Below are 72,089 nucleotides of genomic sequence, written 5' to 3' on the forward strand. Positions count from 1 at the left end.
TAAAAGAGAGCGAGAAAACACATATATTTTATGCTGTCTACCAACACAAACAAGGCCACCAAGTTTCTTGGGAGACTCTGTAAGCACCGATCCCGGGAAATCTGAGCATTCAGTATTTTAAATGCTCTGAAAGCCAAATACCCTAAGGAGAGAAAGGACAGGTTCATTGATATAAGAGGAACTAGAGTGATGAATAAAAAATGAACAAGAAACAAAGGAGAGAATGGGAAGATAGAGAATATTCTCGGCAGAGGTTTGCATGTATTATCATTGCTAGGTCATTTCCCAGAGAAGATCTGATCCGTTTACTTATAAGGTTTAGGAGAGAGGACTGTGACAGTGGCAGAGGAAGAGAAAGAGTAATTAAACAAAAACACAGACATATATTAATTTCTCAGTTTATCTGGGATACGTTGGTGATACCCATGTAGCAAGTGAACAATGCAGAAATTTTTAAAAGGGAATAAAGCAAGAAAAATAAGGACAGATTTAGGAGGAGAGGAAGAGTGAAGAGAAGGAAGAAAGAAGTCATTTAAAATAGTGTTACGCGCTAACACTGAGCACTCCGCATGGAGTTGGTTCAATTTCTGTTGCCTGTTAATCAACTGCTCATACCTGGAGACCAGCAATGCTGAAAATTAAAAGCTTCAGAACTGCTGTGAGGGACATGATTCATGGCAATATTTTGCTTCCCCCTGCAGGCAAATCTCTATTTATCTCCTACAGAGTTAGATAGTTTGGGGTTGACTCCTAAGACAGGTGGTCTTTCCCAACAGATAGCTCATCTTTCCGAGAATCCAGGGCACAGCTTTTTAAAAAGACAGTGTTTATATTTGGGCGTGGGATTTATATGAGGAATTTGATAATTCTAGGAGGTTTTTTTCTGAAGCAGGAACTTCTCTTCCATAGTTGTAGTTTAAGATCATATCGCCATAGTTCCCGACAAAAGCCTGACAATTCTAATTTAAAAAGCTGTAAGAAGAACAAATGAGATTTGAGATGTTTTTTGCAGTTTTCATTAAATTATGACCTGAACCTTAAAATAGCTATATGAGAAGCTAGCAGATTTTGAAAGAAATGAAAAATTGTATGTTACAGGGTGGTATGTGTCTAATCCTTTTTAAATGTATATTTTAAACATGTTTTTGGAGTAACTATTGTGGTTCATTATTGGAATTTGTTAGGAAGTAGATGTTGGACAGTTTACTCCCGGCCCCACTTTTTTTAGCTATGTAATGTGTTCTACAAAAAATATCGGTTTCCTCATTTGCAAAATGGAGTAAGAATAGTACCCGTTTCATAAAGCTGTTTTGAGGATTAATGTAAAGCTTTCTGCATAGGGCTTGGCACTGAGTGAACATCCACTATTAGCTATCTGATTATCTGCATAATGTCTGTATTTCTATCTATGTAAATGTGTATATAGCATATGGCACCACTTAGAAAATGTTCACATTTGCAATATTATTTTTCAGAAGCTGCAATTTGAAAATTAAAGGGATAAAACAAAGGATGACTAATATTTATTCCAAATGCCTAATAAGTGTCATAGATAGCTCTACTTGTGAATATTATATTATCTTATTTAATTCTCAAAACTGTCTTATCCTTTGCATTGTGCCTCTGAAATCAAGATGGGTCGCCATCAGCTCAACTGGAACCATCCATGAAAATGCAGCCAGGTTCCCACTCTTCCCACAGCATGGTCTGATCTGGAAATACGGCCTCTGTAATTCCTGCCACTGCTTCCTAACACTACGCACGAGATATAGGCTTCATCACGTTGGACGAATCTACCTTTCTTGAATAAATTATCCCAGACAATGCTTGCTGTTTGGACATGGCATGTAAAAAAAAACAAAAACAAAAAAAAACTTCAGTTAAAAAACAAAACAACCTCTTCATAGCCTTTTGAAGTAGATGTGTTTTAATCAGCTATATAGCCCAGGCAGTAGGTGAAGACAGAATGATTTTCCAAAAAGAAAGGTTGGTAAAGCCTCGTATTGGGATTTGAACCCATTTTTTTTTTTCAGCTCATTCAGTCCATGCTCTTTCCATGTCGCCACTCTGCATCTCCCGTACAGAACTGAGACAGATTTTTGTGTATACAGAATAAATAGGCTTAATATGAGAAGTAGAAGCGTCAACATCCACACATTTGTGCTATCGTGGTTACTTCCATTGAGTGCCTAATGTGATAAAACATCTGTTCTTTTGTTTTTATGGAGAAAATGGGTGATAACTTTAATAGAAGTAGAATGGTAAATTAATAATAGAGTGGAAATTTTCTTGCATTTTTCTGTTTTCCTTTTGAAATGCAATGAATAGGAATTGAATTTTAAAAGATGGTGCAAAATCATTGTTATATAATTGTACACTTTAAGCTTAAAAGCATTTGGACTCAGTTTAAATACAAAAACATTCATGTGGTTCGGGATTAAGGGGCTCAGAGAGTAATATCCTTGGGCTATCTATGGGGGGATGCATTTCAAGCTATTCTGATGACAGTAATTCTTCATTTGGACCAAGCACAGAAACAAGATTTAAATGTGGATCCAACATAGTGGATCTTTATAAGAGGATTTAGATGTTATATTCAGAAGAACCCTAATTTAGTTATTCTTATGAAATCATGCTATTCATTGTCTTTTTTGGAGCTTGTCTTACTTCTATCTACAGCTACTAGCAGATGCTATTATGCGTGCCCATAGGAAAGCCTAAAAATGCGTTGAATTTTGTATATATTAAAGCTTAAGCTTTAGACATGTTACACTTTTAAGAAATACTTACAGCATGTGGTGGAATTGAGGTCTGTAGCTCAGGGGCACTGTAGAAGTTGCTAAGGAAACACTGTGGGATATGGTGTAACATCTCTAAGAGCAGCTTTTAAAATAAAGGTAGTATAGAAATGGATAGCAGAAAATGGATAAGATCAAGATTTCGTTTAGGTCAACTCACAAGCTCACTTTTGGGTCTTAGAATTAATAATGGAAACTTTGCTGTAAGAAAAGATTATTCTGACTGTGAATGTTAAGAATCCAAAGAGAGGTTACATATAAACTAAGGGATCTCAAACAAAACCCGATAAATAGTTGAGACAATTAGATGGATAACCCTGGTAGGCTTTAGGCTTTATTTTTGAGCACCATTTAAATGTTTCTAAAGTATCTAAATATAATGCCTTTGGCTTGAGTTCTCTGAGTTTCATCTCTCTCTCTTTCTATTTCTCTCTGAATAAAGACAATTTCATAGCTCTGCTGTGGATGTGGTATTCAGATGTGTAGGGCCTAAGATCTAAGCCTTTTTTACTGTAGTATTTATTTTATAATTTTTTTGATCATTTAATAAAAATCTTTAAAAGATTTTTAAAAACTACCACTTCCTAAAAGGAACATGTAATATAGTGAGTGCCAAAGTCACATAATAATTTTATATAGGATTGCAGAATAGGTTTAGTCACTAATAAACATTGCAGTGAAGGACTGAGATATTACTAGTTCTGTTTTATGTAGTCATCATGGCACCATGCCACCCTTGCTATCCCTCACTTTTACAGCACCTAATGCAAAACCATAAGCAAACAAAAATAGAACCAAACAACTGCACATAGTGACCAACGGTCAATAAATACTGTTTCTTGATGATGCAACTTTATTGACCTTAACCACCTAGATGAACGTGTGATTCATAATTGGATGTGAAAGTGACACTAAGTATTGCAAACACTCACTTTAACTTTGGGTACTTAGCAATCAAATAAATGCAGATACTCATGAGTTTATATAAATTTAATAGGCAATTTTGATTTTTTAAAAGATTTATTTATTTTAGAGAGAGAGAGAGCAGGGGGAGGGAGAGAGAGAATCTCAAGCAGACTCCTCACTGAGGGCAGAGCCCCACGGGGGACTCCATCCCACTACCCTGAGATCATGACCTGAGTGGAAACCAACAGTCTGTCTCTTAACCTACTGAGCCACCCAGGCGCCCCTGCCAATTTTGATTTTTATCTGATCTTGCTCTCATTTTGAGAAAGGCTGTGGTGAATAATGGAGAAATTGTGAGGAAGTGATGAAAGAAAAATGTCCTAGATTCAAATTTATCATAGCATCACAACTTGGAGAACACGTATTTCTCTTATTCTTAGACTTCAGTGTGAAACAGAAACCATTAAAGGGCCCCTTCCTTAACATTTTATTTTTAAAAGAACATTTGATATTTACATATAGATTACTTTTATTAAAATGGTATTATCATTTATATTCCTTCCTTGTAAAGGTAACTTATATGCACATCAATTTTACAGCCAGATATACAGATATATTAGACTTCTGTTTTTGTTTCACTGGTTTTCAGATCTCAATACTTAAAAAACTATCCTGAATATCTTATCTTTGAGAACTTAATTTTACTTCATTTTTTTTGTCTGATAATAATATATCTTCAAGTATTTAAAAACAGTATATTTTTACAGCTCTGTTCTTGTTGTTTCACACTTGCCAAATGGCTTAATATGAAATACGCAGATCCTAAACTGTCCCCTCTTCGTAAAAATGAAACTTTACATTTTGAGATTGTTATAGATTTGCAAGCAGTTGTGAGAAATAAGATAGAAAAAGCCCTGTACCCTTTACCCCGTTTCCCCCAATGGTAATAGTGTATAAAACTGTAGTATGACACCACAACAAGTATGTTGACATTGATTCATTCAGGGTACAGAATGTTTACATGCTGCAAGATTCCTCATGTTGCCCTTTGTTAGCAATATCTACCTCCTTTCTGCCCCCATGCTCTCCTTAAACCTAGGAACCACTCATGTGTTTTCCATTTCTATCATTTTGTCATTCCAAGAGGGTTATACAAATAAAATAATACAGTATGTAACCTTTTGGGGTTGGCTTTTTTTCCCCTCTGCGGCACTCTTCTGGAGATTCTTCAAGGATGTTGTGTGTATCAGTGGTTTGTTCTTTTTTATTGCTGATTAGTTTTCCATGGTATGGATGCACTACAGTTTAACCATTCACCTGTTGAAGGACATTTAGGTTGTTTCTAGTTTTAAGCTATTATGAATAAGCTTCTATGAACACTCCTGTCTGATATGAATGGCCAAAAGTGAAATTGCTGGGTCTTATGGTAATTGCATGTTTAGTTTTATAAGAAACTGCCAAACAATTTTGCAGAGAGGCTGTACTATTTTACCTCCTCACCAGCAATGTGTGAGTGATCCAGTTTCTCTGCATTCCTACTGGATTTTGGTGTTGTCACTGTTTTTCATTAGCTTTTTGAGGGTAAGTAGTGCTATTTCATGGTTTTAATTCGCATTTCCTAAAGGCTAATCATGTTGAACATTTTTTTTTCCTGTGCTTATTTGCCATCTGGCATATCCTCTTTGTTGAATTATCTGCTAGCATATTTTGCCCATTTTCTAATTGGACTGTTTTATTACTGTTGAGCTCTGAGAGTTCTTTATGTATTCTAGATACTAGTCCTTTGTCAGATATGTGGTTTGCAAATATCGTGTCCAAGTTTGTAATTTGTGTTTTTATCTAATTAATACAGACTTTGTCAGAGCAAAAGTGCTCATTTTGTTAATATCCATTTTTATCAAATTTTCCTTTTATTGACTGTGCTTTTGTTACCAGTCTAAAAGTTCTTTAGCTGTAGATCTCAAAAATTCTCTCATTAAAATTTCTTTTCTCATTTAAAAAAATTTATAGTTTTACATTTTACACTAAATCCATCATTCAATTTGAGTTTAAGTTGAAGTTCATCAATTGCCTAGATAACCAGTTGGTCCAGCACCATTTTTTGAAAAGGCTATCGATCCTTTTTCCATTGAATAGGCTTTGCTTTTTTGTAAAAAATCAAGTAGACATATTTTTGTGGGTCTATTTCTTGGTACTGTAATTTGATCCATTGATCTAAGTACCTATCCTTTACCAATAACACGTTTTGATTACTGTAGCTATATAGAAAACCTTGGTATCATGGAGAGTGACTTTTCCCACTTTGTTCTTTGTAAAAGCTATTTAAGTATCCTAGGGCCTTGTTGGAGGAGGTCATTGAGAGGATGTGGTCACCAGTTGATCCACAAGATGGACTCAGGCAATGGGAGGCTCCTTATTCCTGTCTTTGTACATTCTGCCCACCATTTCCATGTTAGGAGCTGCTTCAAGCATACAGCTTTGAGAGGGTAATATGCTGTGGTAATGTGAACTGAATACATGACTGAATCCAGGTAAGACCCCTGTATAAACTTCTAAGATTTTGGCAGGTGGATACAGATATCTACTGGTCTTGTGGTCACCCAAGACAAGCCTTGTATTTCAGTTCCCTTACTTATTAAAATTGCCACCTACCAATCTGGAGTGGCATGACTCTTTTTTTTCAGTCTCCCCTTGCCCTCTGTTAAGGGGGCCAGTTTACAAACCAACAGTGTTTTTCCATATAAATTTTAGAATAAGCTTATCAGTGTTTACAAAAATCCTTGCTGAATTTTGGCAAGAACTGCGTTGAATCTACAGACTTATTTGGGGAGAATTGATATCTTTATTATATTGAGTCTTCTAATCTTTGAACATGGATTTGTTCTTACATTTATTTAGGTATTCTTTGATTTTTTTTAAATCAGCATTTTGTAATTATCGGCTCTTGTTTTGTTGAATTTATTCCTAAGTATTTCATATTTTTGAGGTGCTTGTAAATGGCATTGTTTTAAATTTTGATCTGCACGTATTCATTGAAGTCTGATTCTCTTTATATTGTCTTTCACAGAGCAGAAGTTTTTAATTTTAATGAAGTCCAGCTTATTTCTTTCATGATCATGTCTTTGGTGTTGCCTTAGCCAAGATCATCTAGGAGTTTTCTTATGTTATATACCAGGAGTTTTACAGTTTTGCATTTTACCTTTAGGTCTGTGGTCATTTTGGGGTTGATTTTTTTGAAGGGTACAATGTCTGTGTCCCCAGATTCATTTTTTTTTGCATGTGGATGTCCAGTTGTTCCAGAACCATTTGTTGAAGACACTATCTTTGCTTCATTGTAATGCCTTTGCTCCTTTGTCGAATATCATTTAACTTATATTTATAGGGTGTCTAATTCTGAGCTCTCTGTTTTGTTCTACTGATCTATCTGTCTATCCTTTCACCAATACAACACTGTCTTGATTATTATGTGTTTATAAAAAGTCTTGATGTCAGTCAGTGTCAGTTCTCCAACTTTGTTCTTCTTCAATGTCGTATTGGCTATTCTGAGTTCTTTGCCTCACCCATAAATTTTAAATGCAATTTGCCAATATCAAAAAAAAAAAGAATTTCTTGGGATTTTGATTGAGATTGCATTTGAACCTATAGATCAAGTTGGGAAGAACTGAACTCTTGACAATATCTGTCTTCCTATCCATGAAAACGGACTATCTCTCTATTTTGTTCTTTGATTTTGTTCCTAAGAGTTTTATAGCTTTCCTCATATAGATCTTGTACATATTTTGTTAGAGTTATACCTAAATACTTAATTTCATGGGATATGAATGTAAATGGTACTGTGTTTTCAATTTCAAATTCCATTTGTTCATTATTAGTATATAGGAAAGCATTTGACTTTGTATATTTTCCTTGTATTCTGAAACCTTGCTTTAATCACTTATTTGTTCCAAGAATATTTTTGTAATTCTTTTGGCTTTTGTACACTGATGATAATGTCAACTGTGAAAAAAAGTTTTACTTCTTCCTTCTCAATTTGTATTCCTTTTTATTCTCTTTTCTTGCCTTATTGAGTTAGCAGGGGCTTCCTGTAGAATGCTGAAAGGGAATGATGAGAGCAGACACCCCTGTATGATAAAGTAGTTTCTAATTTTTTGTTTAAAAAGAACAAAGTTAAAGCTGGAACAATTTGTTTAAAGAACAAAGTTAAAGCTGGAACAATTTTAATGTATGATAATCTGTGTTTATTCTGTGTTGGTTTTGGCTGATCTTTCAACTCATTATGTGTAAGCATTTGAAGCCTCTTTGCATGTTTGATAATTTTTTTATTGGATGCCAGAGATTGTACGTTTTACCTTGTTGGGTGCTTGGTATTTTTGTATTTCTATAAATATTTTTGAGCTTTGTTCTGGGAAACAGCTGTGTGACTTGGAAACTGTTTTTATGCTCAATTCTTGTTTTTAAGGTTTGTTATGCACAACCAGAGCAGTAATTAGTATAACGCTAATTTTTCTCCTTTACTGAGGGAAGACCCTTCTGAATATTATGACCAATTCTGTATAATTTAGGAAGATTTCTAATTTGACTTTTGGTGACAAAACATGGTTTATTGCCTTGTGTAATTTCTGAATGCCACTCCCTCTAATTCCTTCAAGTGGTTCTTTTCTGGGCCATAGTAAATTTCCTTACATGCATGCACTAATTATTATTCTGCTGAATCCTGAGGTGGACCTTCTGCATAAGCCCAGAATCTTGCTCTGTGCAGTTTTCACTTCTCTAATATTCTGCCCTGAAAACTCTAACCATTTTGGTCTCATTGGATCTACCTGTGTTCTGCCTCCTATACCACAGCCTGAAAACTCTGTTAATGCTTTAAGCTGCAACAATTTTAAGAGTAACCTTATTTGCTTTCTATATCTTAGAAATTACATTTTATTGTTGCCTGATGTCCAATATCCTGAAAACCATTGATTTTGTATTTTCATTGATTTTTCAGTAATTTAGATAGGAGGGCAAAGCCAATCTTTAGTCATCTTGCCAGAAGTGAAAGTCTCTTCTCCTTATTTTTTATTATGGTATTCGATGCATAAAAAGAATATATGTATCTTACACAAATTATAAAGAAGAAGGTACGTAACATCAGTAAATCCACCATGTGATTCAAGAAATATAATATTTTGAGTGACTTACAGCTACCTCTGTATACTTCTATCCCACCCAACTTCTGAACACTATCATTCCTACAGTATTCACAATGACCTCATTTTTATGTCTATTATTCCTTTGATATCTAAAAATAGCTTTATCCAATGCATGTCTGCTTCATCAATATAATATTTATTAGGTATTTTCTGAGCTATACAAAAATGAATATTCCTTCTATTACTTAATATCAAGTTTCTCAGTTTCAGCCACATTTTTTAGTTGTGAATCATTTATTTTTATAGCTTATTAATATTCTATTTTATGACTATACTAAGATTTATTTAGCCATTCTCCTGACAGTATACGTTTGTGAGCTTTCAGTTTTATGTTATTTAGAACATTGACTTTTATGAACATTTTCGTCTAACACTACTCTCTTTTTTTGTAAGTTACTTGGTTGTTGTGTTTTCATGCCAGCTGTCTGACTGATGGTAGAACCTTACTGTTGTCATTAACACATTACAACAATGTGTAAAAATAAGTCTCTAACATAAGTTTTTGCTTTAAGTATGTGAATTTTTAGAATTATCAGATGCAATTCTCTTTTCTTTGGGAAATATCTTTTAAAAAATATCTGAATATTTCTTTTGCGTCCTTCCTTTGTTTTAGTCAGTTCTTAAGGAAATTTCCACATGTAAATAAGGATTTCCATTCTCTAGTCTCCTTATCTACCAGATTATCTTCCATTACTTTTATCTGCTTGTTTCTCCATTTCAAGAAATCGTAAGTTTATAACTCACAGTTATTTTTCCATTAATTGAATGATTTCACTCATATTTATGGAGTTCTTCCTATGGATGTTCATATCCTTTGAACTTTGCACCCTCTAAAGTAGTTTCTAATTTTTTGTTTATTTGTATCCTTTCTTATTTCATCTACCTATTTTTCTTCTCATTCTTTCAATATTCCATTTTATCTTGTTGCCTTCTCATAGAAGCCTTAACTTACAACCTATTAGTTTTCTGCCTTTTTCTTTTGGATCTTGGACTAAATCCAGTTCAGATGACAATTCTTTTTCTGATTTTTTTAAGTTCTTTTTCTTTCTCTTTTTCTGAACTTTTCCATAACTTAAAAACAAATTTGATTCGTTTCATGATTTTTTTTCTTTATTAACTTTTCGTGTCTTGCTCAGTATATGTTAAATAAAAGACTGGTTTTATTGCCCATAATTCTACCTTCTCTCCATCATAGGGATGAAAAATTATATTCTCAGAGAACAGATGTATATAACTCATAATTCTAATTTTTTTTTAATAATCATTCAGCAGTTGGGAGTTCTCTGCTCTGGTGTTATTTTCTCCTACCTATATGACTTTGTTCTGTTTCCGACTCAAATAGTTAGTGTAGTAGTATATATTGTTACCAGACGGCTTTCCTTTCCACACCATTATCAAAAAACTTTAATTTTAGGGCTGGAGCTCTTACAAATCAATATATTGGTTAGTCAATTTTCAATCCTCCCTTGGTAATTATGTCAACACTGTCCAAATTAATCTAGACATAGAATTTACTTCCACTTCCAATGGGATTTTATCAACTTGTTGACATCATTGTAAATTTAATCTCAAAGAACATACACAGGTATATACAGTGATATTTTCTAAAGAAATATATTCAATATAAAATAATTCAACACAGCACAGATATCTGTTGAAAAAAGACTATTTAAATAAAATATGGTAGGGTGCCTGGGTGGCTCAGTTGGTTAAGCGACTGCCTTCGACTCAGGTCATGATCCTGGAGTCCCTGGATTGAGTCCCTGGATCGAGTCCCGCATCGGGCTCCCTGCTCAGCGGGGAGTCTGCTTCTCCCTCTGACCTTCCTCCCTCTCATGCTCTCTCTCTACCATTCTCTCTCTCTCATATAAATAAATAAAATATGGTAGTCGGTGTTATAGGTATTGTTTTTGTGGGTTTAGGGGGTTCTGGAATGAAATAACCACCTTTCACTAGAGACGTTATGCAAATTTCTCAGTTTCCTTAGAGATATAGAGATATCCTAATAAAGAGAGATTTCTGTTGACTGCTGTTTTTGGATGTTGGAGAGATGACAGGAACTAACTGGCATTGTTTTCCCTTGGTATTAATCTGTTAACTTCCCTATATCCCACTGAGGGATAAACACCAAGCAAGTGCTCTTTGATAACTACAAGCTTGGAAATTTTCCAAGGCGCAACCAGGAAGAATATCTGCTATATATTTTGTAGCCATCTACATACAGTGTATGTTCTAAGTCTCAGATCTTCATCCCCACTTTATTTCTTAATACAACTTATCTATCTTTTCTAAAAATACTTCACAACCTCTAGTCCACTGATCTCCTCTTTCCCTCTGCTGTTTTCAGGACTCTAATGATTTAATCCTTTATGTAACTTTTCAGTTTCATTTCAATAAAATTTTGGTAGGGTTAGTAAATAATGCATGTGTTCAGTCCACTACCTTAAACCAAAAGTATAAATTTACTTCTATAAAAAGAAAAATAATTCTACATTTTCAAAAAGAAAGCATGTAAGCCTGAAGCTAGTAAATATTAAAGTCATTTCCACTTTAGGAAAAAGATTGTTTCACTAAAAGCTTCTGATTCAATTTTTAAAAGGTGCTATATATTAAAGGACTTAATATTTCAAATAAACTCAGGAAGGTGATGTAAAAAAATGAAAGTGTAAGATATATGGGTAATGGTGGACTCTGTGACATTCAAATTCATATGCAGTCTAGACCAAACACGACTTCCACCTGGAGTCTGCCTGCAAGGAGAATTCAATCCTTGGGGTTCACAGAAGTGTAGGCAGATTCTAACTCAGGGGATGTTAGAGTATTAGTGAGGCCAGTTCATGGCTATGGTTAGGGCCAGTTCTAGGTACGGGAATGAGCACATAAGGCACCTTCTTTATGCATCCCATAGTCTGGTTTCTACATTGTTTCTTCTGCTGTTTTTCATCACAGTCATTAAAAAATGCCATATCAGTGTGCTACTCTGAAAAATTCTGTTAAAATGTTGCTTTTTCTAGGGAATGTGTTCCTTCCCCCACTGACATGACACTGGGTATAATGAGTCAAAGAGAAATTAAGTTAGAATGGTTAAACAGGGAAAGAACACTAGCAATAAGGGAGAGAGATGGAACCCAAGTCCACTGAAACAGAAAGCATGAAGAAATTTTAGGCACTGGTCATCATTGTCACCATATAGTACATAATGAAGTGTAATAGAGTACTTTGGAGAATATTTGGGAAAAAAACACACAAAATCTTATTATTTCTTAATATTTTCAGAAGATATTAGTGCTTCTGGAATGTTCAACCAGCTAACAGAAAGATGTATTGGTTGAATTCATATATATAGATGATTGATTTCCAACTAAGATATTAAGATTAGATCAGACCATTTTTTTCCTTTCCAACTTTAATTAGAATGTTTTAGTTAGAAACGCTTTTGAAAACATTGTGATGCAGAATACCTGAAATGTATAAATAGTAAAATGCATTAGGATACAATCCCGACATCTATTCAAATACACACAAAGTAACTTCATACTTTTGGTTTGGTTTGTTTTAATCTCTGCTTTCTTTTGATCAGAGTTGATGACTGTAGTTAGATTTCAAAAGCATTGGAGCAGATATGTTGGGCTGTTAACTTTGAGAATAGACTCTGAGGACCATGTGTTAAATTTGTATCATTTGACTATCAACTGTACTGATGTTTAATATTTTACTTTTAAGTTAAAGATTCTCTCTAGAGAAGATGATTAAACATATCTAATTATAAATGAACTCACACTATATGAGAAGATACTGTTTAAGTCAATTCAACCCAAACTGACTTCTACATCTCTTCAATATTGTTAGTTTCCAATCTATGCAAGCTTCTTGGTGCAGAGAAATAAAAATGAGTGGGGGGAATCTGGCAAATGGCAGAAGGGATGCACACCTTGCCTGAAATGTGCTGCTTCTGCTTACAATCTCTCTGATTCTTGTGCTCTTGTTTGCATACTGCTTCTTCTAATTACTTTTCATCACATCTGTGGTAGTCATGTCAATGTATTATCTTTAAAATTGTATCGATATAGTGTCAGTCTTGAAGAATCTTCTTAGAGGAGCATCTATTGGCCAGCTAGAGTCATGGAGAAGTGGAACACCTGCTCGATGGTGGTCTCAGTAGAATGGTCCTTTTATATGAAACACAATACACATGTCTAAGTTTTACTCCTTTAATGTTGCTTTCTTTTTGATAATTCTTACTTCCTATTTCCAGGATATAAACTCTTTGAAAGATATTTAAGAATAATTTCTGCCCCACTAGGCATATCATGTGTTAGTGTTAAGCATAACCTAATAATACAGTTAGCCCTATTAAAATGCTGAAACAGTTCGCCTTTTCAACATTCAATTCCTGAATATGGCTCATGGTTTCTTACACCAATGGCTCAGGTGCCAAGTGTTGGAATTTCCTTTTTTTTTTTTTCCTGTCATTTCAAGAACACAAGAAGTTTTAAAAGCTTTGGGAAGAATTTTCTTTTTTAATTTTTATTAAAAAATTTATTTGACAGAGAGAGACACAGTGAGAGAGGGAACACAAGCAGGGGGAGTGGGGGGAGGGAGAAGCAGGCTTCCCGCTGGGCAGGGAGCCCGATGTGGGGCTCAGTCCCAGGACCCTGAGATCATGACCTGAGCTGAAGGCAGACGCTTAATGACTGAGCCACCCAGGCACCCCAATTTTTTTTTAAATTTTTATAAAGATTTATTTATTTATTTGAGAGGGAGAGAGAGCAAGGAGGGAAGAGCAGAGGGAGAGAGAGAATCTCAAGCAGACTTCCCGCTGAGCGTGGAGCCTGACAAGGGGGCTCCATCTCAGGACCCTGAGATCATGACCTGAGCTGAAATCATGAGTTGGATGCTTAATGGACTGAACCACCCAGGCGCCTCTAGGAAGAATTTTCTTATACGTTACAAAATAAAACTGTTCTATGAAAACATTTTGTTTGTATCAATATTCCTCTGAGTCTCTTTTCTTTTTTTCTTTGCTTTTTAAGAAACCTGCATATATCCCTTATTGTTTCTTACTTTTTCCCATTGTAACTGTCCGCTAATTGGCCTAAAATATAAAGCTGAATTTTATATTAAATAAATTATTGCATTTTTAATAAACATGTATGTCCTATATTATTTATTTTAATTATAATGTTTCTCTCTTCTTTTCAGAAACAAACTAAAGCCCAAATTAGGTTCAGGTTTCTTTATGTGGTTCACAATCGATATGTATTTTTCTCTCCTGTGCATCAGGAGATCTGTCCTTTGTCCCTATAGTACTAAAGCTTTTTACTTTGCTCTTGGTTCATTATTGATGATTGGTAAACCTCTACTGTGTCTATTTCATGCCAAAGGATGGTTAGAGATGCCAAGAAATGATGAATGTAGTTAAGAAGTGGGCCCTTCAAAGCATTGAGTGTTGTTAAACATAACACTAACTTATGCATGGGCAGAATTACTGCAAATGGGTTGTCATGGAGTCTGACACCATGGCAGCATGAATGTGTATTATGGGGATAAAGAAAGAATGAGATTTTATATTCTCAATTCATTTTAGGAAAATATTTGTCATGTGACTTCATAAGCAATTTTCTGTGATAGCAGTAAAATTGACTTGGACAGGCATCTCTAAGTGAATTAACATAATTAATATGATTTTATTAACACAGCCAAAATGTTTTCCTCCCAGAAAATTTGACAGGACTTAAGCCTAGCAGTACTTGGCCACTGGCAAAGTACAACCGTGTCTCCCTCCATGTCCCCTGCCACAACCCCATCAGTATTGGTCGAGTGAGTTTTCAGAGGCAGAACTCTTCAGGCAGGTGTCAGACGCCAGGAATATGAGAGATCTCAGTTAACTGAATGTGACAATTAATAACTTTTATTGAGTGCCCAATTTGTTCAGAGCCCTAGGCACTGTGGGTGATCAGAAAGAAACAGAAGGAAACAAATAATCTCTTTCTGCCTCTTAGGGGTATCTAGTCATGGCAAAAAGAGGTCCTCTACTGGGTCCATTCAACAAGAGAGAGTGGAAGTTAGACAAGACATCAGTCTAAGTTATATATTGAACACATGGGGGTTCAAGGGACAAGAATGGAATTGCCAATTGAATAAATGTGAGATTTGTGACACTTTTGTGGCATTTTATTTTTTTGTGATTTGTGAGTCCTGTCCCTATTAAATTTAATTTGGCAAACATTTTTAAGAATATGCTGCCATGTGTGATATAACACATTGGGTCTCATTGTTACCATAATGGTAATTAGAGTTTTATCTCTATCTTGAAAAATTAATATCCGTCTCTCCCTTCTTATCTCCTGTTTTTCTCTGTCTCTGTCTCTCTTTCTCTGTACACACACTGACCCACACACATTTATGTACCTAGGTTATATATACACATAAGCACACACATATTTAATGCAGATGTTGACAAGAACAACACCTATAATTACAAAAAGAAGATTGTGATAGCATAGAGAAAGGAGCAAATACTTTCTGATCAGAGAAATAAATTTATATGGGGAATCTCTATATTCATGTTATTGTTTAGAAAAATCTGATACAAATGTTAATTACAATGAAGCAGATGTAACCATAAATTCATAAGCAATAAACGATCAGCAGAATAATGAATCAAAAACTGATCTATTGAAAACAGAACACACAAGCAACTAAATGATGGTTGGGAAAAGATGGTGTGGGCTGTGGCAGTAGGTAAATAAGAGAAGCTTAAGTAACAGAACAAGCATAGGAGCTACTTTTTGCCAGCTTCGCAAAATGCAGTGCTAGTGCTTTACATATCGTATTTATTTATTTATTTATTTATTTTTAAAAAGATTTTTATTTATTTATTTGAGAGAACGAGAGAGTGGGGGGAGGAGCAGAGAGAGAGGGACAAGCAGGCTCCACAGTCAGGGGCTTGATCCCAGGACCCTGAGATCATGACCTGAGGCAAAAATCAAGAGTCAGACCCTTAACTGACTGAGCCACCCAGGCGCCCCCATGTATCATATTCAGTGGGATTCTTCTACAACCTGATGACCTAGGAATTGTGTTCCTGTTTTAGATACAAATTAATAGATTTGGAAGATTTGCGTGGCTAACGACACCTAGAAGACTATACAGATGAATGAGAAGCCAGGGGACTACTTACGACATCCAGTGGGGGGAAAATTATTTACATAGTTTTCCGGAGGAAAAGGAAGAACACAACTGTTTGGTACTGCTAATAGGAGCAGATTAAATATATAGAGAGAGTATTACATGCGTAATTAAACAGAGACAGACCTAGATCAGGATGTCTTTGGGAAATAGAATGAAAATAATCTGAAGAAATGTGAATGCTATCTATTCACCTCTGTATTCTGTGGAGATAAATTTTAGGCTCCCCATGTATAGTTACATATTGCTTCTTCAACTATGGTGAAATAGTATTTTTGTATGCTCAATGGTTGGCCTAATGATATGGTTGCTGACCAAATTATTATGAAAAGAACTGGAAGGAACTAAAGGGCCAATGCTATGTTGCTAATGGGGTAAACAAATAATCTTTCTTCTTCCCCCAAGCTCGGGGAAAAGTATCAGAATTTGGACAAGAAGACAGGCAGGGTGCTACCTCCGTATGCTATTGGATGTCATTTTATCTACGCTTAGTGAAGACACTGGCTCATATGGTATTTCTTTGAGCTCTTTTATGATGCAAATGGGACAAAATTTTGTGTCTAGGAGCTACTTTCAATACATTACTAGCAAAATAAAATAAATTGCAAAAATGTCAAAATTCTCAGCCTGACTTACTTGACAAAAAGCTCCAGATTTGGCACTTTTGATGCATATCAGTTGCAAAATTTCAAGGATTTTGTGTGATTTATAAAAGTGGCTAAACATTCAGAACTCTCAATTATTTATACAGATCTGTTTGAAATAGTCAAACTCTTCAGTTTTTACTATTAGGCCAGCAATTTTAATGACAGCAGACAGGATACTTTCTGAGATGTACGTAAACAAAAAAACAAAGGGTTTAGTGTTTTCCTTACTTGGCCAAGACCAGTTCTTTAAGATATATCACTTAAAATAAGACAAGTGTCAAAAGAAAAGGATAGCCTCATTTTCAAGAATTGGTGAGAGAAAAGAGTTTATAGTAATCTGAGCATATTTGGCAGAACTGTATATCTTTACTTAGATCATCTTCAAAGAGTACAATTTTCCTTGACACTCTAAGACTTCATGAATTTGGAATTAGAATACAAATTACTTTATTTGCCCCTAGGCTTCAGGAATTAACTATTAGTGAGGCTATATATGCGTGCTCTGTGAGATCTTCTGGCATAGAACTTTTCTATTTCTTCACATATTGGAAAGAGAGAGTCAGGCAAATGGAAGGTAAGTAAAATCACTCCCACATTTGTCAACATGGTCTTCGAGGGATAAATTGATGACAAAGTTTTCATCTGTTATGTTCACTGCTCCATCCTCAGGGCTTATATAACATTGCTTAGCACACAGAACATTCCATACATATTTGTTGAAGAAATGAAAAAGTGAATGAATCTGTGTTAGTCATATGTAGCTTTCAGGATGGCATCAAGCCAAATAATTAGTGAAGAATTAACTTTCCTGCGGACTTAGAGAATGAACGTATAATCAATTTCTTAAAACACAACATAAAATAATGGTGAACCCTATCTGCTGATAAAAGGAATAAAATGGTTTTCTTCATTTTATTAATCATACTTCTTAATACATTTATTTTAAACTTTTATCTTTCAGAAAATCTCTGAACATTAAGATATCTCAATTTTGTAGTCTTTCCGGAAGGCGAAACTGGATCTAGTGTTGGGAATACCAAAAAGGGGGATCTTGGCTTAAAAAGCTAGAGATCTTTATCACTTGGGAAATAAAAGACCTCAGAAGGGTTCCATATTAGTGGATGTTCCAAATAATAATTCTAAGATTTCTTCCGGTTAGAACATTTTCTGATATCATGATTCTTTTCTTAATTTCTTTGATCGTTATTTCTTCTGATATTTTATTTATCCAAAAACTTAATTTCGCCATATATTTCTTAACTGCCCATCTTTACTCTAAGTCCTTAAGGGCAGAAATTATGTTGTACATTTTCATGGTATCCCCTGTAGAGCCTAGCACAGTGTTTTTTACAAAGTATGCCCTAAGTATCTACTCATTATCAAGTATTTGAATAGGATGCAAGAGAATCTTATTATTTGCAGCAATAAGGCTGTAGGTACTTTACTTATATTACTCAATTTAATCCTGACTACAACCATATGAGATTAGTAGAACTGAGATCAGTATTTAGGCTTGTCTGAATATATCTCTGCATAATCCATGCAGTTTAAATGATTATCTGTCAACATTTCTAATCTGAAGTTTTGAATAAGTGCTCTGCTTTTATATGGTAATATAGTCCTCCTGGATTCTGTGGTTTGACCAAGCCATATATAGGCATTCTGATTCCTCTGGCATTTTTATGCATTGATGAAATAGTATCTTTTCTTACATATTAGATTTTTGGCTGGAGGAAAAGTCATGATGGAGCATATATAAAAACTATGAATCTTGACTCAAAATTGGTTATGAATGCCAAGAGTTATCATGGCTAATCGTTTTCATCTCTTTTAGTTCCTTGAATTAAATACAGCTATGATTTAGCTTGGCATAAGTGAAGGAAAGTATTGTTTAAAATGTACTATTCACGATCTCATTTTTTTCCCTGGTAATTGGCAAGCAACATAAAGCAATTTAAAACTTACTTAGTAAGTATTTCGAGAGTATTTAATAAAAATACATGGTGTTTTCATTTTCTTTTCAGCCTATGTCCATTTTTAATCACTGGTACAATCTACCAATTTTCAATCTGGTGATTATTATAAAAACAAGTGTATGCAGAGAAACAAGGCTAGTCATTTTATATAGGAGAATTAGAAACCTACTTCTCTCTTGCCTGGTTTGGTGCTGGTGTAGACTCTTGTTTATCATTTTATCATCTTTCAAAGTGACCCTGAGGTTTTACTAGCAGTGTTTAGAAACTCATGTCGGTCTTTGTTTTGCAAATGGTCATTTATGTTATTATGCTAATATGTTGAATAAGTTTAACATTGGCCTAGGAGTGGATTTGAGTAAGCTTCTGGGAAACCTCCACAAAATTCACAAAGTTAATGGCTTGACCTCCCAATTCTCCAATGTAAAATAAGCTATAATGATTTTTCAGGCTCTTAGCTCCCCTGCATTTCAAAAAAATGAGCTCTCATTTACTTCAAATGACTTGACTTTCCTTATAATCTAATTGTAAATGAATAATCCTTTATTTATCTTCTAAAATGATTCTTGTTCATGTTTGGTTGGGAGTTTTCTTCATGACAGAAAAGAGAAGTTTCTAGCAGATGTTCTGAACAAAAACAGTGAATTCTTTGGAATTTATGACACCAGGAGGATATTTCAAAGAAGCAGCTCATATATTTGGGCAAACAACTAAAGAAGAATTATGATAAATACTTTTAATACTTATTTACATGATTCAGCAGAAGGTTGGTAGAGTAGAAAGGAACATGTGTAATATATAAAGATTTGGCGTGTGCCCTTTTAAGAACTTAGAAAGGAACAGTTTAATTTTCATTTCTTTAATATTACTAAATTTTAAAAATTCTTTTTTAAACTGAAACTTTGCCTATCACATTACATAGGTAGCTCTGTTCTTAATGAATGATTACTTATCCACAATCAATGCTAGAGTAAGCTGGTGCTGGCCTAAGAAAGTCTTACTAATTTTTTGAAGTTGCAATTAATGCAAATAGGGGAAAAACAGCAGGGTAATTTTCAAATTATTGTAATGTTGGTATCAAGTTGTATTTTTGCTATACAAATGAAAACAATATTATTAATAGCAGAAGTAATAGCATAGGTTCGAAAAAGAAGTTAATCAAATACTTATATAATATGGTAAGTACTGATTTCATTCTGATCAATATTTTTTGTATTTATGAAAGAGATAGTAGCAAAACCTCCTATTTATGGCTCTCTAGTTGCAAAAGACACCATATTTATGGAATGATCACATTATAGGATATATTTTGATAGGCTTTTACTCTTGATTTTCTCCATCTCTTGATGTGGAAATTTACAAAGCAACAAATAGATTATTGTATTAGAAGAAACAATGAATATCAGTGTTCCCTGATATTAGAGGGGGAAAGCGAAGGCCAGAAAGTCTCTCCCTTTAATGGGTTCCTTAAAGTTGCTCACTTATTCTAGTGTTTTCTAATCAACATCTATCAATTTTGAGTTTTAGGTGGTAGGTATGGAAAGGCTGATTTTATAACACAAGCTTCCCTCCTAAAAAAGGATTTATTTATTTATTTTTTAAGATTTATTTATTTATTTATTTGACAGAGAGAGGGAACACAAGCAGGGGGAGTGGGAGAGGGAGAAGCAGCTTCCCGCGGAGCAGGGAGCCCGATGCCGGGCTCGATCCCAGGACCCTGGGATCATGACCTGAGCCGAAGGCAGACGCCTAACGACGGAGCCACCCAGGCGTCCTGAAAGGATTTATTTAGAACTGACTGTACCTTTTTTAATCTTTAAGGTCCTGGATCTGGGCAGAAAGAGTTCACATACTTAATTTCTTTCCAATACTGTAATGCCCAATAAGGCAGTGCTATAGTTTAGTAAGGATCTTAGGATCTAAACATTGTGCCTTCAGTTCTTTAGGATTTGTCCCTCATGCCATTTCACATTAAGAATGTGATTAACATATAATAATACATTATATGTTAAAAAAAGAGAAGATAGTAGGAAGGGAAGAATGAAGGGGGGGAATCGGAGAGGGAGACTTACCATGAGAGACGATGGACTCTGAGAAACAAACTGAGGGTTCTAGAGGGGAGGGGGGCGGGGGGAGGGGTTAACCTGCTGATGGGTATTAAAGAGGGCACGTTCTGCTTGGAGCACTGGGTGTTTATGCAAACAATGAATCATGGAACACTACTTCACAAACTAATGATGTAATACATGGTGATTAACATAACACATAAAAGAATATGATTAAAATCTAAAGGAGAACAAGGGGCAACTTTGAATGGAAAGCTAACTCCCAATGTGAAATGTCCTGTATTCCCTGGATTGACAGGAAGGGAACAAGGGCAAAGAGAGACACTAGAAATAGTCACCTAGAGCTTGGTTAACAAAGCAGATGGTACTTTTGTAAACTGAATGGCTGTGGCCCTGCTGCCTCAGGCCATTGTGTGTTGATGACAGATTCACTGTAAGTCTTCAACATAGGCAACTGTGCCAAGAGGTACTTGTTCAGATACTCAGCTGTAAAAAGTAAGTAAATAATATCCTCCAAGTTGCAATTTATGTTCCTAACTAATAGCTTGAAACTGGCCTACTCTTTGGGAAACTTAAGGCATATTCCCTTAAAACAACACTCTGGTCTTTCGTTAACAGCATCTTTGAAAAGCACGTATATCTTAAAGTGATATTTACAACAAGAATAATTTGCTAGGAGACAGGGTTATTATAAGAGTAGAACTAAGAAAATATAGCATCATGAATGTTGGTTCTGAGAACTTTATAATGAGGTTTTAATGCAGACTGAAAAATAAAAGGGAGATATAAATTATGGAATGTTCACTAATATTTTTACCTGGTGGTTAATTTACATACTTTTTATAGCAACCTATTATTTTGCTCATATTTTTGCATTGATCAGTGGGTTCCTCTAGCCAATAGTTTTAAAAAATTGAATTGCAATGATTGAAACATATGGAAGCATTTCTATTCTGGAAAAAGAGTTACTTGTTTGCCATTATAATGACATACAGAACACCTAAATGTCTATCCTTGGCATAATTTTGGTTTCTGTAGGGTACACAGGCATATTAGCATTGTGGCTTAGTCCTTTGGAATCAATGACTTTGGGGCTTGGGTAGGGTTTTGTCACTAATTTATCTGGAAACTTCTGGCTTTAATTGGAACTTCTTTCTGGAGAAAGTTTTAATCAATCTAGCAAATAGAATCACAAATAGGAAGGGACTTCAAGAGATCATTTATTCCCTTCCATGTCTTCAGGCAGTGAAAACAACTAACTCTTTAATAACATCAAGGTCTACTTACCTAGCCAAAAGTAAATGGAGATTGTGTAATTCTCCAGTGAATTTTGGTTGACATTACAGACAATGTAGGTGTTTTTAGGGGAATAATTTCATTTTTGCCTGCATGATCCATCTTAAATTAACATAACTTTCTGTAGTACTCTATGTTGAGGTAAGTCGGAAAGAATGGTTATGTGATTTGAGGTTCTTTGAGAAATATAAAATATCAACAATATATACCCTTTTCTCCTTTTTCCGTTTAGAATTGAGTCCTCCTGTGTTCACACTTGGACTCTATGATCTTCCCAGTGGGAATGGCTGAGTTTATGGTAACAGTGGTAACTGACATTGCATTCTCTCTCTCTCTCTCATTAATAGTAACCTCTCCACCCCCTGAAAATCTTTCCTCCTTACAAACACCCTCCCGCCCATTTGGGTTGTCACCTATTTTCAGAAGTCTTACTAAGATTTTTTATTTTTTATTTTTTGAAAGTAGGCTCCACACTCAGTGTGGAGCTCAACACCGGGCTTGAAATCACAATCCAGATCTGAGCTGAGATCCCGAGTTGTCCCTTAACCGACTGAGCCACCCAGGCCCCCCCCCTCCCCACTCACATGGGATGTTCTTTAAATGGATTTACCAAAAATATCTTCTGCAAAGTTCTCTCCCCAAGCACTGGAGATGCTTTGCCACACACCATCATCAAGAATAAACAAGATTTCTACAACTTCAATATTGCACATTTGGAGAGAAAGCCTCGCTCCTCTTGTGTGATGTTCCTATAGGTGTAGGTGGGCAGGATTTTGAACGTGCTACAGAGTTTTAGTGCCATAGTTTTCTCAGTTTTTACATAGTTTCCTTGCTTTACAAAAGAAGTACTTAGAAGGCAGATCCGAGGAACAAAATCATGCTTTCAGAATCTTCCTACTGTTAATAGTTGAAGATGCATGAGTAGTTTAGGATCATGGTGCCTGGATTCATTTCTCCTCAGGATGAGTTCTTCTGAGTCTTCCTGAAGACAGACTTCTAGAGAAATCCTTTCCCTATTTTGCAGACTGACCCCCATATATCCACGTACCACTTAGATGCATGCTGGGACCTCCTCCACGCTCTGTTTGCATTGCTATTTATTACATGACCTCCTGAGTTTTATGAATTTGGTAGCAAATTAACTTTTCCTTTATAATTTCTTTAATAGCTCAAGGCTTCAGTTATTTTACTTATCTGGATTGGAGTGTAGAAAAGAGCATCTATGTGTGTTTCACATCATCTTTTTATTTGGAAGTTATACGTATTTAAGGAGCTTGTGATTTTACTCACACTTTTAGATCTCTTTATTTCTCCCTTATGATGTGACTGTAAGATGGGAGACATGGTTTTCTAAATCATTCCAATTGTAACAAACCAGACCTCACACTTTCTTTTCTGTGAAACTCACAAAATTTGCTCTTTTGGAGAATTTCCATGTGGGAGGAATAGATAAAAGGTTATACCTGGAGAAGCTTAGCAGTTCTAGCAGAACTCTATCGAAGCTGTGATGTTTCTTTCCATGTGCTATTCTCGGTTGAAGCATTTAGTTTATTTGTCCTAACATGCTGTTTGCATTACTTAAAAATTACTTTGACTTCATTGATATCAAAGTAGAGAGAAAATGGGATTTACGTAATTTGTCTAAGTGCCCAGTAAGGCTGTCACATGGCAGAGCGAGCTATCCATTCACCAGGATCTGACATTTTTGTGGACAGAAGGTGGTGCTGTTGATTAGGAACAATACACAGCCCCACATTTTTTCTATAAACTCCTGATCAAGTTCTCATTGCAGTAAAGTGTCTACTGAAGAGAAAAAAAATAAAATCACAGTCAGCTGGAACTTATCCTGGCATTTGACATCAGTAACTTCTCTGCTTAGAATCGACCCAAAGAATGCCCCAACCGTGTTATTCTTACTATTTTATGTAAATCTTGGAAGCTGTGCGAAAAAAAATAAGTTCTCAAATATAGGACATGTTGTTTCCCTTCATGCAGTGAGGCTTAACATTATGTGCAAGACTTTAAAACATCTAAGGGCCCGGATGACTCACTGGCTACAAGAAAAAGACAGACATTTAAAACCCATGCAACATTGTTTCATTTGAACATGAATATTTCAGGAACCCAGACTACTGAAAAAAAGCATTTTTGACTCTAGTTTGTTCACAACATACATACTTCTCTGGTATGGTCATCAAGCAAGTTCAGGTGCTGGGAAAGCAGCCTTGTGGTCATCTCCCAAGCCCCCTGGCTGTGGTTCTGGGGAAGGATCACAAGTACCAGATGTAGGCATGGGCTTTCCCGGGAAGAATGGGAAAGACCCAGGGGAGAGCAGAATCACCTAGAATCATCTGCAATACCATGGAAACAGGTCAATATTGCAAAATAGCTTTAAAGTTTAAAAATAAGGTGCAGGGCAAAAAGTCAAATCAAAGGAACCGTGGCCTGACTAAACACTTAGGCAGCAAAGAGCCAAGGTACATAAGGGCTTGTTTTATATAGTTGCGCAGAGAGACGTCCAGACCCCTCTTACTAGCATATTGGTTAACACCAAATTGGGAGAACTGTGTTTAGCTCAAAAGATCTGTTTATGTCTTGAGATATATGGTGACATCCTTTGGAGGAAGCTCAGACAAGAAGAGAATCTTAATTAGCAATAATTGTAAGCTTGAATCTTTCCACTGAGCTGAGAATATCTTTGCTCTCTTGTTTGAAAAATCCCCAACATTGCTTCTTAAGTTTTCTTTCTCCAGGGGTTGTAGGTGACTCTTTTTATCTCATTCTGGTGGGAGGAACCAGCCTAAAGATCTGTGGTGCGAGGCAACGTAATATACGGATTTGAAAACAGACTCTGAAACCAGGTTGTCTGTATTTTCTTTTATTTTGTATCATTTATTTATTTATTTGATTGTCTGTATTTTAATCCAGTTCCACCATTTGCTGGCTTCTTTTCTGTGTCTTGAGTTCTCATCTGGGGATACTGAGAGTACCTAGCTCATAGGGTTGTATGGAATCAATGAGTTTATACAGGTAAAGCATGATGAAAATTCTCCGGTACTTGCTATTATTATTCCTGTTCCCTTAGAGAAGGCTAGGAAAGGATGCGAAGATCAGAAGCTTTACCAGTGAGTGTACTTTCTTTCAGATGAAACCCATCCTCTATGCCAGGTCATGATCCCTTTTTGAAATATGCCCTGGGACTTCCAGCATCACTGGTGCTTTAGGCTTCACTGTGTAAACATATAGACAGAAGGAACAAAGATGTCAATGATGGCCATAATTTAACACCTGACAGCCGGAGACAAGGAGCCTGTAAACTGAATACTTAATAAGTCTCTAAATGACTTTCTGAACAGAAATACTTTTAGAAGGGTGCCTGGGTGGCTCAGTCAGTTAAGTTTTTGCCTTCAGCTCAGGTCCTGATCCCAGGGTTCTGGGATCGAGTCCCCTGTTGGGCTCCCTGCCCAGCAGGGAGTCTGCTTCTCCCTCTCCCTCTGTCTCTTTCCCCAGCTTGTGCTCTCTCTCTCACTCTCAAATAAATAAATGAAATCTTAAAAAAGAAAAAGAAATAATTTTAGAAGGAAAAAAAGAAATGTTTGGTATAGTTGTACTGAGATCATCACATACTTAAGTGGACATACATATGTGATCTTAAATATGAAGACAAAAACAAAAACAAAAGGATGTGTTTAGGAACACTTTGGTTACTAAAGATCCTTTTCAGTGAGGTGGTGAATCTGATACTCTTCCATCAGAATTCCCCCAGAGCAATTGTCCTTTTTCCAGAGTGCCTTAAAATACCGTCTCCAAAGAGTATCCCCTTAGACTGACATACTTTGCATTTGTATATTTATTTCTGATACCATTTTTTTTGTGCATTAGTGTTTGATGTAGGCTTTACATTTTTCTTCAATAATTTAAAAGTTTCAATTCCTTCAAATAGTTTCCAATTTTATTTTTTTTAAAGATTTATTTTATTTGAGAGAGAGAGGGAGAACATGTATGAGTGGGGGGAGGGGCAGAGGGAGAGAAGCTCAAGCAGAGCTCCTGCTGAGATGGAGCCGGCCTTGGGGGCTCGATGCTATGACCATGAGATCATGAGTCAAAACCGAAAGCAAGAATCAAATGCCTAACTGGCTGAGCCACCCAGGTGCCCCCATACTTCCCAATTTTAGACACTTTATCCACCCTTCCCACTCTTTTTTTTCAATTGAAGTACAGTTGACACACAATGTTACATTAATTTCAGATACAACATAGTGATTTGGCAACTCTACATGTTAGGTTGTGCTCACCACAAATGTGGTATGATAACAGTGTATCATACTACAACCGTCACCATACAAACTATTCCAGTACCATTGACTATGTTCCCTATGTTGCACCTTTCAACCCTGTGACTTATTCATTCCAAAACTGGAAGGCCCTACTTCCCATTCCACTACATCCATTTTATCCATCCCCTCACCGCCTCCCTCTGGCAGCCACCAGTTTCTTCTATTTATGGTGTAGACACTTGATTTTTATATGATATATATATATGTTAGAGTACATCATTTAAGGGTAAAATGCTCAAGGGTAAAAAAATGGAAACTGGAAATGAGGCCTAAGAGAAGAGCTTTTGGAAAGTGGGATGCTGCCAGGATTACAGTTTCATTCCTGAACATTGGTCTGCATTTGAAGGTCAGGACAGATTATTAAACAGAAACCTTCAATTCAAGTCTAGGTGAACAATTTAATTATATTATTGTTTAATAGAGTTATTGCTACACGAGACTTGGTTTTATTTCCTCACAGACCATAAAGTTTCCCCTATTAAATATTTTTTTTCATTACTCATGGATCAAATACTAGAGACCTTAGAAATATGACAAGCAAGTATAAAATAATTTCTAAACTTCCCTTTAGAAATGTAAGATGATACTTTATTTTTATCCCTTCTTTTTAATACTGCTGCAAAATTCTAAAGGCATGATTGGCAGTAGGGTTTCACTGAGTTTTACCCGTAGTTGCTATCAGCCATTTTAAGTTTTCTATTAGTCAAAGTGAAGAAATTAATGTAGAAGTATCAGATGTTATTTTGACTTTGGGCACCAGTCAAAATTGAGCTTTTTTTTTCTCTTACTTTACATAGCTAGTTAATGATCTAACTTGACAGCAGATTTTTTTCCTTATCGCATTTTTAGGGAAGATTGTAATTCAAGGGACTTTGGGAAACGATGTAATTCTGAATTTCAGATTCATATTTTAATAAAAATGTTTAGTATCCTCTTTTTTTTTCATAAAAGCTTTTAGATAGCTCTCTGAAAGTACCAACAGTGTCTTCAGTATTTGCTACTAGTAACATACATAGCAGGTATTTCCAGGGTCTGCATATTAATCTTGTGATTTCTTCTATTTGAAAAGAAAAAGAATATGCATGACCTGGCAGTCAATCAGAAGGCAGTATTTCTCTTGATGAATATCTCATCTTTTTTTCTTTAGCACTGCAAAGTACTTTTGTCCTTTATTTGCCACTAATGCTTATGATAAAAAATTAAATTACTGTTCATCCTTTCAATATGTTTTCCTCAGAGGATCTCTGCTGAAGAACAAACATTTAAAAGAGGATGCAGAAGATTTAGTTTTATACACAGCCCTGCTATATTATTCATTGCAATGCATTTTTAATGTTAGAGAAGGAGAAGTAAAATATATGTTAATTTCTAAGGTGAGACAGGCAGTGATCGAGGGAATGATAAATTCACAGAGGCTGGAGATGTGTGTGCTATAATAAAATAAGAAGTCTTCTCTCCTGAATCCTGGGCTTTTTTTTTTCCTGTATGTGGAAGGGAAACTTGGAGGTTTTTTTGAATGAAAATCTCAAGACATCATCTTCAATAGTTAATGGGCCTCCGACTCTTCATATTTCCAGTTGAGAAAAAGGTCACCAGACCATGATTATTAAAAACAAAAATAATACAAGCAAAGCAAAATGGAAAAAAGAAACTCTGTCAACATAACCCAGATTTTACTACATCCTATATCAGCTACCTAACTCTTGTCTCTCCAATTCGGTTTACATTTCTCAAAAAATTTGCACCCTTGTTGTTCAAAAATAAGCCACTTATTTTTCTTAAGTAGGTGAAAAGATTTCAGTGAGCATTCTTTTAACTTCTAAAGCATGATAATATTTTACAAGAACAGCAGAAGAATAATGTACTTTATTTGGTCTATGAATTGTCGAGGCTAATGGTTTTCTTTGTATTGTGTTCTTTTGGAAGTCAACAATTTCTCTTCAATCCGAAAGGATTACAGTATCTGGTAAGGAACCAATTTACAAACTTCTCACAGTATGAAAGAAGATTCAACTTTCTGGAATCTGTTCTTCAAACTCCCACAAGCTTTTCAGATCTGGAGAAAGGGATAGGCAACATTGTTTGATGTAAACAAGAGAGAGTGAAAGCACTTGGGTTCTAGAGTATTTTCTCAAATTCTCCAAATCTATATGCAATCTGTTGTCATCAGAAAACACATATTTTGAATTTGGGGAGGACGAATGTGTGAAAAAATAAAACTGTCATGTGGAGACTTGTCTGTTTTTGGTTGTCTGCCAAATAACAAGTCCCAATTGAGTCTGTAGTTAAAAAAAAAAAAGAGGGTATCTTCCATTTTCTTTTGTTGAGTACTGATGAGCAAAAAGTGGAGGAAACATACATTTAGAAAAACATGTATGAAGCATGAATTGCTTTTTGAAAATGTTTAATTTTATCACCCTTACATCAAAACCAATATATTTTATTGTATACCATTAATCTCAGTATAGAACATCTTAACATAATTCAGTCTTCCATTCACTCTGCGTTAGCACTTCTTTTCACCTCTTTCAGATGCATTAATATAAAATTGGAAATATCTACTTTTAGGAGAAATATAATTTTATTTCACTGCTCTAACAATATATAAAGTAACAAATGCCTACTTTTGCAGTTATTACCTCATTGATTTTATTCTAGACATGTAGTGGTCTGAATTTTATTTTACTCATTTTATAATGACTATCACCATAGCAACTAGGCAGATTTTACCAAAATGATAAAACATTCATTATATATAGCTACCTACAATGATTCATGATAGGCTACACACCAATACTGAATAAATGATAATAAAATTCAAATTATCACTCACAATCAGACTAACAAAGCCAATCATCCCCAGAATATGTTGTTTTGTCTTATTCATTTCCACTTCTTTGTTTTTTTTTCTGCTTTATTGCCAAGGCACCTAGACATTTCATTAGTTCAAATTATAGAAACATGGGATTCTTGGAGCAAAATTTCTGTTTAAAAAAAATTGCTCCTATTATCTAAGTTTGTTGAAATTAAATCTGATAGGGAGGTGTGTTTTCTGTAGCAGAGAAGTAGCTAATGTGCCTTACGCCACCCAAAGTTTTTAGCATGGTCCCAACGTGTCTGTATCTCAGAAGGCAATGTTTATATAAGCATGAAATATTTGTTCTGGAAGGCAAGAGGGAGTCTTGTCCCAGGCCCTTGTGAACTTGCCATTTTCTGGTTGTGTAGCCTTAGGCATAGACTTGAAAATTCTGAAGCTCATTTTTTTTTTAATCTTTAAAATGGGGTTTCTGCAACACAAGTGAATAAACAAACAAAAAGCAGAATCAAACATATAAACACAAAGAACAAACTGTTGGTTACCAGAGGAAAGGGGATTGGGGAACGGGCAAAATGGGTGAAGAGGAGTGGGCGATACAGTCTTCCAGATATGGAATGAATAAGTCACAGGAATAAAATGTACAGCATAGGGAATATAGTTAATGATACTGTAATAGCGTTATATGGTGACAGGTGGTGGCTACACCTGTGGTGAGCACAGCATAATGTAAAGAGTTGTTGAATCACTATGTTGTACACCTGAAACTAATGTAATATTGTGTGTCAGCTATACTCAAATAAAATAAAATAAAATGGGGTTTTTTCAACAATTAATTGAAGCAAGTGTCTATATCTTCAAGCATGGTGGCAGATACCTGAAAATTGCTCAGAAATATTAACTATGATAACAATCGTGTTAATAGTGGCATAATGACATGTTCTCTCTAAGTGTATCTTTCTTCTTTTCCATCTCAAACGATATTTATTCATTATACCCAGTGGAATTACAGTTAAAATTCTGAACATTTTACTTCCATATAGATTTATCAAGTCAGCTTTACAAAATAGGTCCATCTTTTCTGTCAAGCATGGTATGTAGCCATATGAGTCCTGCTTCAGTGTCAGCATCTAATAACATTTCAATCTTCTATTCACTCATCTTGAAAAAATACTCATGTGCAAAGATGAAACTTTTGCCTATAAAATTCTCATACTATTTACAATTGCAAAATATTACTTTAAAACTTTCAACAGTATTTTCTTTTTTCCTAAGGTAAAGCTCTGTTTATGAAACAGTCAGAGAAAAGTACCCCGTGCTCACAAAAAACAGAATAGCCTTATTAGTCCCAGAGTATCAGCACTTTTGTTTAAAATCACTTTGCAGAAACAAACCAGCAACCCATGTGTCTGTGAGCGAGCAGACACGTATAAACACATATGTGTGTAAATGTCAATGAAAAGAGAGTCCCTGCAGCTGGGGTTCCAAAATCAACCTAAGACTGTGATTTCTTTAATATTTCCCTTCCCACAGTTAGGGAGCAGGCAAGCAAAACAGTCTTTTCTTGAAATAATTTTTTTCTCTCTAGCTCTACCGGACTCTGGCCTGACATAGGCATCCTTTTTCCTTAGCATAATGGAGGCACATCAGTCTCAGACTCGAGTACTATAGCTCAGATCAGAGAAAAGGGAATTCTGGGTTTCCTTTGTGTTGACTGATTATGAGTCTTTTATGGTTATTGTATCCCAATCCCTTGGTAAGTTACTTCTAGAGACTACAGTCAGAAAGATGCAAAGACTAAACCCTGGGGTCAATTCTTCTCAAAGGGTCTTATTCTTTGATGCAGTCAATGAAGCATGTTCAAAAAACTCTTAAGAAGATACAAAAAGAGGTAAGTGATGGAAGTCTGGAGGCAGATTCAAAATTCACCCCCCACCCCCCAAAATTAATTAAATAGCATTCACTCTTTGTTGTGTACAGTACAGTGATTATAGTTAATAATACTGTATTATATACTTGAAAGTGGCTAAGATCTTACACATCCTCACCACAAAAAAGGAATGGTAATTATGCAACATGATGTATGTGTCAGCTACTATAGTGGTAAGCCTTTTGCAATATATAAGTGTATCAAATCAACATGTTGTACACCTTAAGCTTACACAACCATATATGTTAATTATAACTCAATAAAGCTGAAAAAATAGCATGAACTCTTTATTGTATATCTATTACATATTGAACATAGTACTAGACACTCTAAAGACATCCTTTAGGTGATTGCCATAACATTTGAGAGTAGATATTATTACTTTTGAAGTTTACAGAGAATAAATAACTCACAGCTACGGATGATACTGAACCCAGGTCTCATGGACTTCAAGGGTCCTTTACTCAACCACTGCAGTGCTAACTGCCCCGATCTCAACCCTGGAGTAATTGCAGGGTAGGAAATGTATTTCTTTTTCTTACCACTAACACTTTTTAGGAAGATATTTATCTTTTTTTTTGGAAACACTTTTGCATGCAGTCTTAGGACACATGGGGGCAGGGAAGCATAAATGTCAGATATCAAAACATAAATAAGGGAAAGCACCTATATATATAATAAAGTAAAGGATTAGAAATTTATATTTTTTTCAAAAGATTTTATTTATTTATTTGAGAGAGAGAGAGAGCACATGAGAGGGGAGAGGGTCAGAGGGAGAAGCAGACTCCCTGCCGAGCAGGGAGCCCGATGCGGGACTCGGTCCCGGGACTCCAGGATCATGACCTGAGCCGAAGGCAGTCGCCCAACCAACTCAGCCACCCAGGAATTTATAGGTTTTTTTTTTTTTCTCCAAAAAGGGAAGAGAAGACAGGAACAGGAGTGATGAGAAAGAGGAGAGGAAAAGGAAGCGCTCATAAAATGAAGAGATGCTGGAATGACGGAGATTAGTAAACTTTGGGGAGGTGGGTAAGCTAAAGACCATTGAAAACTGATGCTTATTTATGTTCCCTTAAAGGTTGTCTGGCTGTGATAGAAAGAACTCTTTCATCCTCCCCTGGTGAAATTTACTCTGCTTATGACACATTATGGGAGTGGGTCTTGGAGCCATCTCATTGATTCTTCTGGGATTCACAACTGGAGAGATGTGGTGAAGCCCAGAGACACCACGTAGTGAAGCTTTGCCCAGTAGGCAACATAGATGGCGACAACACGTATCTGAGATGTTTGCAGATCTTTTTGTGTGTTAATAATTGCTAATAACTGCTATTAAAAATATTCAAGTCAAGTATACCTAGCTTACAAAGGTGATGTGCTGACATCTGTGTGACATTTTTAAAGTACTGAGTGACTGTTGACTTCAAGGGCAGGAGCAGAGTGAAGGTTCCTTCACTTATCTTTGCTTCTTAGAGGATGGCATATAGCAGAGACTTCTTACCACACTTCTCAGAATGCAGTAAGTCTTAGAGGTGTCCTGCAGACTGAAACCACTGACTACACTACTGCAACTATCATTATTAAATCCTCCACACTCCCTTGTTACCTCCGAAGCATGTTCCAAAATTTGTGTCATCACCATTGTTTACTTTTTCCACTCTTGCTTCTGCTCCCATTTATAGGAGACTCATCGTTGCTGAGAAAAAACAGAAAACCATGCTGACAGAGGCACCTATTTTCAGGCTCTGGGATCCCAGGTCTAAGAGCTTGCATTTACTAAGACCACCCATTTATCAGATGTAATTAGACATTTCACAAAATATCACAACCACTCTCCGTTAGGCATGGTTATCCCCGTTTTGCAGATAACAAAACTGCGATTTCAAGAGGTTATATAACTGACTGAGGATCAAAAAATTAATATGGGTAGAGCCAGCACTCACCATCCAACAGCAGCTAACAACAAAAGTGTGCTGTCTGAAGTCCAACACGTGGCCACTTGAAGTCAGCTTATTTTTTAATTTTAATTTTAATTTTATTTTATTAATTTAATTTAATTTTTTATTAACATAATATATTATTTGTTTCAGGGGTACAGATCTGTGATTCAACAGTCTTACACAATTCACAGCCCTCACCATAGCACACACCCTCCCCAGTGTCCATCACCCAGCCACCCCATCCCTCCCACCCCCTTCCACTCCAGCAACCCTCAGTTTGTTTCCTGAGATTGAGAGTCTCTTATGGTTTGTCTCCCTCTCTGGTTTCATCTTGTTTCATTTTTCCCTCCTTTCCCCTATGATCCTCTGTCTTGTTTCTCACATTTCTCATATCAGTGAGATCATATGATAATTGTCTTTTGCTTAGCATAAGACCCTCTAGTTCTATCCATGTCCTTGTAAATGACAAGATTTCATTTTTTGATGGCTGCATAATATTCCATTGTGTGTCTGTGTGTGTTTGTGTGTGTGTGTGTATACACATATACCACATCTTCTTTATCCATTCATCTGTTGACGGACATCTAGGCTCTTTCCATAGTTTGGCTATTGTGGACACTGCTGCTATACACACTGGGGTGCACGTGCCCCTTTGGATCACTATATTTGTATCTTTGGGGTAAATACCCAGTAGTGTAATTGCTGGTTCATCCGGTAGCTCTATTTTCAAAAGTTGGCTTATTAAGGCAAAATTGCTCTTTCACTTTCCCAAATCAGATCTATCATTTGACCATCTTGAATTCTTAGGGGTATCATTATTCTCTTAGTTGTCCAGACCTGGTATTTTAGAGCTCACTCTGAATCACCCAGCTTATCTAGCACATCCAATCCATCCCCAAGCCTTTAAAATTTTTCCTGGGACTATCCTTCACATCGGTTTTGTCTTTTCCATTTCTACTGCTGCATACATCCACCAGGCCCTTTTCCCATCTGGATTATATCACTTCCTTTGTTCCCTAATGGGTCTTCTTATTGCTAATATTTCTTCATTCTGACCTGTTCCATATATAGTCAAGATCAATCTTCTTTAAAGTAGCCTATAATTTTGGCTCTCCCACCTCAGCACTCTTCAATAATTCAACACTGCCTACTGAATAATGCCTCAAATTCTCCCTCTGGAATCTATGTACTATAAATGTGATTCCTCTCTACTTCTCTAACTTTATCTTTGCTCATTATCTTTATCCTATCTAAACCAGAGAGTAATTTTAATTCTTTAGTTTTCTTTTATTTGGCTAAATTATATAGACTAGATAAAAATGATTTTTTAATGGAACTAATAATACTATCCCTTTCCTCAAAATAATTTCCCTAAAACAATTTTGACTTTCTTCAAATTGACCTGTATCTTCAACATAGAGTTTTTAACTCTACAACCTTGGAAATGGATTTTGTGGATAATATTTTAAACGGAGACATTGTTTTTGTGTCTAACCAAGTATTGCTTCTATCTTCCACCTCTGACAACAAGGAAGATAATTTTTATCACTTAAATGTACATGGAAATTCACGCTATATTTTGGAAAGAGAGTGGAGGTGGGGAGGGACAGAGGGAGAAGAAGGGAGAAAATCTTAAGCAGACTCCACACCCAGTATAGAGCCTGATGTGGGGCTCGATCCCACGACCCTGAGATCATGACCCGAGCTAAAATCAAGAGTCGGTCGCTTAACCTCCTGAGCCACCCAGGTGCCCCAAGAAATTCACTATATTTTTAAAATAAAGTTTGGTACAAGAGTATAATTTCTGCTAGGATGATGGCACTGTTCTGTTTTTGGTGCTTATAGTGTTTAAGGACAATCTGTGGTGTGATTTCTACCTCAAAAATGAAAAAATACATTTTAAAAGCAACTTGTTTTGGGATTTGAGAAAGTGCTAACACCTGTTGATTAACTCTATAGTTCTATCGAAACAATGTAATATTATTGAATAGGTACTATTATTATATCTTATATTTTATGAAATAACTCAATAATAACTGTAAAATATAAATAATATTTCCTTTCCCTCTTTTCCTTTTCAAATTGCTCATTGATCTACATGTGACCCCACGACAGGTACAGATTATATGGGGATTTGGTGAAAAAGATAGAATTAGAAGCTATAATCATCAATTTCTAGTCCATCATTGTTTTAGCAGTTGGCATTTCCTTTTTTTTCTCAGTTCAAGTTTAGTAGAAACAACAAAAGACAAAAAGTGATGCCCTACTACTGTACATAAGAGTTGGCCTGCCCCATAACACCTGAGGCTGAGCTGTTATGGGGCAGGCCAGAGGAAGAAAGGCTGGTCTCCCCAACCCCTGCCCCCATACCACATCTGCACAGAGTCTAAAGTCTTATGTTCTAAGCATGACAATAGTACAAAAGAGATTTTGTTTTCATGGCCACCCACTGCAGCCCAGCCCTAAAATGACCCGGTGCTCACTTTTGCTTAGAGAAATATTCTTTGCTCTTCTGGACATCAGGTTTGATGGTATCACTGCCAAGCTTCCAGCCAGCTGGGCACACTTCCCCATGCTTGTTAGTAAACTGGAAGGCCTGAACCAGTTGCAGAGGCATCCACAGAGCGGCTGACAGGAAGGTCATTTACCGTGATCTGCCTAAGGATACCTTTATCATCAATGATAAAGAGGCCCCTGAAGGAGATGCCTTCATCAGCCTTTAAGACTGCATAGTCCTGAGCAATGGTACGCTTGGGGTCTGATACCAAGGGAATGTTCACGGGTCCCAATCCTCCTTGGTTCTTGGGTGTGTTGATCCATGCCAGGTGACAGAAATGAGAATCCACGGAAGCACCAATCACTTGACAGTTGAGTTTCTTAAATTCCTCTGCCCTGTCACTGAAAGCAATGATCTCCGTGGGGCACACAGAGGTGAAGTCAAGAGGGTAAAAGAAGAACACAATGTATTTTCCTTTGTAGTCAGATAGGCTGAGGTCTTTGAACTGGCCATGTGGCATAACAGCCGTGGCTTTGAAGTTGGGGGCAGGATGCCCAATACTGGCATTTCCTGAAGACATCTTGCTATCAGCAGGGTGTGGGAAACCTTCTCACCGACTCTGAGACCAAAAACGCCGAAGACAAGGCAGGAAGAAGACCCGTTGGCATTTCCATTTTTTATGCTTCATTAAGTTAAATTTTTGAGTTTTATGAGAAAAATTAAATTCTAATTCTCTATTTTATATCTCATTTTTTATTTCCAAGAAAATCATTAAAGTGATTTTATTTTATTTTTTTTAAAGATTTTATTTATTTATTCATGAGAGAAAGAGAGACAGAGAGAGAGGCAGAGGGAGAAGCAGGCTTCCCGCAGAGCAGGGAGCCGGACATTGGGCTCGATCCCAGAACCCTGGGATCATGACCTGAGCCGAAGGCAGACGCTTAACAATCTGAGCCACCCAGGTGCCCCTAAAGTGATTTTATGTCTCAATTTCAATAAATATGGAGATAGAAAAATTTGAGAAAAATCCAGAAAAACAAAAATTAAAATTCTGAGTATTTTCTCTCTGGGAGAAAATGAGGCCATTTGTCATATCTTTCCACCAGCACCGTTACTCAGTCTATGAATGTGTTCACTTCTTTAAGTACTATAGGAAAATAGTGACCAACTGTGTGATAAGTTTAAGGGGCTTAAAAGAGTTGCTACATGAAAACATGTCCTTCGTTAGCCCATCTAAAATTTTCACTACCAGAATTCTTTCTAGCATAAGGCACTATTTACATTAAGTAGCTATTAAAATATATATTATCTAGGAAAGATAATACATTACTAGTCCCCACTTTCATTTGTGCAAGGGAGGTTGTCAGATTTGCTTATTGGATACCTGGATAACAAAAAGGTTCCTGAACCAACGAAACTCAAACCAGATTCTTTTTTTTTTTTTAAATTTTTTATTGTTATGTTAATCACCATATATTACATCATTAGTTTTTGATGTAGTGTTCCATGATTCATTGTTTGTTCATAACACCCAGTGCTCCATGCAGAACGTGCCCTCCTTAATACCCATCACCAGGCTAACCCATCCCCCTCCCCCCTCCCCTCTAGAACCCTCAGTTTGTTTTTCAGAGTCCATCATCTCTTATGGTTCGTCTCCCCCTCTGACATACTCCCCTTTTCTAAACCAGATTCTTTTTGAAGGAGATAGAAGAAGGTCAGTAATGCTCTACACACACACACACACACACACACACACACACGCACGCACGCACATACATATATTTCCATTATGCTCCTGTAGTTCATGCTGGAAACAGTTGCTCCTCAACATTTTCCTTCTTCCACATTATCCAGCTGCTTGGAAAACTTGGAATTCCACTCTGGCATAAGAAAAGTAAATATAATCTTATTGACATGCTGCTTTTTAAGCATTAAGGTTGTAGCTTTGACATAATGAATTAACTTTCCAACAAAATAGACTTGCATAATTTGGAAACCTGAGCAGCAGCTTTATGTTAAACTATCCAATAATCATTCAAAATTTCACCTTGAATCTGCTCTGTGACATCTATGCAACAGGGATTTGCGGATGGGTTGTAATCTGTCTTTGCCCTCCTGTAGGATGTTACTTGACTAATGAGTAGTTTACTAATGAATTTTAATTTCATTCTGACTTCCTCAGTTAGGATATCCATTCAATGCACACAGTGCTATATCACTAAGCTAGCACATTCCACGTGATTTCCTTATCATCACTCTAAGAAACAGTGAACCAACAAATAGCAAAATAGTGGCAAAGGCTGAAATTGGTCACAAGTGTTTTTCCCATACTATCTGATACCATTCTCATACAATCTGACTCCAAAAAATAGTATTTTAAAGTGTAGAGATGTGGGTGCCTGGGTGGCAGTTGGTTAAGCATCTGCCTTCAGCTCGGGTCATGATCCCAGGGTCCTACGATGGAGTCCCACATTGGGCTTCCTGCTCAGTGGGGAGCCTGCTTCTCCCTACCCCCTGCTCATGCGCTCTTTCTCTCTCTCTGTCAAATAAATATATAAAATCTTTTAAAAAATAAACAGGTTTAAAAAAATAGACTGTAGAGATGTGCCTATCATTTTAGTTCAGATCCTTATTTTTCTCCTTCATAATCTTTGAAGGGATATCCTTTTAGCATTTAAATGTTTTAAATTATTCTCATACATGTGTACAAAAAATTAAATATTCCAGAATAATTTAGTACCACTCCTCCCCACTTTTTCCACTCTACTGAGACAACTACTTTTAACTCTGTATATATATTTTTCTTTATTTTTAATATTTAAAAAATGATTATGCTACTATTTCTTTCTTTTTTTACAAGATTATTTATTTACTTATTTGACAGAGAGCCAGAGAGAGAGCACAAGAAGGCAGAGTAGCAGGCAGAGGGAGAGGGAGAGGGAGAAGCAGGCTCCCCGCTGAGCAGGGAGCCCGAAGCGGGACTCGATCCCAGGACCCTGGGATCATGACCTGAGCCGAAGGCAGACGCTTAACCAACTGAGCCACCCAGGTGCCCCTATTTCTTTTCTTAATACATCTATTTCTTGATTTTTGACTTTAGTTTTGTGTTTTAACGTGGTGCTGTGCTAGGATTTAGTTCTCACTTTTTGATTGCTACTGTTTAATAGGATCTGATTCTTGTTTTGTGAATATAATAATGAATATCCATGAAGACGCTCTTTAGGCTCTCTCCCTCCCTCTCTCTTTTCCTTCCTTCCTTCTCTCTTTTGTTTCCTTCATTGAGTTTTTCTGGTTCTGCGAATTATCTTGGTATCCTCTAGGGTGCATTTCCTTTTTATCTCTGTTTCCTCGCCTGGGTTGTAAGAATTCCTCAAATGTCCAATAGTTCTCATTTGGTCATTCATAATAAGAGAAAATGAATGGGCACCCTTCAATAGTTTAGCTGGTAGAGCTGAGGACCATAGATGGAATGTATAAATCATGGGGATGAAAGGTGCAGCAGAGGGAATATAATCCATGGTATTTTAACCGGGTTGTATGGTGACAGATGGTGACTAGGTTTGTGGTGAGCATAGCCTATAACATACACAGTTGTCAAATCCCTATGTTATATACCTGAAACAAATGTAACATTGTATGTCAACTATATTTCAACTGAAAAAAAAATAAAGTGAAGGAATGGGAAACTGGCTTGAGTTTCTGTTTACATGGATAGAACTTTTGGGTGGTAAGTAGTTCTTAGCCCATGGGGAATTGGCTATTTCACTGAAGGCTCCTCAAAAACCTGAATCTAAAAAGTGTTTTTCCACTATACCAAACAAAAATTGCACAGAATTTCTGCAAATTTTTCTGTGTTTCAAAGCCCAACTATTGCCCTTTTCACGTGTCAGAGTTTTCAATTAGTATCTGATTTTTAAAATTCCACTTTTTTACTTTCTTCCTGGATTAAATTTGACATAAGTGAGTTTGGGAGTCATTCTGGAAATTTTTTAAAGCATATTCCTTTTTTTTCACTGTTGTTAGTCTCACTGCACAGTCACCAAATATTCTCCATGTTTACTGAGTGGGGATCATGTGCCAGGTGTTGTTCTGGGCGTCTGGGATGCACCATGCACATCAAGTAAGCTCTTCATGGAGCTTGTATCCTAATAGGGGAGACATTTCTCCTACTTCTCATGAGGCTGAACATTTTTAAATCTGATTATTGGTCCCTTGGATTTCCTTTTTGGAATTACCTATTCATAATCCTTGTGCAATTTCCTATTGGGATATTTTCTTCTGTTATTACTTTATAGGAGATTTTATATTTTGGAGATAGTAACCATTTGTGTCATATACTTTGTAAATTAAATCAACAATGAGGTATCATAATTTTCTCATCAGATTTAGAAAAATTACGAAGAGTAATAATATCTAGTGCTAGTAATGATGCAAGGAAATGGGCACCACCTTACATTGCTTACGAAATGTGAATTAATACATTTAAAAAAGTCATGTGGAGATTTCTATTCAAATTTAAAAGTCAAATAGCATTGATTGGCAATCATATTTTCAAACACCAGCAGATAAAGATATTGCATACTGAATACATTATTTTCCTTAGTAGGAATATGAGACAATATAAAATGATGATGACTAATGTTCCTGCTAAAGTTATTTGTGTTGCTGTTATATAACCTCAATTCTTTATCTATTTCTATAATTATCAATAAAGCACATCGTGTCCAAGGATATATTAGATTTGGAAGCCACCTAAAAAATTCCTTTAGGTTTCACCTCTGGGAGCATTCAAAGCAGGACAGAGAACATGTGCAGAAGCAATACTTAAATAGACCTCAACGTGGAAAGGATTTTAAATATTATAGTATATCATGGTATGAAATATTGTACAATTTAAATAATGAATTTGGTCTAAATATATTGACTTGATTTTTTAATGCATTATTAAATGAAAAATAAGTTGCAGAAGAATGTGTACTCTACAACCTCATTTTAAAACAAATAAAATAAAACATATAAATGTTTATTTGAGCATAAAAAAATCATAGAGAGATTCACAGCAGATTGTTACCTAACAGGTATGGAAAAGGAAGAACACAGGGGCATGTTTAGCTTATTATTTATGAATATTTAGATTTTTAAATTTTTCTTTAAACAAGTATGTGCTATTTTACAAATAACTAAAGGAAGTTTTTATAAAAGAAACCCCAAACAACCAAATATACTATGATCCCTTCCTAAGAATTTTCAGATCAGAATCTTTGGGATGAAAATCTTAGGATTTGAACTTTTAAAGTGATCCCTGTACGGTTCTAATGCACACTTTAATGTTAGATTCAGTCACTTAGAGAAAATCAATAATCAGGAAAATAATAAAAATTAATTAATAATATATCCAGGTTAAGATTTATCCACATATATACAAATAACATGAATTAAGTTTAATGACTAGATTAAAGAACTCACCATAGTATAATGTAGTCCTGCAGGACAAAGTTTATTGGACATTGATCACAAGGCAGGTTTGCAATATGGTTATCAGTGAATTTTGTTATTTCAAAATAGTCAACAATTCCCTTTACTGAAGATGTTCAGAAGAATGTGTGCAGCATGCTATGAGAACCATTTCAAATGATGACTTATAAAAAGTCTTTATCAATGGAACATTGGAATGGGTGCATAGTCACCCAGAGCAATTCATTAGATGGTGAAGACTGGTTTTTATGGAAAAGTTCTGATATGAATACAATCCAGCTGGGTTCCAACATAAGCAAGGCTACCACCTGCAGGACAAAGCATGGTAATAAAAAAGAGGAATCCTGGATGTGGCTCATGGGGGAGGCAGAATCTTGGTGTAGAACTAACTGCCAGGAAGAGTGGGCAGCAAATAGAAACAGGTAGAGCACGCCCAAAGAGCATTAGGCACTCTAATATTTTCCTGCCAGGTTTGGAGATCCAAGACAATCCAATCTCATGGTAGAGGTAATTTCCAGAAAGTGGCAATAGCCAGACTCTGGGAGGTGGCATAACTGGCATCATGGATCTCCGAGGTTTGAATTGGGTAACAGCTAGGCTTTCTTATTCCAAGTCTGTTCTGCATGGTCTTGTGTCTGGCTGTTTTTTTTTTTTTTATGCTTTAAAAACTTATGAATGCACACACATATTTGCTTATCATGTATGAAGATGTAATTGTGTGATGAACAATTGCTGTTTCTTCAGCTCTGCACATAATAAACTGATTTGGTTCTAGGGATCTGTTCTTTTCTCCATCCCCCCACTGATGTTCCTCAGGGGAGCTGACTTAACTCCTGGCTTGAGGAGTGGTCATGGGGACTGAGATCAAGCAAATTAGAGTTTATCGGTCCCCTAATCACAGTGATTGGGTTTAGGAATGCACACCTGTCCCAAACAATTCAACTGGGCATGCCAAGAGATATTCCAGTATTTTGTTTGTGAGTTTGAGAGACTGGAAAAAACAAACAAACAAACAAACAACCCATGAAACCAAATTTCTTTTTCACAGGATTTGAACCTGAAAATATGGTCTAAAGGTTGGTGTTACCAAATATTGCATAGACTGTTGCTAACACAGAGCCAGCAGTTGGGAAAGAGCAGGTCCTAGATCCAGAGATCAAGCCCTTACTTAGATCAAGCTGCATCCAAAGCCCATGAATTTTTCAATTAAATAACCAATAATTTCTCCTTATTGTTTAATTCAGTTTAAACTTTGTTTTCTGTCATTTGCAACCAAAAAAGCCCTGGGTAATTACGGCAGATGAAAGATGGCTGCAAAGTCTTTGATACTGTCTTTATTTAGAGATTGAGTCTGTGATCCTTCCCTCCCTCTTGAATCATGGTGGGCCCCTTGCCCATTATGCCTCATAGAAAATGGCAGAGACACCCTGTGCCAGCTTCTAGTTCCAGGCCTTAAGAAACTGGCAGGAATAGAATCTCTGGGAGCTCTAAGACACAGTGGAAAAAGTCCAGCAGCCTGGAGTGAGTGCTTTGGGGAAGAGTCCCAGCTGAGAATGGCTGTCCAGCCATGGCATGGCACATGGGACAAAAGCTGTCTTGGATTCTCCAGACTAGTTTATCCATTTGAGACCCATTCAATTAGAGAAAATAAGTAGCGAAATCCCAGAGTGACCCCTGTAATGATCCTACATGGAGCCAAGACAATCACCTAGCTGAGCCCTGACTAAAATACTTGACTCACAAACTTGTGAGATATACTAAAATGGCTAGGTTTGGGGGTCTTTATGCAGCAATGTATAACCTGAAAATAATTTTTTTACTTATTAAAATTTAAACAGTTAATTATTCACCTATTGCTAATTAGTTTCTTTTTCTTCTTTCTTTTTACTATATAATCAGTAGGTGTTGAAGAGTAAGAAAAAATTTTCTTTTTCAGGATGACAGTGATAAACAAGATGAGGTCCTTCTCATGTGGAAGGTGAAAATAAGACTTCTGATTTCTTGCGTGTGAGCTGCCTCAGGTAGAGTGTTTTGTCAATATTGCAATTTTAATCAAATTACCTAACTTATTTGGTTCTGGTTCTTTAGTTAATAAGGTATACCCTATTATATAGCTAAATATAAGTTTTTATTTTATTTTATTTTATTATGTTATGTTGATCACCATACATCATTAGTTTTTTTAAAATTTTTTTATTGTTATGTTAATCACCATACATTACATCATTAGTTTTTGATGTAGTGTTCTGTGAGTCATTGTTTGCTAAATATAAGTTTTAATGAATCTACACACATATATACATATATATATCTTAGGTAATATACATGTAAAAGTGTGTCATAAATTATAATTATCTGTACACAGTTTAAGTTACCATTACACTTCCACTTCTAAATTCATATATAGAACATGTCCTTTAAGACCTCATTTGTGATTAAAAATAGATTCCTATTATGACCACCACCACCTATATTTTCTTCTGTGGAACTGTATACGTATCCCGGTGTAAAAAGTTATTTACATTGGAAGGAAGATTTAGAATTATAGCTAAGAAAAGACTAATTACAAGGGAAAAATAAAACCTTCACATAAGGTTTGGTGAAAATGTGGGAATTCAAATGAATAAGACTTTTGTGGTCAAAAGTAACATGTAAGTATCACATTGAGGAGGAAGGGTGCTATGACGGATTTTGGCTCAGAATATATGATTCAAACTGTAGCCCTGACACTCACTAGCCTTTGTATTTGGAACTCATATTTGTACCCTTTATAGGTCATATAGATAATATTGTTTTCTTTTTTTTTTTGAAGATTTATTTATTTGGGAGAGAGAGAGAGAGAATCTGAAGCAGACTCCCTGCTGAGAGCAGAGCCCAACTCAAGGCTTGATCTCACGACCTTGAGATCACGACCTGAGCCAAAACCAAGAGTTAGATGCTTACCTGACTGTGCCACCCAGGCACCCCAAAATTGTTTTCTTCTGTGCATAATTTATTAACTGATTTTGAAAGTAACCCTTAAGTGTACAAGTGGTATCTGAAGAAAGTCTATGATCTGAAAAAAAGGAGTATCTGCAATTATCCTTTTGTCTATATGTGTTCAGAAGGTATTAAAAAATGTGCCATTTCTTTACATCTTGTCATCTGTTGTTCCTTGTTCCTCCAGTATTGTGAGTGAATGGAGAAAGATACAGCTGTAGGCCATTGTTCACAAAGCTCCAAATTTACTTAAAAATAATGTGAAATTACGTGCATTGAAAATTGCTTTGATGCAATTAAAATTTAATAAAGTTAGAGCTGCTCATTTAATTATTTTCTGACATTCTATAAATATTAAACAATGGTTTATTTCTTTATTTTCAGAAGAAGATAATTGCAAACATTACTGTTGTCAGGGCTCCTCATTCCTTTTGTTGTTATGAAGCAACATTTTCATAATATCCTTTTTAACTGGTGATGAGTGATACTTGATTTCTTTGTCTTTCCTGATTTGTAACTCAGAAGCCTAATTTTAAATGATGTAATTTTTCATTTTAAAACTTTCTCAGGTTTCTGTAATGATTTAAGCCTATCAATATTTCCTGCTTAGTTTCTAGCCTACAGCTGAGTTGTGAAAAACATTATGATTTTTCCTCCAGAAGTTCTATTTGATCCTTTAGTTCATATAATTGAAAAAACCAAAAAACAATTTGCAATCCTATTTCCATTAACCAGCCCCTGACATGAGGCTTTATATCCGGACATCTTTCTCAGCATACTTACACTACAAGTGATGCCCTGTTTTACCAGTTCTTACACCTGAGTTTACTAGATTAGAGTTCGTAGACCACCTCAATCAAAATCGCCCTTAGGAGCTTGTTAAAAATGAAGGTTCCAACATCTCATACACAAGATTCTAATTTAGTCAAGCTGGAATGGAACCCAAGGATCTACATTTTTAATAAGTGTCCCCAGGAGGTTCTTATGGATACTTACAATAATTGACACAATAAATATTAGACCAACTGGTAATCAAGTTTCCTTATACATATAATATATACTCATAGACAAAATGAAATGGAAAATAGAGATAATAGTTTGACTGTTTTTTAGGGAAAGAGCCTTAGTGTGCGGGAATATCTACTTGGAGGATTATATGACTCATTTAATTATAAAATTGAAAATCTTACAACCTCATTTTATTTCTCTATATGGCTATAGCAATGGATAAGAGCTTGCATAAAAATCAACCAAACAGTTGTACACATTTTTGTGGTTTTAAAGTATGTTCACAAATTCTTTGATACCCTTCCCTTCAAAAAAGGCAGCCTAATTCCTCCCTTTTCTGAATGTGGGCTGTATTTAGTGACTCTCTTCAAAGGAATAGAATGTCATGAAACTGGCAGTGTTATTTCTGAGACTAAGTCACAAAAGACACTGTGACTTCTATGTTCAGCTTTCTTTATCACTTATTCTGGGAGAAGCAGGCTGCCATGTTGCAAGCCTGCTCCAGAAGCCCTGGTAAAACCCAGGTATGGAGACTCAGTTCTCTTGCTGGTCAGTCATGAGAGTAAGCCACCTTTAAAGTAGATCTTCAAACCCTAAACAAGCTTTTGGATGACAGTCGCCCTTGTTGACATCTGGGTGGACACTGGGTCAGCACTGCCCAGCCAAGCTATCCCCAAATACATGACTCACAGAAACCATAAGAGCTATTAAAGTTCATTGTTGTTTAAGACACTAAATTTTGGATATGCACCAATAAATAACCAGTAAACACAATTAGATAGCTATATTACTTGCTAATATACTTATTGTTTTATAAAAAATTATTGAAAACATTTACATATCCAGTAATCTAATAACTCATGCTGAAGATTGAAGGTAGTTCATAGGTAGTTCATAGTTCACCATAACTTTTTGTCATCCCCCCAGCTAAATTGCTAAGCTACTTTCTAAACACTACATATTTATTTATTTATTTATTTATATTTTTAATTTTTTTAGAGAGGGAGGGGGAAGTTAGAGAATCCTGAGCAGGCTCCATGCCCAGTGCAGAGCCCGATATGGAGCGTCATCTCACAACTCTGAGATTCTGACTTGAGCCAAAATTAAGAGTTGGATGCTTAACTGATTTACCCACCCAGGTGCTCTTAATCACTACATTTTTTGAAAAAGGACATTTTAGCAATAATATTACTCAATAAGTAAGTGAGAAAATGGATATTTTTTCCCTTTGTGTCATCTATTGTTTCAACAATATTTATTGACACCTACTATGTGCCGATCACTCTTCTAGAAGCTTGGTATATATCAGTCAGCAGAAGAGACAAAAATCCCTACTCCCGTGGACCTTACATTTCAGTATTAGTAGTAGTTCATTAAATAAAGGTGCATTGAGGACATGCTATGTACACATAGAAAATATGTATATGGCCTAGGCCCTGCCTTCACTTAAGCTATCATGTAGTTTCCACGTGAATGCATTCCTGTGAACTCAACAGTTTTCAAAAGTGAACTTTTAAACAACTTTTGTGTCAATTAAAATGTATATTATAGTGACAAAATAAATTAAGATGGTAATTTTGTCTGTCTCCCATCTTTTGATTATTCATACACATGCAATAAGAATGTTTGAGTTCTTCAGATCATTCTCTCTGTCAGCCTGTCACATTTTAATGTCAACTCTGTTCATTAGGGACATTCTACCCAGGGGGCTTTTTATCTTTTGTTTCATTTAGTAAAGAGTGAGAATGTCCCAAGACATGTGAGACATGTTTTTGCATAACAGCTTCTTGATATCCCAGCACTCATACGATAAGAAGGGAAACAAGATAGCTATTTTTTTTCTAAGCAGAGGATGATACTGTCTACCATTTTTATAGCATTTATATTATATTAAAACTGTATATTCTTGGATTTATCAGTGATCTGTAAAAGTATACTGTAAACATAAAATGATAAATGCAGGTTTACAAATGTACAATGGCAGTGTAATTAGTAACAATTGTTAGTGATAACAGATGTTCATAGACTTAAAATTTTTATTCTTTTTAAAAAAGTTTATAGACCAGTGGTTACCTGAGTTCAGATTCATCAGTTTACAGATGAGAAACTACTCAAGAAATTTTAGTCAAAATTAGCTATTGGCAGAAAAGTGACAAAATCCCTAGCCTGTGACTCAGCCTATAGTCCTTGTCAACACAGTGAGGTTTTATCTCATTATTATGTATAGAAAGAAGCAGAGAAATATTCATTTCACAAGTGCTTAATTTTTCATCTTACAGAAAGTAACTTCAAACTTCAATGTCTTACATTCTTAATTATTTGTTAAACCAATGTGAATTCTTTATTTTATTTTTATTTTAAAATGGACTTAACTGGAGAAAATGGCATTACAGGAAGTTTTTAAAATAGAGAAAAATCTAAAATCACTGACCCCCCAAAATTGCATTTACTTTTGCATTCTTACATTCTAGTTTTTAAGGTAATTGTACTAATAGCAAACATGCAATTCTCTGTGTGTGTGTGTGTGTTTACTCAAAAGTCCTTTAGGTTGCTTAATTTTTGGTATTATAAACACCATTGCAAGTAATATCTTGTGTATTGGGCTTTGTCTATTTATAATTGTCTTTATTTCATTAAAATTAATTTTTGAGGTAAAATAATAAGCTAAAAAATATGCACATATTTGCTCTTGATACATATTTCTATGCCATTTGCCTAAAAGGCATGGTACTAATTCTCCATGCTATTAGCAATGGAACGTCATGGAAGGTAAATAAATCTTTTTCTGTTTTTTCCTCCATCACGTAGTCCATAGACTGGTGCAAAGTAAACACCTAAAAGTTATTGCTAAATGGATAATAAATATAAAGGTACCAGCTTCTATTCCACCCAAATGTCTATGCTACTGCCTTGGACATTACTATTTTAAAATATTTGGGTTTAATTAGCCATTTATATAAATTTTAGTGTTTTTATTTATAATCAGTATGGATCCTAACTCTCCAGTCACTAAGTGAGTATCTGCTTGTGTATATTGCCAGAGCTTATTAACTATTTGCACACTGTGAAAACATAAGCCAGTCATACTCTAGAATCTCTGGGGTAAGACAAACGCTCAATACCCATAAGTTGGGAAAGAATTGGGGCTTGTCAAGTAATAGAAAGGGTAGTGAATTCCATATTTTATGTTGTCATCTTCAAGGTTTTGCAAATTGTAATAAATTTAGGGTGCCAATTGGTAGAATGGCCATATAATTTGTGAGCTGAAACACTTTTGAGTAAAAGGGACTGTTTTTCATAAATATGCCTGGGACAACAGGCATACACTGGGAATCTTCTGTGAAAGTCAGAATGCAGTCACTCTGATCATGGACATAATACAAACTTTATTCTCTAAAGTTTCTGTCTCTAAACCTCCATCTGCATCATTAGGGAAGGGCACTCTGTTAAAAGAAAGGTCCTGTGGAAGGGCAGTCCATTCAAGCTGTGTTGTTGGAAAGAATACATGTAAATGGGTAGAGATCAATGTCACAAGGGCATTAGAGGAAAGTAAATTCAAAACAAGAACAACAAGGCAACCTAGAAATCGCCTTGAGATTTCCCTAGCCTGTAACCAAGTATGGGAGTTGTTAGCAAAAGTGGGGAATTGGAACTGCCCAGTATTAGAACTACTACGGAATTGTCCAGGCAAGAGTCGGGAGGGAGATAAAATGAGCCTCCTGTGGAGGGTGGAACCATATGGAGACAGAGCCACTGCCATTGGCACATCTCAGAGGTAGAGGTGGGAGTGGGACTTACCCCGGCTTCTCCCTTCCCCGTGCTCTCTGGTCTGTCTTTGGTTGAACCAGAGATTAGCTCCCAAAGGAACCTGGTGATTATACTTTGCAGAGTCAGCCCGCAGTGAAATCAGACAGAAAAGTGCAAGGGAGGAGGAAGAATCTGAAAGCAACTAGGAAAATGGTCACCACACCCAATATAATCAGCATAGAAAGAGAATGAAAAGCAACATACAAGTCAAACTGGCTCATTAGTGGGCTGCACTATTCAGGTCTGATGTACAGCAGGACACAGTGTGATTTTTCATGTGAGCTACAGTCATCTATTAGTCATTACAGAATCCCCTGGGAACTCAGAACCAGGCAATAGGCCCTGATCTGAAGGGCTCTGGAAGATACAATGTCTTTACTCAAAGGCACAGGACAGGGCAACTCTGACTTTTTGTTGCTTGTTAAAACATGTAAGATTTTTGGGTATAATAAATGCATAAACAACCTAAGATGTGTTTTATTCTCGGTTTAAAATTTAGCTTTTATTTCTTTTACTGAGAGACAAGGAAGAGAAAAGTCAATAATGAAATAGAGTTCACTAGAATTAAAAATCTTGATGCATATTACTAATTAGTAATTAAAGTGCTTTTCTCTTCCCTTACACTTTAGAAGCACATACAGTGTGTATGGATCATTTGAGAGGAGATGCCACTCTTGTCATACTCTCATGCTGTCTCTTAAGATTTTGATTTCTCTGCTGAGAAAAAATGCCCCTGTTTTCTCTGGTACTGCCAGTTTGGGGCGGCTGGGGAGGATGAGGCACACCTATGGACGTTAACTATTTTGCTATGTCAAAAAACAAAAAAAATTTTGATTTCTTACTTTTTGACTCCTCTTAATTTGCAGGGGCACCAACATGGTCCATATATCATCCACACTATGAGACTTTCTGAAGCAACAGGAATCAAGAATTCTTCCACATAAATTGGAGGAAAGCTCCTCTTCTGAGAAGGAAAATAACTACTGGCTAAAGTCTAATTAGAATTCTAAATTACGGGCTTCAAAATTCTTAATCACTAGGATTCTCTCTGCTTAGTTGATCTCATTTTCTGTAACATTTAAAGTCAAACACTGTGCTCCACAAAAGCAAATATATTCATTTTAACCCACGCAAAGCTCTGCAGACTCAACCTCAAATCCTGGTCTCCTAATTTCACAGCCTAATGCTGACTCATTGCTTTCCACAAGTTGACTTTTTTTTTTTTTAATTCATTCTCACCATGATGACTTCTCCAACTATAGATAGAATAATCATAAGATTTTCTTAGCCAAACTGATGCACTTTTAAGAGTAGGAAAGATGCTATTTGTAATTACACCAGGAATAGGCAACATTCACAACCATCCCTGGCAAACCAAGATATATGGTCCACCCTAACTATAGCCCTAATCATTCTGTAAACCTCTGAGCATCATAAACACATTTAAATAAATACAGATTTGTACAGATATCCTCTCTCTCTTTCTCTTTTCCTCCGTCATATTTTTCCACCTATTATTTACTATGACCTCGATTTGCTCAAGATCCAAGGAAAGTATTATTTCCATATTTAAATGTATGAATTTTCCTAAACTTTTATCTGGGAACTACCTGTTAGTTTGTTCTTTGGTTGGTCATTGAATCCTACTGTGTATATTAGCCTTCACTTATGATTCTCTTTGCATTGTCTATTCATAACTGATAGGTTTGGAGAAATGGAAGACTTGGTAACTTCTGGGTAAAGGTGGGACACCTTTTTGTCATTCTAGGGACTTGGAGACCCTAGGCTAGGACTGACCAAAAAAAGTAAGATCAACATGATTGGCCAGAAAAGCCCATCAGATGCTGTGGATCTAGGTAAGCAAGTTGTTAAGACCAGAAAATTCAGCCCAGGGGAAGGAGAAGAAGCAGTAGGCTGTTCTATGTGGCTGTGCAGCAGGATCCAGATTCCAGGAGACCTGGTGTGAACACCAGCATTGCTAGCTGGTGTGAGGCTGTTGTGCACCTCTCTATTTTTACTACAGGATGTGTGCAAGAAACTTTTAAAACCACAACTCTTGATTCTAAGAGTTACCCTGTGGCTTGCTGGTGCATCCACCCTCCTAACTTAGTCTAGCAATGATTATTCTGGTTAGCATGGAAGGTCCCTAAATTTGTAACCAGCAAATTTGCCTGAGATTTTCTGAATTTAGAATTGATTTGGTAATATTTGCCTATGTGTTATTGAAATGTCTCATAAGCATTCCGCTAATATTTGGGGCTTTCACTTGGATAAATAAATTGCTTCTATTACAACTAGGAAAACCTTTTGCCATTGTGTAATGGATTGATATATTGATCATTCAATAAAAATGGACATGAATTTTTTTGTTGTTTTCAAAATTGTTTAAAAAGTTTTTACTTTGGAGCTGCCATCTTGCGTCCCTGTGTGTGTGCACCTGATCTCTCTCAGCTGGTCCCTCTGAGACCCACTTAGCTCCAACCCTACTTGCCCTCGTCCCATTTCCACTCCAACAAGTTGAGAGAAACTATCATGAACGAGGAGAAACTTGCCAAACTGCAAGCACACATGAGCATTGGTGGGAAAGGAACCGGTTGCCAAAAGAAGGTGGTTCCTAGAATGGCTACAGCAGATGATAAAAAATTTCAGTTCTTTTTTTTAAATTTTATTTATTTATTTGAGAGAGAGAAGAGAGAGCACAAGTGGGTGTGGGGGGTTAGAGGGAAAGGGAGAAGCAGACTCCCAAGTGACCAGGAAGCCCCACATGGGACTCCATCCCAGGACCCTGAGATCATGATCTGAGCTGAAGGCAGAGGCTTAACCGACTGAGCCACCCAGGCGCCCCAAAACATCAGTTCCTCTTAAAGAAGTTAGGGGTAAACAATATCTCTAGGATTGAAGAAGTGAAAACATTCACAAACCAAGGAATCGTGATCGATTTTTACAACCCTATAGTTCAGGCATCCCTGGCAGTGTTCAGGCATCCCTGACAGCGAACACCTTCCTCATTCCAGGCCATGCTGACACAGAGCAGCTGACAGAAATGCTGCCCAGTATCTTAAACCAACTTGGTGCAGACAGTTTGACTAGCTTAAGAAGACTGGCTAAAGCTCAGTCCACACAGTCTGTGGATGGAAAAGCAGCACTTGCTACCGGAGGGGATGATGATGATGATGAAGTTTCAGATTTTGTGGAGAATTTTGATGAAACTTCCAAGAATGAAGCAAACTGAATTGGGTCAGCCTCTGAAGAAAACAATACTTGAAGAAGTTACTGGGAGCTGCTATTTCATATTATGTCTGCTTTTAAAAATTTTGTTCGTGGATCTGATAAAATCTAGATCTCTAATGTTTTTAAGTCCAAGTCCCTTGGACACTGCAGCTCTTTCCAGTTTTTGCTTATACACAATTCATTCTTTGCTGTAATCAAGCTGAAGAAGCCTGGGAATAAAGTTTGAAGCAAGGTTAATAAAGTTCTTTGCCTAGTAAAAAAAGAAAGTTTTTACTTTGTCTTATAATGGATATAAAACGGAGAAAGAAAAAGGTTGGATTTGTTGCTTTTGTTGTTAATGTGTCAATAAAGCAGTGAGTTCCTTTTAACTCTCTTGCCCTCTCCTTTTATCACACATCCTATTTATGTCTGGTAGAAGAGATGACCTAAAACCTGAAAACCACTCACAACCAGCAAAATGGTCTAGGAATTGGGAGTAACAGGAGAGTCTGGAGAGGTAATTTAGATGTCTCAATTCATTTTATACATTTTGTGTTTAAATTAATTTTAAATTTAATTTAAAACTGAAGCTTTTAATGTAATTGGTTAAAAATACTTAACTTTAAAATTTAAATTTCTATCAATGGCTCTTATCAAACTAGAAATTTCTAGTCCAATATTAGATCATTTACGAATGTCACATTCCTCAATATATGCATGCATATGTATGCACATACACACATACATATATAATATACATATATAGATAATTATGGTGGCTTCTTGTACTGACCACATAAACCGTATATTCCTAAAGGCCGGCAACTGCATTGTATTTTCATCTTTTCTTACTGTCCCCAAAATGTCGTCAACAATCATGGTCATATGACAGGTGTTCAAAATAGTTGCTTAGTAAAGAAATAGCTTACTTGTAAAAAATGCATTCAAACAGACTTTGACTACCATGAGAAAGTAAATGTGGTACACAGTTGTTTTCTTCTTTTTTTTAATCAACTTGAATAATACCAAATAAGAAGGATATCAGAATCATCTCCTTATATCAGGACTGGTGCTATAACAGTTAAATATCAATAACCAATGAAAGATTAGGGAATGTATTCTAGAATCATAGAGATGATTTAAGGGTTAAAAATAAGATCAACATCAAAAAGCAGTATCTGGCTAATTCTTGTTCCTATATGATAAAAAGCTATCCATTATAAACTTGTTGTCAGAGCAACATACAGATGGGATGGAGGGGGACTTTTCCCTGCTTCCCTGCAAACCTCAGAGATGTAAGTCTGTTTTCAGACTGGTTCTCTGCTTGTGAAAAATATGGAATAGAGTTGGTAACCAACCCTTGACCCATTTTGCAGGATGTCTGGCCTGAGAAAGATTATTATTTTAAAATTGTAGCATATTATTCTTCATCAATACCAAGAAAGAATAAGGAAAAATGTCCTGTCACTATGCTAGATTTCATGTATACATAAAAGTCTTTTGGGGATAAGACAGTGAGTGAATTTCTTTGGAGGTCTTCTTAAAAAATTTCCTCTGGTACGACTTAAGTACAGCCTTGCCTGCACACTGGAGAATAGTTGATATTTAATTCACTTCAACAACCCTTCTCCATGAATCCCCCAAATATTTGTGTAGATTATGCATAAATGTGGTGTGGTCCTTTTAATTTTGTACATATGGATCCATTCACTAAAAACACTTAAAGGACAAGTGAGATCTGGGTTATACTTTCCTTCCTAAATACCCTGTTTCTTTGTTTTTACTTTTTTTTTTTTTAAATAACAGCATTCACTCATATGTGGTATTTAAGAAATGAAGCAGATAAACATGGGGGAAAAAAGAGAAGCAAACCACAAAACAGACTCTTAACTATAGAGAACAAAGTCAGGGTTGCTGGTGGGAGGTGGGTAGGGGGATGGGTTAAGTGAGTGATGGGCGTTGAGGAGGGCACTTGCTGGGATGAGCACTGGGTGTTATATGTAAGCGATGGATCATTAAATTCTCCTCCTGAAATGAATATTATACTATATGTTAACTAACTTGAATTTATTTATTTATTTATTTTTAACAGATTTTATTTATTTGAGAGAGAGAGAATGAGAGAGAGAGAGAGAGAGAGAGAGAGAGAGAGAGAGAGAGCACATAACAGGGGGGAGGGTCAGAGGGAGAAGCAGACTCCCCGCTGAGCAGGGAGCCTGATTCGGGACTCGATCCTGGGACTCCAGGATCATGACCTGAGCTGAAGGCAGTCTCTTAACCAACCGAGCCACCCAGGTGCCCCAACTAACTAGAATTGAAATAAAAAAAATGAAACAAAAATAACAGCAGAGTGGTAAGAGGAAAATGAACTTGACCAAATACAAAATTAAGGTAAAATCTTTCCTGCAAAGGTATGCAAAAGACATACAAAAATGACTGAAATAGCTTTACTTCTTTTTTTCAATCATAAATGAATATATCTGTACCTTTAATATGTGTGGAGGCTGATAAACACAGCTGTCCATGATGAGAAAGCAGATTACATCCTGTTACTCTAAATAAGCCTTCTAATGAGAAATCAGGATTAAGTTGAATCTGGAGAAGAAATTTGTATTTGCCTTGAGAATTTCAAGCTGATCTCCCCCAGTGGGAATGATGGAGCATTAAGAGATTTTAATTCGAAATGAGGTTATGGGATTGTAAATTGCTGACAGATATTTAGTAAATGATTTAGTGTTTGTGTTTACGTTCTAGCTTAGGAAAGATTTTGACTTTTTCAGCAAACTGAAGAAATGTCTTCAAAACACATTTAGCTAATCAAAATGAAGTGTCCAAAGAATGGGGAAGAATGAGCAATTAAATCAATATATTTGAATTATGCATTAAAATTCAACAATAAACTTTCATTCTCTGAACAAGCCTCAGTCTTTATTGAGATTTTAGTGCCACACAATTAATTTATTAGTAGCAATGGAAGATCTAGTGGTAATATCCTTGAGCAAGTGTTATAACTTACAATATCAGGCGTATTAAAAATACCTCTCTACGTGTCCACGTTTCTAGAAGAGATCATAATTACACAAAATCCAAGAAGGTTTCTTTTTTGGTGATTTATCACATACTATTTCTGAAAACATTCAGTAGGTAAGATATTGTGTTTATTCTGCACCCACCAGGAGTGAGCAGCATAGCTCATGTCCAACTAGCTCTGTAAAAAGGTACCCCATGGGGAAGATGGGTAAAGACCAAGATTGATACCACAACTTACTCCCTTTTTCCTTTTGAAAGTTTTATTTTCAGTGCGACACCTACTATCATACACAGTCCCTTTTCCTTTGTTTGACAAACTCACACAGCTTGCAAAAAGTGATTCAGCCTTCATTAGAGGAATGCCACCCAAAGGGTGTCTTTCAAAAGCTTTGTGTTTTTCAGCTGGAGACAAGACTGAATGCATCATGGTTTCTATGGCCCTACAATTTCTAGTCCAAGATAGACACCACTGTCATTACAGATATTGCAGGAAAATGTGCTATTTCTTACTGAGCTGCCTTGTGGACCAGTGTCACTGGGGAAATATCACAGCCTGGTTTATGGGAGGCTGTCCTATTTTGTATGCAGGTACATCATAAAGAGCTTTATGCTTGGGATGCTAGCTAGGAATACACTGCTTCCCACCTAGCCAAGATTCTCCTTTTTATTTCATCTATTGGAAAAAGTGGCTTACCATGTACCTTTTTATGTCCATTTCTAATTTGGAATAATCCTTTTTCTCTCAAATTTTGAAATCTGACACCCTGTTGGGGTTTGTGTCTTTCCCCTTTGCTTCTTCACATACATTTTCTTCTGCCCTAAAACCCGTGCAATTAACTCCTGTCACTTTAAAAGCCTTTCTTACAGCACATCGCTCCAGCTGTTGAAGCATATGTAATTACATCCTACCCTACCTGTCCTGGGGCATGCTAGTTTCATACAATTTTCATATCACCCTTTTTCATTATTCAAGCAGAGTGAAATTTTAAGGACAGTGTGATTAGGCTGAAATTGGAACTATTCAGGGTTTGGCATTGTGTGAAAAAGCAGGCTCTTTCCTTTCCTACACTGAACTAAAAAGCTATTGTTAAAAAAAAAAAACGGTTCAATCAGCTTGGCACACACACTGGTCACACATTTGGGACCGTCACAGTTAAGACTTTTCATGGAGTCATATTAACATTCGTTAGTATTTTCATGACCGAGTTGGAGTTTAATCTGAGGGAAATGGTTTTAATGATTAAGGATTTTATAGATTTATATAGATTCGGTCCTAATTTTGGCAATGAGAACCAAGAAAGACACATTGAAGTAATGTGAACAATACAGGCAAAGTACTTAGGCAAAGTAGGCCAGTGAGATACTTAAAGAATATTGAACATTACTTAAAACGTTCATTGTACAAAAAAAGAAAAAGGAATAAAGAGATCAAATAATTGTTCTCTCTTTACATCTAAACAAAAGCCTCTAAAGCAGACATAAACATGGAAAATGAACTTAATCCATTTAAAATTAATACCAATTTCCCTAACTTCCTGGCATCCTAGCCCCATAGTTTTCTAAGATATACTGTGGTTTGATGTAATCAATCAACTTTTTTTTTTAATTTGAAGGAAGAACGTTTAATTGATATAATTTTACAGGATACTTCAGTTACATAGAATTATGGATTTAAAATTTCTAGAAGCTGAAATTTCATTTTAAGTATAAAACTTTGTATAATTGAGTTACTTTCTAGGACTCTGGGAAAATGATTCCAGGTTTTGTCAATATAGTGTACTGATCATATGTCTCAATGTTTTGTTTTGTTTTTTTAATTAAAAAATTTTTTAAAATTTAAATTCAAGTTAGTTAACATATAGTGTAGTATTGGTTTCAGGAGTAGAATTTAGTGATTCATCACTTACATATAACACCCAGTGCTCATCCCAAGTGCCCTCCTTAATGCCCATCACCCATTTAACCCATCCCCTTGCCCACTTCCCCTCCAGCAACCCTCAGTTTGCTCTTTATAGTTAAGAGTCTCTTATGGTTTGCTTCCCTGTTTGTTCCCCTATGTTCATGTTTTGATTCTTAAATTCCATATGAATGAAATCATATATTTGTCTTTCTCTGACTGACTTATTTCACTTAGCATAATATACTCTAGCCCCATCCATATCATTGTGAATGGTTAAGATTTCATTCCTTTTGATGGCCATTGTATATTTATACCACATCCACTTTATCCATTCATCAGTTGATGGACATTTGGGTTCTTTCTATAATTTGGCTATTGTTGATAGTGCTGCTATATACATTGGGGTGCAGGTGTCCCTTCAAATCAGCATTTTTAATCCTTTGTATAAATACTTAAGAATGCAATTGCTGGGTCACAGGGTAGTTCTATTTTCAACTTTTTGAGAAACCTCCATACTGTTCTCCAGAGTGGCTGCACCAGTTTGCATTCCCACCAACAGTGCAAAATGGTTCCCCTTACTCCGCATCCCCGTCAACATCTGTTGTTTCTCGTATTGTTAATTTCAGCCATTTTGAGAGGTGTGAGGTGGTGTCTCATTGTGGTTTTAATTTGTATTTTCCTGACGATGAGTGATCCCGAGGATTTTTTCAGGTGTCTGTTATCCATCTGGATATCTTCTTTGGGAAAGTGTCTATTCATGTTTTCTGCACATTTCTCAACTGGGTTATTTGTTTTTTGGGTGTTGAGTTTGATAAGTTCTTTATAGATTCTGAATACAAGCCCTTTATCCAATATGTCATTTGCAAATATCTCCTCCAATTCCGTCTGTTGCCTTTTAGTTTTCTTGACTGTTTCCTTTGCTGTATAGAAGCTTTTTATCTTGATGCGGTCCTAATAGTTCATTTTTGCTTTTGTTTCCCTTGCCTCTGGAGATGTGTCTGGCAAGGAGTTGCTATGGCCAAAGTCAGAGGGGTTGTTGCCTGTTTTCTCCTCGAGGATTTTGATGGTTTCCTGTCTTACGTTTAGGTCTTCCAACCATTTTGAATTTATTTTTGTGTATGGTGTAAGAAAGTGGTCCAGTTTCATTCTTCTGCATGTTGCCATCCAGTTTTCCCAACACCATTTGTTGAAGAGACTATCTTTTTTCCATTGGCTATTCTTTCCTGCTTTGTCGAAGATTAGTTGACCATAGAGTTGAGGTTCTCTATTCTGGGTTCTCTATTCTGTTCCATTGATCTATGTGCCTGTTTTTGTGCCAGTACCATACTGTCTTGATGATTACAGCTTTGTAACAGAGCTTGAAGTCTGGAATTGTGATGCTTCCAGCTTTGGTTTTCTTTTTTGACATTCCTTTGGTTATTAGGGATCTTTTCTGGTTTCATACAAATTTTAGGATTGTTTGTTCTAGTTCTGTGAAAAATGCTGATTTTATCTTGATTGGGATTTCATTGAATGTATAGATTGCTTTGGGTAGTATAGATGTTTTAACAATATTTGTTCTTCCAACCTATGAGCATGGAATGTTTTTCCATTTCTTTGTGCCTTCTTCAATTTCTTTCATAAGTTTTCAGGGTACAGATCTTTTACGTCTTTGGTTAGGTTTATTCCTAGGTATCTTATGGTTTTTGGTGCAATTGTAAATGGGATCTATCCCTTGATTTCTTTTTCTGCTGCTTCATTATTGGCGTATAGAAATGCAACAGATTTCTGTACATTGATTTTATATCCTGTGACTTTATTAATTCATGCATCAGGTCTAGCAATTTTTTGGTAGTCTTTCGGGTTTTCTACATAGAGTATCATGTCATCTGTGAAGAGTGAAAGTTTGATTTCTTCCTTGCCAATTCGGATGCCTTTTATTTCCTTTTGTTGTCTGATTGCTGAGGGTAAAACTTCCAGTACTATGTTAAATAGTGTAAGGGGGAGAGTGGACATCCTTGTCTTGTTCCTGACTGTAGAGGAAAAGCTCTCAGTTTTTCTCTATTGTGGGTGATATTAGCTCTGGGTCTTTCATATATGGCTTTTATGATGTTGAGTTATGTTCCATGTATACCCACTTTGTTGAAGGTTTTTATCAAGAATGGTTACTGTATTCTGTCATGCTTTTTCTGCATCTATTGAGAGAATGATATGGTTCCTATCCTTTCTTTTATTAATGTGGTGTATCACATTGATTACTTTGTGGATATTAAACCACCCCTGCAGCCCAGGTATAAATCCCACTTGACTGTAGTGAATAATTCTTTTAATGTACTGTTGGATCCTATTGGCTAGTATTTTGGTGAGAATTTTTGAATCCATGTTCATCAAGGATATTGGTCTGTAATTCTCCTTTTTAGTAGGGTCTTTGTCTACTTTTAGAATAAAGGTAATGCTGGCTTCATAGAATGAGTTTGGAAGTTTTCCTTTCATTTCTATTTTTTGGAACAACTTCAGAAAAATAGGTATTAATTCTTTTTTAAATGTTTGGTAGAACTCCCCCAGGAAGCCATCCAGTCCTGGACTCTTGTTTGTTGGGAGCTTTTTGATTACGGATTCAATTTCCTTGTTGGTCATAGGTCTGTTCAAATTTTCTATTTCTTCCTGTTTCATTTATGGTAGTTTATCTGTTTCAAGGAATTTATCCATTACTTCCAGATTGCCTAACTTGTTGGCAAGTTTTCTTGCTTCTTGAGGAAGGCCTGTATTGCTGTATTTCCCTCTTATGACCACCTGTGTTTCATCCCAGAGGTTTTGGACTGTCATGTTTTCACTTTCATTTGCTCCCATATATTTTTCTCTTCTTTAATTTCCTGGTTAACCCATTCATTCTTTAGTAGGATGTTTTTAACCTCCATGTATTTGTGGTCTTTACACATTTTTTCTTTTGGTTGACTTCTAGTTTCATGGTATTGTGGTCTGAAAATGTGCATTATATGATCTTAATCTTTTTGTACTGGATGAGGCCTGATTTGTGACCCAGTATGTGATCTATTCTGGAGAATGTTCCACGTGCACTTGAGAAGAATGTGTATTCTGCTGCTTTAGGATGAAATGCTCTGATTATATCTGTTAAGTCCATCTGGTCTAGTGTGTCATTTAAAGCCGTTGTTTCCTTATTGATCTTCTGCTTAGATGATCTGTCCATAGATGTGAGTGGGATGTTAAAGTCCCCTACTATTTTTGTATTTTTATCAATGTGTTTCTTTAATTTTGTCATTAATTGATTTATGTATTTGGCTGGTCCCAAGTTAGGGGCACAAATATTTACAATTGTTAGATCTTCTTGTTGGATAGACCCTTTTATTATGATAGAGTGCCCTTTTTCATCTCTTACTGCAGTCTTTAGTTTAAAATCTAGTTTGTCTGATGTAAGTATGAGTACTCCATCTTTCTTTTGATGTCCATTAGCATGATAGATGGTTCTCCACCCCCTCACTTGCAATCTGGAGGTGTCTTTGGTTCTAAAATGAGTCTCTTGAAAGTAGCATATTTTTTTTTAAAGATTTTATTTATTTATTTAATTGACAGAGAGAGAGAGAGAGACAGCAAGAGAGGGAACACAAGCAGGGGGAGGGTCAGAGGGAGAAGCAGGCTTCTCGCGGAGCAGGGAGCCCGATGCGGGGCTTGATCCCAGGACCCTGAGATCATGACCTGAGCTGAAGGCAGTCGCTTAACCAACTGAGCCACCCAGGCACCCCGGAAGTAGCATATTTTTTTTAATCCATTCTGATACCCTATGTCTTTTGATTGGAGCATTTAGTCCATTTATATTCGGAGTAATTATTGATAGATTTGAATTTAGTGGCATTGTATTATCTGTAAAGTCGCTGTTCCTTTAGATTGCCTATGTTCCTTTTTAGTCTTTGTTGCTCTTGGTTTCTCTTTCCCACACAAAATGTCCCCTTTAATATTTCTTGCAGAGCTGGTTTAGTGTTCACAAACTCCTTTAGTTTTTGTTTGTCTTGGAAACTCCTTATCTCTCCTATTCTAAATGACAGGCTTTCTGGATATAGTATTCTTGGCTGCATATTTTTCCCATTCAGCATGTTGAATATATCATGCCACTTTCTACTGGCCTGCCAAGTTTCTGTGGACAGGTCTGTTGCTAACATTATGTGTCTACCCTTCTAGTTTAAGGACCTTTTGTCTCTAGCTGCTTTCAGAAGTCTCTCTTTATTTTTGTATTTTGCAAGTTTCACTATGATATGTCTTAGTGTTGACCTGTTTTTGTTGATTTTAAGGGGAGTTCTCTGTGCCTCTTGGACTAGAATGCCTGTTTCTTCCCCCAGATTAGGGAAGTTCCCAGGTATAATTTGTTCAAATAAACCTTCTGCCCCTTTTCCCCACTCTTCTGGGACTCCTATAATATGGATATTACTGTGGAATCACTGAGTTCTTAAGTCTATATTCATGATCTAATAGTTTTCTTTCCCTCTTCTTTCCAGCTTCATTGTTTTCCATAATTTTATCTTCTGTATCACCTATTTGATCCTCCATTTCCTCCATCCTTGTTGTTATTATATCCGGTCAGTTTTGCATCTCAGTTACAGCATTTTTTTTTTATTTTGGCTCGCTAGTTTTTATGTCCTTTATTTCTGTAGCCAAGGTTTCTCTGGTGTATTTTATGCTTCTTTCAAGCTCATCTAGTATTCTTATGACTGTTGTTCTAAATTCTTCTTCAGATATATTGCTTATATCTGTTTTGAGCAAATCCCAGGTTTTGATTTCTTCTTGATCTTTCTTTTGAGAATTTCTCAGTCTTGTCATTATATTTAGGTTTCTGTCTTTTGTGTATTATGAAAGCTTGTTATGTGTTCTGCTCCCGAGAGTAACACTATATTGAAAAGTGGTCATACACTGTCCAGAGCCTGGAACTTCAGGAAGTGTCTCTGGTGTATGCTGTATGCATTCTGCTGTTGTGTTTTGGCTGCTCTTTCACAGGTCAGTCCTCTGCAGAGTTCCTCCTTGCTTGCAGTGGGGAGTATTTGGACCTTTAACTAGATGTGGTTTGATTTGTTTGTTAAGATAAGACTGATTTAAAAAAAAGCCTGATCTAAGAAAAGAGAAAAGGAACAGAACAAAAAAGGAAACAAATAGGTGAACAAAAATCTATAAGCCTGATTCCAAAGAAAAAGAAAGAAGAAAAAACAAAAGAAAAGGAAAAAAAAGAAGACTGTTACAAAAAACAAGAAAAGGAAACACAAACAAACCAACAAAAAACTATAAGCCTGATTCCAAAGAAAAAAGAAAAAAAGAAATAAAATAAAATAAAATAAAAAATAATAATAAAAAGGAGAGCCTAGTCTTATTTCTACCAGAACTGAAGCTGACACTTTGGATCATTCTATGATCAGTAGACTTGATGAATGTGGAGGGCCTGTGTTGGTCTTCCAAGGGAGAGGTCCACTGTGCTTGCTCACAATCAGACTTGCCCTAGTAAAGACACCCCTGCCAACACAGGGGTGCGGGGATTGGTGTAAGTGATTGCAGCCTCCACTGGAGATGCTGTGTTTCTCTCTGAAGTCTGACTGTGCTGGTGGGTGGGGGCTGGAAGATGGCATCACCCTGCCTTCTTGCCCTAGGGAGGGGAAATCATAGCCACCGCTGTTCAGGAGACCCTCACAGAAAAGTGAACAATCTCTCCTGTGTCCCAGGCTTTCGTCAGATCCCTGCCTTCAACCTTGTCTGTGTCTGGGCCATCAGCATGCCCAGATCCACAGTTCTCCTGTGTTTTTTCTCTGGCTGGTGGTGGGATTCAAAATTCCAAATCTTCAAAAGACTTGGCAAGGCGTGACCCGCTCCTCTGCCCCAGAGGAAAACTTCACAGCGCTGTGCCTGGCACTGTTCTGTCCCAGAAAAGCAGTTGCATGGATGCTCATGTGCCTGGAATTGATGGTGAAGCACAGTGAAAACTTGCCACCAGGTTATCTGCCCTCTGAGTGCGCCTCTGTCCCCTGCTGTTGAATGGCCTCTCAATGGAACCCAGTAGGCTTTTTGTTCTTGGAGAGGCGGTATACCCTCTTCCAAATGTTCTCTAGGAAGGGGCACATTCTGTCTCAGTGCAATCTAGGGGATCCCCACATGATGGTGTCTTGTGTGAACCCTACATACTGCTCTCTCTCCCACTCTCTCCCTCTCTCCCTGACTGCTCTCCACAAAAAGGACTCCCTCCCCTTCTCCCTCCCCTTTTCTCTCCCCCAATTCGTGTCTCCAAACCTCACATCTGCCATGTTCTCTCCCTTTAATTGTGCAGATTGTTTTCTTAATCCTCCGATCAATTTCCTAGTTGTTCAAAATGGTTTGATGTTGATCTAGCTGTGTTCAAGGGATGAATGAGGCAAGCTTAGGGTCCCCCTCCTACTCTGCCATCTTAACTGCTCCATAATCAATCAACTTTTAAATATTTTTTCTTCTCAGGATTAAGCTGGGCTCTAGAAACTGTTTACTGTTCACCAATTAAAAATAGAGTTGAAAAGTTAATCAATGTAAAGCTTCTAGTACTGTAAGACATGTCTCTCATATGCAAGTATACAAATGCTCTATTGCTTTGAAATAATTATGTCACAAAACCTTATTGTTTTTATCAAATGATTAAACTTATTATGATATCACATGAAGTTATCAGTGGCATTAAGTATGTTTTGAGCTTCCAGGGACAGACGGAAGCTAGGCATTGAGGAAGTGTGTAAATATTTATTTGTTAAAATATAGGAAGATTTTGTATGTGTCTAAGCACATATGGTGGGCTAGGGGTACCAACCCTGGTGCAGTTGAAAATCTATATATAACTTCTGAGTCCCCTCAAACTTAGCTACTAATAGCCTATATTGACCAGAAGCCTTACCAATAACATAAACACTCGACTCTATGTTGTATGTATTATATACTTTATTCTTACAATGAAGCAAGCAAGAGAAAAGAAAATGTTATCAAGAAATTCATAAGGAAGAGAAAATACATTTATAGTACTGTACTGTATTTATTTTGAAAAATGGTATATAAGTGGACCAGTGATGTTCAAACATGTTGTTCAAGGCTTAACTGTAGAACTAATTTTTGAATTTTTCTGTGTTATTTTACTATCATCTGCTATTCTTTCCTTCTTAATTAGCAAAAATAGCAAAGAGCTGACTTCTTATAATCCTAGTTACTAATGAAAAATCAGGGTACATTTAAATGCATGTCATTACAAAAATTCCTTCTAAATATGAGTTACAATCATAAGTAATAAAAAAAGATCTCCTATCCACCTGGACTAAAACTTTATGATCATGTAAAATTTTGCTTTCTTTTTTGTTTGATAAATATGAATCTGTCTTAAAGAATATAATCAAGTGGCAAAAATTAAGAGGTCCCAAAATATCAAATATTGGAAAAGCTATGTATGGACAGGATCTTTTCTTGAATACTTGCTGGTGTGTAAATTGGTAAAAGCAATTGGGGGAAGATTTTGACGTTATGTAAGTAAGATTGCAGGTGCACATATCCTATGAGAAATTATAATGTTACCTAGAAAAACTCTTGCATGAGCGTACCAAGGGATATGCTAGGAATGTTTATAGTAACATTTCTGTAAGAGAAAACCCCTGGGAAATGACCCCAAAATCTTTTTGCTGAAGAATATACAAATAAATAAGTTGAGGGGCGACTGGGTCGTTCAGTCGTTAAGTGTCTGCCTTCGACTCAGGTCATGATCCTGGGGTCCTGGGATCGAGTCCCGCATCTGGCTCCCTGCTCTGTGGGAAGCCTGCTTCTCCCTCTCCCGCTCCCCTTGCTTGTGTTCCCTCTCTCTCTGTGTCTCTCTCTGTCAAATAAATAAATAAAAAATCTTTAAAAAATAAATAAGTTGAAGTCTATTTATAGAATGGTATGTAATGTAGGTGAAAACAAATTAATAGCAACATGAATAAATATGATTAAATCTCACAACTTAATATTGATCAAAAAAAGCAAGTCTTAGGAAAATGCATAGTATTATTTCATTTATATAAAGGTAAGAAACCTAAACAAATAAAGATTGAATATTTCTTGGGTACACATACATATTTGGTAAAAGCATACAGAAATGCGAGAGAACCATCAGCCTATGATTCAAGGGTAGTGGTTATGTCTGAGGGAGATATGAAGAAAGAAGGAAACATAAACACAGTCAAAGGTAATGGTAATTTTTAATTACTTAAGGTAGGTGGTAGGCTCATGAATGTTATTTCTTATTACTTAACCTACAGATTATATGTATACATTCTCTTGTATGTTTGATATATTTTATTTTATTTTATTATTTTATTTTATTTATCTTTAAAGATTTTATTTATTTGCAAGAGAGTGAGTGAACAAGAGAGCATGAGCAGGGGCAGAGGGAGAGGGAGAAGCAGACTCCACTGCTGAGCAGGGAGCCCGACTCAGGGCTCGATCCCGGGACCCTGAGATCATGACCTGAGCCAAAGGCAGAAGTTTAACCGACTGAGTCACCCAAGTGCCCCTGTTTGATATATTTTTAAATGGAAAATAAAATAAGTTGAAAAGTTATCCTTTAAAGTTCAGCTCAAATATCTCATATCACCTCATCAATTCTGCTTGCACAATCTGTAAGCTGCCTACTACTTCTGTAAACTTTTAACAATCTAGCAACTGTTCCTTTAATTGATATCTACCATAACCTGCTTCTTGTTCTTATTTGAAAGACCATGGTAGACCATAGCGTGGTCATGCTGGGATTAGAGACAAGGCAGTCGGAATTTCTTACCCTCTACACATAATGCCTTCAAAATGTTTTCCTTTTTTTTTTTTTTGAGTAGCTCTCAATACTTGTTTTATATAGAAAAAAGTACATTGTGCCATATATGCAGCAAAGATGATAGAAAACACTTTTGCGAAGTATGCAAAATTCATCGATGTGTAATGGTGTATACCTTTGGCTTTTTTCCTGAAGTTTAATAATATTCTGAGTTTCTATAAAAATAAACTTGCTCAAACAAATCGGTTGTTATTTTCACTTCTACTTATTTACATGAATCGTTTCTTCAGTTTAGAGATGTGGGACACATACATTTTGATTCTTTGCTGTCACAAACTATTCAACTTATTTTAACTGACAATTCTAAAAGCATTCCATTTTTTAAATGCCTGTGGAACATAACATTCTAATTATTGACTGAATGAGGTGAACTTTGTCAAACTGTTACATCCCATATCTGAAAAAATAACTCTGTTGATGAAACCCATGGCGGTGTCCAGACGACTAGGGAATGCAGGTAGATGAAAGGGGGGAAGTGCGGCGGTGAGGCAGAAAGATAGAGAGAGAGAGAGAGAGAGAAAGAGAGAGAGAGAGAGAGAGAGGCAAATAGTGAGGCAGGTTATGATTCAGTGATTCAGATCCCATGAGAGTGGCAAACAAACCTGATTGAAGACCTTCCTCCATACTGGTCCTTGGAATCCCTGCAATATATTTTGCAGTTCAACTCATTTGCCTTTAGGACTTCAACAGACACAAAATATATACTAAATAATTTTTGGAAAAATTATTTGAAGCAACTAATATCACTCAAAATACTGTTAGGACCATGTTGCTGTCATGGCTGTCCCCTCTGAGGAGAGACAGACTAATTGGTGGAAATTCAACTCCGAGAGAACAGTTTACTAAAAAAGATCTCAATTCTTTTTTGATGTAGAAGAAAAGGAATTTGCAGATTCTTTTAGCAGTTAATTTGAACTTTGGAACACATTTTTCATTTGCTTATCCAGTTTGGAAACCACGATCATTTTTTATAGCTGTTTTTTACTGAGGGCTTGCTACATTCCAGCACCATTCTGAGCACGTAATATGTATTGTTTAATGTGTTTACAAGCAACGCTTTGAAATAGCTATTAGTTTTTAATTTTAATTTTTTATTGTTATGTTAATCACCATATATTACGTAATTTGTTTTGGTGTAGTGTTCCATGATTCATTGTTTGTTCATAACACCCAGTGCTCCATGCAGAACGTGCCCTCTTTAATACCCATCACCAGGCTAACCCATCCCCCCACCCTCCTCCCCTCTAGAAACCTCAGTTTGTTTTTCAGAGCTATTAGTAACATCCTTACATAAAGAAAGCAGGGTCATTGAGTAACTTGCATTTTCATTACACAGCCAGAGTTTCGATTTGAGCACAGGTCTGCTGGACTCCAACATTTGTGTTCTTAACTTCTTCCACTGTACCATTCTTATTAGCCTCTCAGAATTTCTCATTCTCTGATTTTCTATGCTAAAGTTAATCTCTTTGCTAAATCAAGATTTTGGGAAATCTAACCAATTAACTGAAAACAGAATTCCCATAACTATGCTGTTCTCTTTCTCCATGTTGTCTAATCTGTAATTGCTGATGTTCTCTCGTGACATCCCATCAACACTTCCTGTGCTGATCTACTTGGTTACCAATTAGTCCTTGATTCCTTGGTAATCTGATTTTCAACCTCACCATTTTATACTGGGGAAGTACTGTGCAATGTAAAAATGAACTTGCTTTGAGATACAAGATGAGTCCTTTACTTCAGGATAAAAATGATTACCTGCTTTATTTCTTAATAATATTAAGAAAATTCTTTGTCGGGGCCCCTGGGTGGCTCAGTCATTGGGTGTCTGCCTTCAGCTTGGGTCATGGTCTCGGGGTCCTGGGATCCAGCCCTGCATCGGGCTCCCTGCTCGGCCAGAAGCCTGCTTCTCCCTCTCCCACTCCCCCTGCTTGTGTTCCTGCGCTCACTCTCTCTCTCTCTGTCAAATAAATAAAATTAAAAAAAAGAGAAAATTCCTTGTCATTGAAAACCATATTCACATAAAGTCACCAATTAACTTCCAGAGTGGAATCTATTTCTCATTTTATTCAGTTTACTGAACCTCTTTTCTGGAATTGACCCCACTGACTTTTTTTGTTTGTTTTTTTTTTTTTTTACTTTTTTATGTTTTGATTTTTTTTTTAAGATTTATCTATTTGTCAGAGAGAGAGATAGAGAGAGAGGGAGAGAGAGCATGAATAGGGGGAACGGCAGGCAGAGGGAGAAGCAGACTCCCCACTGAGCAGGGAGCCGGATGTGGGACTGGATCCCAGGATCTTGGGATCATGACCTGAGCCAAAGGCAGACGCTTAACTGACTGAGCCACCCAGGTGCCTCTGTGTTTTGACTTTCATATTTTATTCTTTGATAACCTTGTTCTCTCCTTCTGGAATGTCATTGCCCCTTCTCCATCTATTCCACTCCAATTTATTTTTCATTAGATTCTAAGTTTTACCTGATTCATCCCAGGAAAAATTATTCTTTGTGCTTACAATTATTCTTTGTGGATGTTTTTGTTTCTCTAGCTCATGGCCATGAAAATGATACAGGAGATAATCAAATAGTAATTTAGTTTTATTTCCCATCATTAAAAAACCTATACAGGTCTTCAATGAATCAAAGTGTTCAAAATAATATTCTTCTTAGAGCGAAATCCATCACATGCAATGTTTTACACCATTGAAAAAAATGCTCTTTGGAGCCATTTAGAATCAGGATAAAATTATGTAAAATGTAAATGATAAAATTTCAAGGATTTTCTTTCTACCACATGTGTAGCATTTTCTGGCAAGATGTTATTGATTTGCAAAATAAAAACAATAACATTAAATGCAGTACACTCTCAATTCGTGGTTTAGAGGATTTGGAGATCTGGGGATGAGGTTTCTCTATAGGAGACTTGAAGTGAGTGTTGATGTTTCAATTAGTGCCAATTCACGGCCTCCGAGAGCTGTGGAGAGCTACCATCTGGTGGCCTACTACACACAGAGAAGAGAAGAATTTCTCGTGGATATAACTAACTTCCTGACAGATAATTTCTCTGTGAATAAATCCTCAGAGCAATTCAAGTGTATATTTATTTCAGCTTTTTATTGGAATAGATGAGACAGGTGAACAAATATCCATTAAGGAGTTACTGCCTTTCATGGAACTTACAGTGACAGGAGGGCAATATAAAGTTCTCAATCACTCACAGAAGAATTGTGCAGCATGGTTTTAAGACATCCAGTGGCACACTTGGACAGAAGAAATGTCTGTTGTTCTCTTAGATTAATATTCCAAATGTTGAATTTGAAGCCCCAAATCATGTGGATTTATTTTAAAGTTCAGCTATAAAGCTTCCCAAAGTTATAATCCAGACAACCAGAAAGGCTTTGAGCTAAGAATTTTGTGGTTCATGCTACTTGGGGATGAATATGGAAATATGATATTAGACAGCTTGTTGTCAGTTTCTAAAAATCATTGCACCCACAGAAATTCTATTTGGCCCACCAAATTTGCACTCTTCCATCTCATATTTCTTAGCATTATATCTGCCTTGCTGTTTCACATTATGAGGCTGAAGTAAGAACTTGCAAAAAAGTAGAGTCCATCTCCTCAAAAATATCAGATTTCTTCCAAAATTGAGTTATATGGGAAAGCAAATGAGAATGACTATATTTAATTAAGTTTTCTTGACTAAATCCTGAATTTTATTAAGCTCACTGAATATTTATGTTATCAGCATTTGGATTGGCATTTACTTTCCATTTCTCATTCATGCTACCCTTCAATCCTTCAATATAGGCTAGTGACATAATGAGAGTTTACTGAGTGCTTATTAAATGGCAGATCTTCTGTGAAATCTTGATTTGCATTTATCATTTAATGTTAAAAATCTACCTCTAGGGTAGTTACCATCTATTTGCTGATAAGGAAACTAGCACAAAGTCACCAGCTGGGAAGCAATGGAGCCAAGGTTTAGACTCAGTTGCATCTCTTATGCCTGTGTTCACTGACAGAACGACATTTGTCTTAAATGTTTATATTTACAAACCTTTCTTCTATACTGCATTATCTCCAAAGATACTGCATCATATTTTAGATCTGCTCCAAACAGTTAACTTATTACAGTAAATAAAATGATCATAATTCAATCAGTGATATTTGAGATCTTTAGATGTATATATGAAACCATAGAGAAAAAAGGTAGGACTTATTTTAGGAAAAATATACTCTTTCTTTAAAAAGCACTTTACTGAGGTATGACTGATATACAAAAATCATACATAATTAATGTATCAACTTGATGAGTTTAGAGATAATTATACACCTGTGAAACCATCACCATAATCTATACCATGAACATATCTATCATCTCCAAAAGTTTCCCCTACCCTCTTTATTATTATTATTATATAAAACTTAACATAAGATCTACCTCCTTAGTAAATTTTTTAAGTATATAAAACAATGTTATTAACCATTGGTAGTATGCTGTACAGTAGATCTCTAAGACTTAGTCATTTTTTGTAACTGATACTTTGTACCATTTTACTAATAGCCCTCTATTTCCTCCTCCTCCCATCCCTTGGCAACCACTATTCTACTCTCTGCTTCTATGAGTTTGGCTATTTTAGATTTCTCATAAAAGTAAAGCCTTATAAAATCCTCATAAATAAAAAGTAAATTCCACATAAATAAAAAGCCTTGATTATAATGAAAGTTTCACAGATGTGTACTTATCTCCAAACTCATCAGATTGTCTAAGTTAAATATGTATAGCTTTCAGTACGTCAATCATACCTCAGTAAAATGACTAAAGAAAAGAGAGATAAAGAAAATTTAAAAAAAGCTTAACAACAAAAGAAACAATCAGTAAAATTAAAATGTTAACCTACGGAATGGGAGAAAAATATTTGCAAACTTTATATCTGATACAGGGTTAATATCCAAAATATATAAGAAACTCAAAGGAACTGAGTCAACATGTCTTCAAAGAAGACAGTACAAATGACCAGCAGGTATATGAAAAAGTGTCCACCATCACTAATGATCAAGGAAATTTAAACCAAAGCAGTAATGAGATATCAATCGCACAGCTGTTAGAATGGCTATCATCAAATAGACGGAAGTAACAAGTGTTGGTAAGAATGTGGAGCCAAGGGAACCCTTGCACACTTTTCATGAGAATGTAGATTGATGAAACCACTATGCACAACAGTATGGTGATTCCTCAAAAAATTAAAACCAGAAAGATCATATAATTCATTAATCCCAAGTCTATATCTATCTATCTCTCTATCTCTTTATCTATCTATCTATCTATCCATCATCTATCTATCATCTACCTATCTATCTGTCTATAAAAATTGTTATCAGAATCTTCAAGGGCTATCTGCACTCCCATATCCATTAAAGCATTATTCACAGAAGCCAAGACATGAAAGCAACATAAACGTCCATAGGCAAATGAATGGATAAAGAAAAAGTGGTATATATACATAATGGAATATTATTCAGTTTCAGAAAAGAAGGAAATTCTACCATGTGTGACAACGGGGTTGAATCTGGAAACTAAATATATTCTTACATTGAATAATCTGCCTTGTTATATTTATTTATGCCTGTATATCACATTAACCTAATATTATATTTCTATGGAGCTATTTAAGTGCTTAAGTTATGATATAACACAAGCATTGATTGCGTTATTCATTTATTGGTTGTTGCTTTGAGATCTTTAATGATGCAAAACATCCTGGAAGCTACATTTCAAGAAGTGTTGTCTTTCAGCTGAGCTGAACTTATTTATAGCCTTATTCTTATTATGTCAGCAGCTATCTCTTTACCAGATTTATTTCAAATCTTCTTTATATGAAGTAGTACTCTTTTCTGAAAGAATCTATAACTTAAGCTTTCCAGGAACATAGTTACTTCTATTAAATCTTATCAAAGATTTTCTAGTACAACAACATGTTAATATGAACATCTGATATCTATATTTTCATGTATGAGAAACTTTTCTATTTAATACAAATATAGAAAATGTAAGAGCTTAATATAGGTCCTTGACGATGTTTATTAAAAACTAATAGTAGTGTTTGTTTTGACAGCACACACACTGAAACTGGAATGATACAGAGAAGAGTAGCATGAGAATGACATGCAAATTTGCCAGTGTTCCATACTAAAACAAACAAACAAAAACTAACAGTAAATACAAGGACTACAAAATTTCCTTAAAAAAGACATGATT

At 36.1% G+C, this 72,089-nt stretch overlaps 1 long non-coding RNA gene and 2 pseudogenes across 1 annotated transcript; 2 read left to right on the top strand and 1 right to left on the bottom strand.

Moving 5' to 3' along the window:
- Positions 1-21,002: 21,002 nt before the first annotated feature.
- On the top strand, positions 21,003-50,370 carry LOC141373679 (uncharacterized). Its single transcript, XR_012379922.1, has 3 exons — positions 21,003-21,271; positions 42,997-43,081; positions 49,721-50,370. It is a non-coding gene; the product is annotated as an uncharacterized lncRNA (long non-coding RNA).
- On the bottom strand, positions 35,568-36,165 carry LOC112835165 (peroxiredoxin-1 pseudogene; annotated as a pseudogene).
- A 300-nt stretch (positions 50,371-50,670) lies between the features above and the next one.
- Positions 50,671-52,086, top strand: LOC112835010 (transcription factor BTF3 homolog 4 pseudogene; annotated as a pseudogene).
- Positions 52,087-72,089: the final 20,003 nt, after the last annotated feature.

The sequence above is a fragment of the Callorhinus ursinus genome, unplaced genomic scaffold, assembly GCF_003265705.2.
Source record: "Callorhinus ursinus isolate GAN/ISIS: 27379988/994484 unplaced genomic scaffold, GSC_fseal_2.0 scaffold11, whole genome shotgun sequence".
Classification (NCBI taxonomy): domain Eukaryota; kingdom Metazoa; phylum Chordata; class Mammalia; order Carnivora; family Otariidae; genus Callorhinus; species Callorhinus ursinus.